General features: G+C 41.2%; 1 protein-coding gene across 1 annotated transcript; it reads left to right on the top strand.

Moving 5' to 3' along the window:
- Nucleotides 1-12,769: 12,769 nt before the first annotated feature.
- SEC61A1 (SEC61 translocon subunit alpha 1) lies at nucleotides 12,770-32,960 on the top strand. The gene is made up of 12 exons (XM_069083819.1): nucleotides 12,770-12,923; nucleotides 13,088-13,155; nucleotides 16,867-16,932; nucleotides 17,038-17,116; nucleotides 18,119-18,250; nucleotides 20,956-21,065; nucleotides 21,384-21,537; nucleotides 24,890-25,050; nucleotides 27,820-28,017; nucleotides 28,378-28,569; nucleotides 28,996-29,072; nucleotides 29,904-32,960. Exons 1-12 carry the CDS (start codon nucleotides 12,917-12,919, stop codon nucleotides 30,088-30,090), a joined length of 1,431 nt encoding a protein of 476 aa, XP_068939920.1. The 5' UTR covers nucleotides 12,770-12,916; the 3' UTR covers nucleotides 30,091-32,960.
- The last annotated feature ends 28,631 nt before the right edge of the window (nucleotides 32,961-61,591 follow it).

Here is a 61,591-nt window from a genome sequence, read left to right as displayed (position 1 = left end):
TCCTCCCTCCCTCTCCCCTTCTCCCTCTCTTTCCTCCCTCCCTCTCCCCTTCTCCTTCTCTCCCTCCCTCCCTGCTCCTTTCTCCCTTCCTTCCCTGCCTCTCTCTCTTCTTCTCTTTCTCCCTCCCTCTCCTCCTTCTCCTTTTCTCCTTCCCTCCTGTCTGTCTGTCTGTCTCTCTCTCTCCCTCCCCCCCTCCTTATTTCTCCCTTCCCTTCATTCCGTTCCTTATCTCTCCTAAGTGTTGAGATCAATAAGGATAACATTCTGAATTGCTGAAAATCAGACTGTGAATTTTACTGTGTGATCCTGGGAAGACAAGTGTTGTAGAAATACAAAGGATACTGATATTATATGGCTGCCAAGCTGCTAATTTCCCCAGGGTAGATAGAGGTATCTTTAGACAATGATTCACAGAACCTACCTTACAGACAGGCATAGAACAAGCAGTACAAGTACAATAGAAAAAGCACTGAATGTAGTGTCTGGGTTCAAAGCTCAGCTCTCCTCCTCACAGCCTCTGGGACCTCAGGCTGAGCCACTGAGCCACCCTGGGCCCCAGTTTCCTCATGAAGGGGGTTGATTAGACGACCTACGGTTCTGTGTCTGAAGTCCTTTCCTGTTCCAAATCTAGGAGCCTTGTGAGTTGCCTGAATAATGGATTCCAAAGGTCAAAGCACTCCCTGGTGGGGCTTGAGGAGGGAATCAGTTAATAGGATAAGTAAGGTGAATGCCATTGAGCACCTATTCAACCCTTTACTTTTTTATTAAATGTCTAATCAGTTCAGCTTTTAATTAAGTGCAGTTCAATAAGCATGTATTAAGTGCCTATTGTATGCTTGGCTGAGTAATTTTTTTTTTAAAGTGTCTGCCCTCAAGAAGCTTACATTCTCCTTTGGAAATTCAATTTGGGAAGAAATGAGTAAACTCAAGTATACTGTTTGAATGGGCCTGAGCACCCACTTAGTGTTGTTTCACCAGCAAGAGCTTTCCACACCTGGCTTGCTACCCTACTTTCTGAAATCTCCTGAAAGCAGTCTGTGGCTGCTAATTAAGTAACCAGCTAGAGAGTGCAGCATGTCATCTGGCCACCAGGTGGCACCACCTTCAGGCCTCAAGGCAATTGGTTTCATCCCAGGGTGTTCAGCACCATGCTCTGGCTTTCCCACAGGCCAGAGCATACCCACAGCTTACCCGAAGATATCCAACCAAAAAGTGCTTAGACAACTCCCCCTTCCACCTTTCCAAGGTCACACAGTTCCAGAGGCCTGGGTATTGGTCTCAATTCAATATGGCTATGAGCGTAGTATTGAAGCAAGGGAAATTTAAAGTCAAAGGACATGAATTCAAATCCCAGTTCCACCATTTAGTTTCTCTGACATTACAAAAATCTCTTAACCTCTGCGGGCCTCTGCATTCTCATCTGTAAGATGGGAGGGTTGGAATGAATGATCTGTTAGTTCTCTTTCCAGGTCTAGAATTATGTCATTCATCCTTCATTTTTGAAGAGGACCAATGACATCATGGGGTGATGTCTCAACTTGTGAATGAATTGGACTGAAGTAAGGCAGAGCTGCACAAAGTTGTCAGCCTCACTCTCTTTCTGAGTCTTTGAAGGCCAGTGGCCAGACAAAAGTCAAGATGACTGGCAATGGCCTGGGATGCAATGGAGAACTTTGGCCTTTTTGATATCTGCCCAAGCCCTAAGAGCTCCACAGTGTCTGCTTCATCTACTTGCTTGACCAATGGAGTGAATTATTCTTGTCCACTCATTCTACCAGGGGAAGTCTTCACATGCTTGGGGTAGATATCCCTCTAACTCACCAAAGGATTTGAGGCCTGTCAAATTACCTTCAGCCTGGGTTAGCCCATCTGCCAAAAAGGTTTACTGGAGTGTGGCCTCTGTGCATGCTACAGCTTCTTGGAACCACAGGTGAGAGTTGAATGAAAGGTAAAGGCCCAAGGTGCATGAGTAGCCCTGAAAAGCATTGGGCAAGCCCTCACACCAGAAGTGCTGGTCCTCCCTGAACACATCATGCACCCCAAAAATTATGATGCTACTGTGATCTTTGATTCAAATATCTACCATTAGCATCAAATTCTTCTCAATGGTAAAGTGATTATTCTATACTGTGATGCTGTGTAAGAGCAGAGATAGCACCAGAAAAAAAGAGTATCTTCCTTCCTTCTTCAAGAGAGGACCCACACAGATGCAAACCTCTTCGTGGGAAAATCTAGAGAGAAAGAAAACAGACTTGGGGAAGCAACAGACATGTAAGGTGAAGCTAACTCCTCAAATGCTCCTGATTTCCAGCTTGCCTCCCTAGAAACTTCAGGGAATTTCTCCTGGGGTAAGACCAGGGCCTTTTTGTCTCTGGCTCAGTTAATTGAGATATCTCACTCCTAATAGGAGAACTCATCTTCTCTGTGCACTGATACATTTTAATCTATACAATTTCTCTGATTTCTGTTTGCTATCTGCTTAGAAAAAAGTTAGCCACTGTTTCTCACTATTTGTGATGCTCTTTTGTGTAACTAGCATTTGGTGAGAAGGAGTCAAGCCTTTGGTCATAAGTTTGGAGCACCTCTTCCTCTTTAAGGGATAGTAACCCAGTAAAGCATATTTAAATTAAGATAAAAAAGCATTTCGCATACTAACAATATAGGAAGAGAAACCCCCTCTCTGAGGAGAGCGAAGCAACCAGCATGATGAAAAGACCAGAAATGATCAGGCATTTTGAAATGGAAACCCAAGAGCCAAGACAAAAAGAGAAAGGTATACAATTTGTTCATTTGGAAAGGATGGAGTGGTTATGAATTTTTTACCTGCTAATGGGGGATAAAAAGCAAGTATCTTTTCAGAATTCTAGTAAAGACATAGCCTGGATTCGGTTTTGTTGTTTTTTTTATTTTTATTTTTTTGCTTTTTGGAGGGCAATTGGGATTAAATGACTTGCCCACGGTCATACAGCTAGTTTTTTTTATGTGTTAAGTGTCTGAGGCCGGATTTGAACTCAGGTCCTCCTGACTCCAGGGCTGGTGCTCTATTCATTGCACCACCTAGCTGCCCCAAGTTTTGTTGTTTTTATGGTATCAAGAAAAGGCAGAAATGAGAGGAATAGGGGATTATATTGGGAAAGAAAGGAAGAGGAAATCAATGACACATAATAGAGATACAAAAGATGAAAAGTATTTAAACATGGAGGAAGGGAAGAATGGGCATTCTATGAACCTCACATTCATCTGAACCAGATAAAGGAAGATTGAACACAATTACACAGATAGACACATAAAGATTATAGCATAGAAATATATTATATTCAAAAGGAAAATAGGAGGGGACAGTGACAAGGGAAGAGAGAGTCTTAAGAGGAAAGGTAGGAGTCACAGGGAAGGGCCAAGTCAAGATGGTGGAGTAAGGCAGGAACTTGCCCAAACTCTCCCAAATTCACCTCCAAACAACTATAATATAATGCTTCTAAGTGAATTCTGAAGCAGCAGAACCAAGAAAATAATAAGGTGAAAGAATGTAGTCCAGTGTAGACAGCGTCCAGGCAATGCAGCAACAGACCATGTCCCACTAAGCCAGTGGTGAGGCCCCATAGTCTTGGTGCAACAAGCCAGCAGCAAGGTCCTGTACCAAGAAGATTGGGACAGTGTTCCCTTCACTCCAGGAGCAGAACCCAACTTAAACATAAAATTAAAAGTCAGAAAATAGACTGAAAAAGTAAGTAAACAACAACAAAAGAATATGAATATAGAAAATTACTATAGGAGTAGCTAGGTGGTGCACTGAATAGAGCACCAGCCCTGGAGTCAGAAGGACCTGAGTTCAAATCCAGTCTCAGACACTTGACACACTTACTAGCTGTGTGACCTTGGTCAAGTCACTTAATCCCAATTGCCTTGTCTTCCGCCCTCCAAAAAAAAAGTTACTATGGTGACAAGGAAGATCAAAACACAAGTTCAGAAGAGCACAACAATGTCAAAACAGCTACATGTGAAGCCTCAAAGTGAACTGGTCTCAGCCCTGCCCCTCCCCCCCAAAAAAATTTCTGGAAGAGTTCAAAAAGGATTTAAAAATTCAAATAAGAAATGTAGAAGAAAAAATGGGAAAAGAAATGAGAGAGCTATAAGAGAATCATGAAAAAAGAGTCAACAGTTTGGAAAAGGGAGCATAAGAAAATCGTAGGGAAATATACAAAGAGTCATTGAAGAAAACAACTCCTTAAAAAAGTAGAATTGGTCAAATGGAAAAGGAGGAACAAAAGCTCAATGAAGAAAAATTCCTTAAGAATTAGAATTGGTGGGGTGGTTAGGTGGCACAGTGAATAGAACACCAGCCCTGGAGTCAAGAGGACCTGAGTTCAAATCCGGCCTCAGACACTTAACACTAGCCATGTGACTTTGGGCAAGTCACTTAACCCCAATTGTCCTGCCTTCCCCCCTCCAAAAGGCAAAAAAAAAGAATTAGTGGGCAAGTGGAAGCTAATGAGTCCATGAGACATCAAGAAACAATAAAATCAAATCAAAAGAATGAAAAATAGAAGAAAACATAAAATATTTCATTGGGAAAGCAACTGACCTAGAAAATAGGTCCAGGAAAGATAATTTAAAATTTTTTGGACAACCTGAAAACCATGATCCAAAAAAAGAGCCTGGACTGTATCTTTCAAGAAATTGCCAAAGAAAACTGCCCTGATATCTTAGAACCAAAAGGTAAAATGGACATTGAAGACATCCACCAGTCACCTCCTGAAAGAGATCCCAAAATGAAAACTCCCAGAAATATTATAGTCAAATTCCAGAGCTCTTAGGTTAAAGAGAAAATATTTCAAGCAACTAGAAAAAAAAATCAAATATCATGAAGTCACAATCACAAGAATTAGCAGCTTCCACATTAAAGGATTGGAGGTCTTGGAATATAATGTTACAGAAGGCAAAGAAGCTAGGATTACAACCAAGAACAACCCACCCAGCAAAGCTGAGCATAATCTTTCAGGGGAAAAATAAAAATTCAATGAAATAGAGGACTTCCAAGTATTCTTGATGAAAAAAACTGGAGCTGAATATAAAATTTTATATGATTCTGCGATTCCACTGTTAAGAATGGACAGGAATTAAGTCAATCAGTAAGTCCCTTTCAGTTCTAAATACTATATTCTTAAATACTTGTCAAGTAATTTATCCTTGGTCTTTGAGGCAAGAATCTAGCCACCCCCTCATACATCCCTGCTATCCCCTTTGGAGATAAAATCCTGGGTTGGATGAACCAAAGGGATTTCTTCCTCCTATAACAGTCTGTCCCACTCACATAGTCACATAACATAAATCACATTATATTGCTAGTTTTTTACATCTTTATGTTATTATTTTTTAAATCCCCCATAACACCCCCCCACACACAAAGTTTTGCCTTTAGTAGATCCGGATGTAGAGCTGTGTCCCCTTTAGACTTCAGCAAAGTTGAAAGTTGGACAGAAACACTAAGCTCTTTCATGGGAAAAGGAAGAATTCTACTCCTTGGAACTTGTTACAGAGCATAGACTGATTCTATAACTTTGTCTCCAACCACTCATCTTCATAGGACCCCTCAAGAATCTAGGAAATGGGGGGCAGCTAGGTTGCACAGTGAATAGAGCACCAACCCTGGAGTCAGGAGGACCTGGGTTCAAAACCAACCGCAGACACTTAACACTTACTGGTTATGTGATCTTGGGCAAGTCACTTAACCCAATTGCCCCCTCCAAAAAGCAAATAATCTAGGAAATGTAACTGGCTAGCAATCATATTAAGGGTAGGGTCTTTTACCAAGGGACCTCTGCTCTGAACCAGGAAGAACTGCTGAATTGGAAGGTCTACCATCTTCTGTCTTAAGGTGACCAACCTCAAGGTGATCAACCCTGAGGGAGGGGCATTCTGGGAAGATGGTGGAGTAAGCCAGAAATTTCCAGGCTCTCCAGATTTCCTCCAGAGACAGAAAATCACCACAAAATGAATGTAGAGAAGCAAAAACAAAGGGGTAAAGCAGCTATCCTTCTGAAACAACTTAAAAGGACCTCAGAAAAGACAGGACCTCCAGGGACTGAGGTGTAGCCTGAGTGAAGTATAGACACCTCCAGGCTGACTCCACTAAATCAATAAACAGCAGGCCCCCAGAGCAGGTTTATTCTGCTGAAGGAAAAATTAGGAAAAAAAAATAAAAGTAATTCAAGAAAATTATGAAAAGAAAGTTAACCATTTGGAAAAAGAGGTCCAAAATCTTCAGGAAGAAAGTAATTCCTTGAAAACTAGAATTGGGCAAGAGGAACTGAATGATGTTATAAGACACCAGGAAAAAATAAAACTAGAAAAAAATAGAAGAGAATCTGAAACATCTCTTTAGAAAAACAACAGATCTGGAGAACAGATTGAGGAGAGACAATGTAAGAATTGTTGGACTACCTGAAAGTTATGATCAAAAAAAGAATCTGGATACACTATTACAAGAAATTGTTAAGGAAAATTGCCCTGAAGTTCTAGAACAAGAGGGAAAAGTAGAAATAGAAGAAAATCTACTGTTCACCACCTGAAAGAGATCCCAGGAAGAAAACTTACAGAAATGTCATCGCCAAGTTTCAAAACTCTCAGGTTACAGAGAAAATATTGCAAGCAACAAGAAAAAAACAATTTAAATATTGTGGAAATACAGTCAAGATTTCACAAGACCTAGCAGCTTCTACTCTAAGAGACTATAGGTCTTGGAACATTATATTTCAAAGGGCAAAAAAGCAAGGATTGCATCCAAGAATAATTTACCCAACAAAGTTGAATATAATCTCAAATTTAAAAAATGGGACATTTGACAAACTGAAAGACTTTCAGGTAACAAGACCAGAGCTCAGTGGGAAATTTGATATAAAAGACCCAGAAGAAATATAAGGAAAACATTATAGAATAATTATAAGGTTCTTGTATCATAGATTAATTATAAGGTTCTTGTTAAGGTCAAACTGTTTACTTGTTTTATATTTATTTATTTGTATATGTGTGTATATAAATATATATATATATATGAAAATGTTATCAATGTTCTTAAAACTGTCATCATTACTAAGGTAGTTTGAAAGAAAGGTTGGGGCTGAGTTGTGTATGATGGGGTGATTCTAAACCATGAAATTGGATAGGAAAAGGTAAAAGGGAATAATTATAAAAATGGGTCATGAAAGGAAGGACCAATACAGAGGAAGCAGGTGAGGGTGGAGGGTTGATAATATTGGAACCTTACTCTCCTCTGGGTTGAAGGGGAAACAATGTATACATCTAGAAGGGTGTAGAAGCATTCTGAACATATAGAAAGATGAGAAAACTGTGGGATGGGGTGGGGATGGGACTTTTAGAATGTGTGTAGATTGGGATTGGGGGGACAGGATGAAGAGGGACTCTTGGAAGGGTGGGTGAAATAGGTGGGTAAGAAATGGGGAGAGAAGATAAGGTAACAGGGATAGGATAAAAAGAGAGCTGAAACATTGTGCAATGATCAAATAGGATTGACCTAGCTCTTCTCAGCAATACAATGATCCAAGACAATTCCAAAAGACTCATGATGGAAAATGCTATCCATATCCAGAGAATGAATTAAGGAGTCTGAATGCAGAACAAAGCATACCATTTTTGTTTGTTTTTTGGTCTTTGTGGATTTTCCCTGAAATGTTTATATGATTGCACATGTGTAACTTATATCAAATTGCTTGCTATCTTGGGGAGGGAGGATGGGAAGGAGGGAAGAATAAAAAATTTGAAATGCAAAATCTTTTTAAAAATTAATGTTGAAAATTATCTTTACATGTAACTGGAAAAATAAAATACTATTTACAAAAGATGAGAGAGAGAGAGAATCCAAGAAAGAAAAATAGTGAATAAAAATAAGATGGAGGGAAATTCATAAATAGAAATTATAACTTTGAATGTGAATGGGATTTTTATAGTGACTCTCTTTGGGGTGGCAAAGAACTGGAAATTGTAGGGATCCCCATCAATTGGAGAATTGCTAAACAAGTTGTGGTATGTGATTGTGATGGAATACTACTGTGCTATAAGAAATGATGAGGTCAATGATCTTAGAAAGGCATGGAAAGAAAGACTTGCCCAAAATGATGAAGAGTAAAGTGAGTAGAACCACTGTATACAGTAACAGTAATATTGTTTTAAGAACTATGAGTGACTAAGTCATTTTGAGTATTATAAATATAAAAATTAAAAATAAAGGACATAAGAAAGATGCAATCTGTATCCAGAGGGGGAAAAAACTAATAAATAGAGATACATATAGAATAATTTTACATAATAATAGCCTTCTGGGGTGGGGGGAGAAAAACAAAAGAAATTTACGTGATAACTTTGTTGTATATTTGGAGGGAATAGCAAGTTGTACATAGTAAATTTGCAGTTTCATGTGCAATCATCTTTTTTATTGGACTATGCTATGGAAATGCTTGTCTTGATCTGTGAATTAAAAACAAAATAAAAATTTTAAATTAATAAAGCAAGCCCTGAGGGAGTAGAGAGGGGAGGAACTTCTGCCAATCATTGGCTAAGGGTCTCTGCTCCTTCCAAAAGAGCACAATAGCACTCTTTCTGAAAAGACGGAATAACTCCCAGCTGAGCCTGAGGCTGAAGGTGGTGGAGACTGCAGCTGCCCATCAAAGAGAGTCTAAGAAATCCAAGAGATTGATTTATACAACAGAGCAACCTTAGTCTGCAGGGAGCCAATCCAGTGGCTGAGCAATCTATCCAGCCCAACAGGTCCAACAGAGACTCTGTGCCCTAAGACAGGTTGAGTAGCAAATCAACCTGTCCATTACCAACACTATGCCCCTCATGAAGTAACCTTCATGTGAATTCCTCAGAAAGAAAAGATATCAAGGCACTACAGCTCCAGAATTCTGAGTTGCCCTGGTTACATGTGTTTCCTACACATTCACCTCACTAACTACCATTATACTCTAAGTTTGTACCAAAATCACCACCATTCATAGACTCTATGTGTATTTAGGGAAAGTGTGCCCTATGTGTAGAGAGAAATGCATTGTGACTACAGGTCTTGTAAGTCATTTGAGTAAATGCCTTCACTAAGAACTGTATCTACTGTCTAATTGTTAGTGGAAAGTACACTGATGGGGACTCAGATTATTAGACATAATCATACACAAAGGGTTACTCCTAGAATCTGAGATATCTACTCCCTCTCTGGGGGTCCAACCTACATGTTTGAATTGAGGAAATGAGCCTGGAGAGTGTGCTACATTCAAATGTTTGCTGATGACACGCCTCAAAAGGAATTGCTGATACTATCCTCAAACCATGAGAGTCTTCGAGGGAATGGAATAATTGAAAATCAACTCCTGTGAAATTAGTTCTTATAAATCTTTTTTGGAGCAGATTTGTAATTTCATTAATGTAAGGAAATGAGAAGGAGGAAATTTCCTCACCGGTACATGCTGGCCAAGAGCTCTAGAAGCAGCCCCTGCTACCACTACCACCCTGAGACTTGGGCTAGAAGGGACTCCTCCCTCACCCAGGTCTGGATAGACCTTTCGCACTTACCTTCTAAGTTGTCCTTGGTATTTGTAGGTTGAAAAGTCTGGAAACAGCCACAACTGCCAGTGATTCAGTGCCCTGAGTTCTGCTCTTGGTTTGTAAGGACCCCGTCTATACTGGCACAGCCCACATTGGACTACGTTCTTGTTTCAGAATGGTGCAACAGACCTTCCTATCAACATTGCAGGTTGTCTTGGGTTGGAAATTTGTTTCACTCTGTCATCATGTGGGTTCTGCTGCTCTAGAATTTGTTTAGTCATTTTTATAGGTATTTGCTCACAAATTTCAGCCCAGATCTTTTGACCTCAAGTCCAGGGTTCTTCAGGGAAGGCTAGGTGGAGCCTGGAAGACTCTTCTTCTTGAATTCAAATCCATCCTCAGACGCTTACCCTGGGCAGAGCACTTTCACTGTTTGCCTCAGTTTCCTCATCTATAAAATGAGCTGGAGAAAGAAATGACAAACCACTTCAGTATCTTTGCCAAGAAAACTCCAAATGGGGTCACAAAGAGTCAGACACAAGTGAACCAGTGTTCTTTCTACTATACCACACAGAATACATCATCTTCACAAGAAAAGCACTTTTGTAAACCTTAAAGAGCTATAGAAACATGCTATTGTTAATGATAATAATAATAGCTAACAATTACATAGTACAGCCAAGTGTAGGAAGCACTTCACATCTGTTATCTCATTTAATTTTTACTATTACCCTCTGAGGTAGGCCCTCTTTACCTTGATTTTAAAGCTCAGGAAATTGAGACAGAAAGGTTAAGTGTCTGGCCCATATTCACAGAACCAGTTGGGAGAGAATTAGGCTTAAATCCTAGCCCTCTAATTTACTGGTTCTTTACACGATCTCACCTCAAATATTCCTCAGAGTAGTCAAATTCAATTCTTTTCTCTGTCCTCATCATTCCTTCTATATTCTCTCTATAGCATTTGATGACTCCTCCTCCTAGACAGGATCTCCTCCTTAGGATTTCAGGGACACTTTTCTTCCAGTCCTTCCTCATCCTGCCTGATTGCTCCTTCGAAGTCTCCTCTGCAGGAATGTCCCTTATATCAAGGATTCTTACCCTAGCAACATGATTAAACAAAAAAAGACCCCTTCTCTGAATAACGTTTTTAAATACATGAAGTAAAATAATTAGGACACTGAGCACAATGGGGCAAGCCAGTAACCCGAGTTACTAAGGAGTTTGGGTCTCTCTCAAGCTAAGGAGTTCTGAACTGCAGTGAGTGAAGCCATTTGGGTGACTGTGTCAGCACCAAGTTTAGTATTAATGTAACTACCAATCAGCAGGTGGGATCAAGTCTATGAGTAGCTTGTAAACTTCCAGTCTGGTTAAGAAAGAGGAATGGTGTCTTTAAAAAACAAAACAAAAACTCAAAGGATTATAAAAAAAAAAACCAATTATATCAAAATATCATTACCAAAATATTTTTTAAAACAAGTTAAGACTCCAGGTTAAGAACTTCTAATATATGTTGTTGCCCCATTAGTAAGGGCATTCCCCAAGGCTCTTCCTGGACTCTCTTTTCTATATAACCTTCCTCTTGGTGGATACATCAGTTCTCAAGGGTTCAATTACCATCTCTAGGAAGCCAATGATCAAGTTCTATGTCACACTCTCATCCTTCACCTGGGATCCATTCCCACTACACCAACTACCTATTAGACATCTCTACTAGGATGTCCCATAGGCATCTCAAATTTGACACGTCCAAAATGAAAGTCATTATCTTGTCCCCCAAATGCTCTCCCCTCCATACTTTTCCTATTTCTGTCAGAGGCTCCCTATCCCTCCAGTACTCCAGGTTCATTGGATCATCCTTGACTCCTTCCTCTCTCTCCCCCATATTGAGTTAGTTGACAAGTCTTGTCACATCTACCTTTACAACCTTTCTTGCATCTGTCCCCTCCTTCCCACAAACACAACTACTAGCCTCCTTCAAACACTCATCCCCTCTGTCCTAGACTATTGCAGTAGCTTCCTAATAGGTCTCTCTGCTACCTCTGTCTTGACCTTCCCCAATCCATCCTCCACACAGCTGCTGGTGATATTGTTAAAAGCTTAGACTTAACCACATCACTTCCTGGCTCAAGAAACTTCAGTCAATCAATATTTGTAGGATAAAATTCAATCTCCCGCGCTCAGCATTTAAAGCCTTTCACATTCTAGTCCCAACCTATCTTTTGAGGCTTATTTCCATGTTATCCTCCTACACGCTCGGTGCCGCTTTCAAAATGGTTTATTGACTGCATTGCCTCTGGGAATCTCTACCCTCCTTCAAGCTTCAGCTAAGGAACTTCCTCCTAAAGGAAACCTTTCTTGATTTCCTAACCATGACTTTGTTTTTTGGTGTATAGTTTGTTTTCACTTATACCGTACTTGATCCCTAAGGCTATTTCCCCAATTATCCTATTTTAGCTCTGTAATGGAACTACACTATGCTGTAATAGAAGGTAACCTCCTCGACCTCAAAGACTATTTGGATTCTATCTTCCAGTCTTCAGTGAGCAGCACAGTGCCTGGTACTGGCTTAATTAATGCTCGTGAATGAATGAATGAGTAAGTGAATGAATGAATGTCCTTCCCAGAGATTCCCCAAAAACGCACGTTTCATTTCTTCCCCCTGATTCTGGTGAAGATTTGGAAGAATGAAGTCCTTCCCAGGGATTCCCCAAAAAGGCACGTTTCATTTTCTCCCCTTATTCTGGTGAGGGTTTGAAAGAGCGGATGAATGTGTCCTTTTCAGGGATTCCCCCAAAAAAGCACCTTTCGTTTCCTCTTCCCCGATTCTGGGTGAAAGTTTATTTTTCCGGTGGGAGGATGGAGCAAACTATCCCCTTGGACCTCTGAACTATGAGCACCAAGCCCCAGCTTTCTCACCCTCACGTTCGCATCCCAGCCACACCCCCTTGAGGAAGGCGGACAGGGCTCGCGCTAGCCTACAGGTCCCATCGTGCAACGCGCGCGCGCTAGCGGAGCGAGGTCCCTGCCTCCCCGCTCTGGAGGGGGTCCGCACGGCATGCCGGGAGCTGTAGTGTGGCTGGCTGCGGCCGGCCAGCGCCGTGCGTGGCAGGAAGCGGAAGGGCCCGCGAGCGCCGCCGCCTCCGCCTCTCTCGCTCTGGCCCGTCCCCGCGGCCCCGTCGGGCTGCTTTCACTTCCCTTCCCGCCCCGCCCAGCTCGGAGGGAGCGGCGTTACTACTGACGTGTCTCTCTCTGCCTTGCTCTCTCTGCCTCCTCCGTCTCCCGCCGGCTGAGCCGCACCGCTCGCGGGCTCGGCCGCGGCCCCCGTCGCCTCCCCGGAGCTCGAGCCCCCGCCGCCGCCGCCATGGGCAGTGAGTACCGAAGCAGGGGTCCCCCGGGCCCGGCGCGAACGGCCTGGGCGCCCCGAGGCCCAGCTCCCCGCCGGCCCCACCCCCACCCTGGGACCCGGCGCCCCGCGGGGCTCGCTCCCCGGGGGCCGCTCTCTAACTCTCGCTGTTTCTTTTCCCTCCCGCAGTTAAGTTTCTGGAAGTCATCAAGCCCTTCTGCGTCATCCTCCCCGAGATCCAGAAGCCCGAAAGGAAGGTAAGGCGCCCCCGGCAGCCGCGGTGGGGGTGGGGGTCCTCAGGCTTCGGCCTCGACCCGCAGCGCCCCTCCCCCAGCCGCGGGCGGGCCGGAGCCGGGCACCCCGAACTTCCCAGGAATCGGGTTCGGCCTCCCCGGCGAGCAGGGCACTGAAAGTCTGCTTCGGGATGCCCAGACCGGTGTCCGAGGGGCTCCGACGGCCCTGGGCTCTGACCAGCCGAAGCTTACGGCCAGACCTCGTGTTGCTGTTGGCTTTCCCCGTGAAATGGAGGAAGGAGAGCAGGCAGACAATTGGGGGATGATAAAGAAAGTCAGAGGAGTGGTCAGCAGAGGGGCCTTGTAGTGGAGAAAGGTACAAAAAGAGTCGTGGTGGTGGTCAGCACAGGGGCTTTGTGGTGGAGAGCAGCATAGAGGCCTGCCAGTGGTCAGCACAGGGGCTTGGAGAACAGCAGAGAGTCATAGTGATGACTTTAGCGTGGAAGAGCTGTTAATATTTCAGAAATCCAGTCTGAATACCGTCACGAACTGTGCTGCCTCAGTTTCTAGTGGAAAGAATTGAGGCACTAAAGATAAAATGGTACTTATTTTGTGAGAACTTCATTTTATAGTTCAATTCTATGCCTTAAAGCTTTGATTCTAAGCAAAGATGTCATAAGTTTCTTCATTTTTAAATGATATCACAGAAAAGGTCTAAAAAGCATTGAATTCAAAATTATGTGGTTGATGGCGTCCATGCCCCATCTTTGTTGCTGTGTTACATAGTTGTGATCAGTGTGTGATAGTGCACTTTTATTTTGTGTACATATTTTCAGGTATTGACAAAGTTCACATACCCTATCATTTTTAGTATTCCATTATGTTAATAATATACCCATAGGCTACTTGACCAGTTTCCATATTGGTGCCCAGTTGGGAGATAATTTTAGTGTAAAAATGGAAATCATTGAGACTGGATCTTTGAGGACCCTAAGCCCAGAAAGACATAACCGCAAGTGTGTGACATTCTAAAGCAGTGTGATGTAGTACAAGTAATAGTAATTGATATTTTTATTCAAACATCTTGGACTCAATGTCTTTATTAAACTCATCATCCAGAACAATTTATCTTTTCCCCCAACTCTCCCCACCTTCCCTATACAGAGGGCGACACCATCCTTGCAGCCCCTCAGGCTCACAACATAGGCAGCATCTTGCACTCCTTGCTGTCTTTCACCTCCCATATACAAGCTGTTGCCAAGGCCTGTGCATTAACTGAAATACTCCCCCTTCTCTCCTTTGACAGTACCACCCCTGGTACAGGCCCTCATCCCCCTCACACCCAGACTGCTGGAATAGGTGCTCCATTCTCCCCCACATCATTCCATCCTCCATTCAGCCACTAAAGTGCTTTTCCTAGAGTGCAGGTCTGATTATGTCACTCCCTTACTCAAACTCCAGTGGCTCAATGGAGGATCAAATATAAAATGCTCTGTTTGACATTCAAAGCCCTTCAGAATCTAGCCCCCTCCTACCTTTCCAATCTGCTTACACCTTACTCCTCCCCAACAGCATCCTCTTACAAACAAGCCACTCCATCTCTTGCCTCCATGCCTGGAATGTCCTCTTTCCTCAGCTCTATTCTCCCCTGCTGTCCCAACTAAAATCCCACTTTATACAGGAAGCCTTCTCCTCTTAATTCCAATGTCTTCTCTCCATTAATTATTATCTATCCTATATATAGCTTACATTTTATATATGTTTGTGTGCATGCTGTCTTCCCCATTAATTGTAAGTTTCTTCAGGACAGGGACTATTTTTTGCCTCCTTTTGTATCCCCAGCAATTAGTATAGTGCCTGCCACAGAATAGTTGCTTAATAAATGTTTACTGATTGATTTATATAGCACTTTAAAGTTGGCCAAGTACTTGACCAACCTTACTTCTTGTGGGGGGGCGGTCATTACAGAAGAACCTGAATTCCATAAAGGCTAAGTGGCTGATCAGTGTAGCTAATAACAGAGATGGAATTCAAACCCAGATTATCTGATTTAATCCAAGCAAAAGCTCTGGATTGAAAAGTCTGGACCCCTTGAGTGAGTTTTAATTCTCTATTTTGACACTTACTAGCTATGGCCAAGTCATGCCTTTCTCTTGGCTGAAGTTTTCTTATCTGTTTAAGTGGAAGTAATGTTATTGTTGCCTCACCATATCTTAATGCTGTATAAATGTGAGTTGTATATATTATCATGCTATGTTATTTGACTAACATGAGTGAATTTCACCTGCTTCACTTATCCAAATAACTAAAGTCTAATTTTCTTTTAATTTCTAACCATAGCCATTTCTCATTGGGATGAAAATTGCACAAATAATTAAAATCTATAGGTAATTTAGAAATCATTTTAATAGTTAAATCTCTTTCCTCACTAAGCCTTTTTCAGGAGTTTCTAACATGTAGTAAAATGGCTATTGAATTTCATTTCTTTTTACGATTGCTTTATTGTGGAGATTCTAAAAGGCTTGAAATGGCCAAAATGGATGAGTAACACAGGGCATAAATTATCCATAATTTGCCTCTCAGTCGGGCTTTGACCTGATATATAATTTAGTTCTAGCTCTAAGGGTTTTCAAGTTGAGATCCTTCTGAAAATCTCTCCATATGGAACCATTTTAATAAAAGCTTGATACCATATCAGTCTGAAATCATATGCCTGTCTCAAATTTAGATTTAAGGAATTTGGGTGGGATTGAGGTATAAGGAAGGAAGGGAGAGGGGCAGATTCACCAACAGGAAGAGGCTATCCTGATATAACATTAAATATAAGGTATGCCCATTCTCTATTATAAATTACTAAGTCAGAGCTTGACTATTTAGGTACTAAATGTGGGTGAAGTATATAGGTAGCATTTCAGCTGGCCACAGAGGAGGGCATACCACAGAACAGACTAACAGAAATCATTGTATCTTACCAAATGAATGGAGGCAGCTTGATTCTGTAGTATGTGTTCTATGGTAAACCAGAGACTAGATGATTCAAGTCTTTTAAGCATTTTCCTTTGACCAAATATAAGACTATTTAAACCTAACAAGGGAGAGAGAGGTCAGTCTGAATCAGAATATTTTTAGAAAAATACAATTTTATTTGAGTATGTATGATCACTTAGTGGATTGTTAACAGTGTTTATAATGCGTAATACATAAAACTAATTTGTATTCATTTTGTAAAATGACTGATCTAAGGTCCTCAAAAAGTTGCTTTTGCAAGTAGGTTAAAACCTTTCTCCTCCCCCCCCCCCCCAAAAAAAAAGTTGTTTACATTTTTAACTACCTTATTTTAAACCATTTTTTTCTACATAGATAGTATGGAGGTAGGCATGAGGCCAGTCCAGACTGAATTATCACAGATTCAAAATTAGCAGAATTCAGTGTAACACTTTTTTACTGTAATTGCGATGACCCTGATAAGTGTTGCTATATTTGTTTTAAAAGGGGGGGAGGGGTTCCTATTCATTATTTTCTACTCAAATATATTAGGATTGTGGGTCTGATTAAAAACTTTTTTAATCCTGAAAAATTAACAATTTACAAACCTGGCCTAGAATATTTAAGGTGTATTTGTGTCTTCTCATGTTAACAGAGAAAATAAATAATTTGATTTACATTAATTTTTATTAGACTGTCTACTATGAAAAATATCTCTGCTTATTAAAGCTTTTCACTGTTTTTCTCTAGATCCAGTTTAAGGAGAAGGTATTATGGACAGCTATCACACTCTTTATATTCTTAGTATGTTGCCAGGTGAGTTCGGTTTTAATATATAGTGTGGTAAAAATTTATTTTGGGGGTAAGGGAGATGTTGGGGTGAACTAAATGATGACCCTTTCTTCCTCTGCTTTTCTCCAGATTCCTCTGTTTGGTATCATGTCATCAGATTCAGCTGATCCTTTCTATTGGATGAGAGTGATCTTGGCCTCCAACAGAGGTAGCACATCATTTTCTGTGTGCTTTGTCTGTTCAGTGCATGATGAATTTAGCTGTAAATGTTAACTTTTTTCTGTGGTATAGACAGTCTTTATGAAAAATATGGATTGGAGAACATGGTGAACAAAGGAACAATGTGCCACATTGACTACATTTATAAACTATCCAAGTCAACACTAAGGCACCAAATTGTTTTGGATTGCATTTGTATGCAGTTTGTAATAACAAGATAAGACCATGTATGAGAGGGGAAAAAATGCTGAGAAACAGGATGGATTTTTAAAATATGCCTGCACAAGAGAAACGATGAAATTCCTACCTGTCTTCTCCACGTTTTGATAAGGTGGGCCACAAGAGAGAATGTGTAATTTGTTTCTCAGCTGCATCTTTTTCATATCTATAGGTTATGCATATGAGTCTAAAATCTATGGCAATTTTTTGTGTGTAATCTCTACAGTTACATATGGTGGAGTTGGGTGGGTAGCTGTGTATTCCTGCTGATGTATTTGATTAACTAGTTTGTAAAAAATAGTTCAGTATCAGTTGGTGGTACAGCTCACTTTAGTATAATGGGAGGTAGAGATTTATTCACAATTCAGTATACAATTGTATAGACAGCCATCCCTGTCTCTAGGAACTATTTGAATGTTATCCTTTTAAATAACAGATGAAGAGGTAAACCTTTCTTATCTCAACAAAACCAGAATGAATCTGTTGTGAATTTAAATGCATGGGTCTGCCTAGAGACCATGTGATTCTCTTAACAGAATGAGACATTGCCTGGCAGGATTTCCAGAATGAATTGGATTTGACTTTATAGTTAGTATTTCAGCATTATTTTTGCTTGGATTTAAATGATTTTACTCATGTATTTTCAACCCAGACATGTATTTTTTTTAACTGTGGTGAACAGGAATGAATCAAACTTTACCAGTTCACTGTCCATATTTGACATCTTTCCTTGGATAATAAAAAATGTTTGATCTCCCCCATTGTCTCGCAGGCACGCTGATGGAGCTGGGTATATCTCCCATTGTTACCTCTGGCCTCATCATGCAGCTTCTGGCTGGGGCGAAGATAATTGAAGTGGGTGACACCCCAAAAGACCGTGCTCTTTTCAATGGCGCCCAGAAGTGTAGGTGACATCATGAATAAAGTTCAGAGTGTTTTAATTGAAAACGTAAAGTCAATAAGAAACAAAAGTTTGAGCTGTCCGAGCAATGTTTTCCTTTAAGATACTTACCTCCCTAGTCTCTTAGCTTTCTACTTCTTGAATCCTAGCAGTTTGACAGCATGCAAATGGACAAATCTGTTTAGATTTGGAGCACTTAAAGACATTCTGCTTCTAGAGGGGAGTTGGTTGGTTTGTTTGTATAGAGTCAGGAAGTTTTATTGTTATTCAGTCATGTCTGACTCTTCTTGACCCCATTTGGGATTTTCTTGGTAAAGATACTGGAGTGGTTTGCTGGTTCCTTCTCCAGCTCCTTTTACAGATGAGGAAACTGATCCAAACAGGGTTAAGTGACTTGCCCAGGATCACACAGTAAGTATCTGAGGCTAGATTTGAAATCACAGAGATGAGTCTTCCTGATTCCCATGTCTAGTGCTCTATTCAGGGTACCACCTCTCTGCCTAAAGAAGGACTGGGTTCAAATCCAGTCTCAGACACTTAGCAGTTTTATGACCGTGGGCAAGTCACATCACAGCTGCTCTCTCAGTTTCCTCAAATGTAAAATGAGGATAACAGTAGCACCCGCCTCCTAAGGTGGTTGTGTGGATCAAATGAGAGATTTGTAATGCAGTCAGCATTGGTGTCTGGCACATAGTAGACACTTAATGAGTGCTTGTTTCCTTCTTTCCTTTTTATCTGCAAAAAAAATTCCTTCAAGCCAAAAAAGACTATCCATGTCCTCATTTACAGTCTGCTTTCTCACCAGCTGTTATCTGTAATAGTAACGAAAAGCATTAGCATTGACCTTGTGCTATTGACAGGAATGTTACTGGCAGTTAGAAATTAGATTTACTATTGTTTGACCAGCATGTATTTTTGTACCAGTGCGTTGCACAAGCTGCTTCAATTTTTGACCTCTAGGGGCGGGTAGGTGGCACAGTGAGTAAGGTGCTGGCCCCGGAGGCAGGAGGACCCGAGTTCGGTTTTGGCCTCAGACACTTAACACCTCCACACACACACACACACACACACACACACACACACACCCCAGCCATGTCACCTTGGCCAAGTTACTTAACCCCAAAGATGTGGTACCTCTTCCTGTGCCATAAGGAAATTTACTAACTTAAAAACATATATATGTGAGCACATCGTTTTAAAATTCTAATTGAGAATATAAAATGCCCATTAGACCTGAATCATTTCATTGAAACACTGGATGACTTCTTGAGTTGATCGTGAAGACCAGCAAGTCTGGTGTGATCATGGAAATTGATCTTGGAATTAGAAGATAATAGGTTTAAGTTTTGCCTGTGACACTTACTGGATGGGTGACCATGAGAAAATCACAACCTCTCAGCCTCAGTTTCCCTATAAATGTTTTATAGACTGTCAAGTACCATATAACTGAGCTGCCATTATTGATTGTCATTGTTGAAATAGCTGCCCTCCTCTTTATGGCACTTTTCTGAAGAGTTCCATGGCAGGCAAACAATCCTGCAGCAAAACTACAAATGAGATTAAACTTAAAATTGTACTTGACTAGAACTTTGGGATTAAAAGAAAAATCACGCAACAGAATATTCTGGAATTGAAGCCATAGACCTGGTGATCTGTCTAGTACTTCAGAAGCAGTCACAGTATGGGCATATCATTGTTTCTAACAATGAAAGTATAATGATGTACGAGAAAGGAAGATGGGCTTCAAAGTAAAAAGTTTCTACTAAGTTAAAATAACTTTGTAGAAATAAGTTTTTCCTATTAAAACATTATATTGAACTTTAGGAAAGGAATATCATTACTCAGTAGTCTTTGAATAAACTGGATTAAACTCACTTAATACCAAAAATTAGCCTGCACAGTTGGCTTGTGATTAAAGTTGCATTGAAGGCTCAGGCCCACCATATTGTTGCCAAATGACCTGAAAGTCAGCCTTTTGACCATAGGTTAGTGGCTTCCCAAATAGCCTGGGGCCAAGAAGACCTGAGTCCAAATTTGACCTCAGATACAGTGTGCTGACTGGGTGACCTTGGGCAAGTCACTTTGCCTCTGCTTCACTTCTCAACTGAAATGTGGATAACAGCGCCTACCTCCCAGGGCAGAAGATCAAGCAAGATAATAATTATAAAGCTCTTAGCACGGTGCCTGGTACCCATTAAGCACTATATAAATGCATTGATTTATATAACACTTTATGGTCACAAAGCACTTAGACAAAAATTTTCATTTTAATCCATAGCCCCATAGAATAGAAAATGTGGTGTCCCACTTTATGGATAGGAAAACAAAGCAAAGCGAATAAGTGGCAGATCCAAGTCTTGACCCCAGTTCAGTGTTCTCTGCTCTAAAGCAGGCTGCCTTGCTGGTGTGACATCAGGGCTCTTTGTAGGGCCTGAAATTTCCAAACACTTATGTGCTTTTGTTTAATTTTTTTTTCTTTACTTATTCCTTAAATTAATTTTCTTTTTGAATAGCAAAAGTTAAATTAGGAACCAGGGTGGTTTTTCTCAAAGACATTCTGCTAGCTTTGATTTAATGTGCACATTAATGGCATGCTTTAAAAGCTAACATCAGGGATATTTGATAACCTTAATTTAAGTATTTGAGCTGCTACTTACCTTCTTTGACTGCCCTTGTGAATTGTGATACAATATTCCTTTGGTTTACAGTATTTGGCATGATCATTACTATTGGCCAATCTATTGTGTATGTAATGACTGGAATGTATGGAGACCCCTCCGAAATGGGTGCTGGGATCTGCCTCCTGATCACCATTCAGGTAATTATTTTGTTAGAATACAGTTTCTTTCTTCTCTTCCAAATGATCTTTCACTCTTATCCTTTCCACAAAGCAAGTCTAGATAGCACAGAAAAGGGACCATCTTACTGAGAAGACCTCTGAAGGCCCTGTATTTGCTCTTAGAAACACCTGAAGAGGAAGTTCTTAGGACAATTATCCACTAAGCCAGGAAGATCTCATCTTATCCCTTAATGGTGGTGCCACAGTAGCCTAATTTGGGTTAAATTCAAGACAATGCCTGTGATGAATGATGTGGGATATCTGCTTCTAATTTTTGTTTTCCATTTACCATTGCAGCTCTTTGTTGCTGGATTAATTGTCCTGCTTTTAGATGAGCTCCTGCAGAAAGGTTATGGTCTTGGTTCTGGTATCTCTCTCTTTATTGCTACCAACATCTGTGAGACCATTGTGTGGAAAGCATTCAGTCCTACCACTGTCAACACCGGCCGAGGTAAAAGCCCAATGTTCACCATTTTCATTGTTTTTAATGTGCATTCTGCATATCCCCTTCCCTATTGATGTACTTGTGTGCCAGGACATCTGCTGATATCATCTACACTCAAGCAGAAGACTTTTCAAATAAAATTTCTCAGTGCCACAAGAGGGAATCCTTTAAACAAATTAGATATTAATAAATATGTAGCCATAGCTGTTTCATCAATTCCATGGAATCCTATTGGAAGCAGATAGTCAAAATGTAAGTGTGTCGTGTCTGCTGAATGCTGGGGACACTGTCCTGGCCTTAACTCACAGTGCTTCTGATCTACTTAGTGGGATGTAAAACAAAGGAACCTTTTTTTTTACCAAACAGATTGTGTACTGAGGGAAGCTGAGCGGAGAAGGGAAGGTCAGGTGCAGCTGATCAGCAGATAGTGGCCGGGGGACAGGAAAGGTAACGTGTTTTAGAAGACAAGGATCGTGTATGCTGCACCGTGAAGTAGCTGAGCTTCACAGCAGTGAAATCAGCTTCATCAGCTAAAGGGTGCACAGTGTCAGGATGACACTGGAGAAGTGATCGGGAAGGAGTTAGAGCAGGCACTAGACAGAAGAAAGGGCTCGAAAACTAGGCAGTGCGTGGAAGTGAGCAAGCAAGAGAGAGACTCTAGTAGTTGTGGTAGAGGTGAAAGGATGGGGGCCTCGAGAAGGGGAAGCACAGGATACATTGATGGTTGAGGAAGAGTTGGGAGGGCCTTCAGTGAAGAGAAGAGAGGAGATGAATGGACCAGGAAGATGGCAGCCTTGTTAAGGTCTTGAAGATCTCTGGGGGTCGGGAACCTGTTTAGGCTCTAGTTTGGTTTCTGACACATTTCACTGATGGGTGTCAGCAAGAAGAGGTTTTTTTAGCTGAATGTTTGGATTGAAGAGGTGAAGTCAGGGATGGGGAGAGAGATGTGGGAGCCATCTGTCTACAAGTGACCACTGAAATCATGATGGGGATGTGAAGTGAATGTGGTTAGTGAATATGTTAAAGATAATAATAATAAGTAAAGGGGGTGAGCACTACACAGAGAATTAAACTAGTAGAGTGAGGAAAGAGCACCACAGCAAAAACCAAAGGCATAGCCGTGCCATTGGCAGATAGAGGATGTCAGACAGGATTGAGTCTGTGATCCTATTTTTTTTTTTTAAGCGGCCAGCATTATCAGCTACAAATGAGGTAGAGGAGACCTGATAAAAGACGATTGATTTTGCTCAGGAGGAAATCATTTTACATTGAAGACAGCATTTCAGTGGAAGAGTGGAGGCCAAATCATCAGGAGTAAAAGAGGGAATAGATGATGAGAAAATAGAAGCAGCAGAAGTAGACAATCGTTCAGTCAATAAGCACTTATTAAGTGATTCCTTTGTGCCGGGCACGGGACAAGGTAAGTGTTAGGGACGCCCAGAAGGACACAAGACAGCCCCTTCTCTCAAGGAGCTCTGGTGTTTGCAACATGCAGACAGCTGTGTATGGCAGAATATATGCAGGGCAGATTGGAGGCAGTCTCCAAGAAAAGGCATCAGCATGAAAAAGAACCAGGGAAGGGTCTTTGCAGAAGGTGGGATTTTAGCTGAGACAAAGGAAACCAGGAGGCAGGGCTAAGGAAGAACATAATTGGATTGGGATCCACAAGATAGCCAATGTCACTGGGTTGTAGAGTAGGTAGAGGGGGCAGGTTGTGAGAAGACTGGAAATGTAAGGAGTGAGAGTATGAAGGGCCTAAAACCAAACAGGAATTTATAGTTAGTCCTGGAAGTAAAAGGCACACCTACAGAGTGACATGGTCAGACCTCTAACCAGCTTCGCAGCTTATTGGAGGAGCCAGGGAGAGACCGAAGGCAGGGAACCCTCTCCCCCCCCCCCCCCCCCAGCAGACTCTTACGTTAATCTGGATTGGGGGTGGCCATGTCCAAGCAGCAGAGGAGGAGGCCCATATGAGAGTTGTGAATGTAAAATCAACAGATTAGACATGGGAGGACATTGGTCAGAAGGCAAAGTTCAGCTGTGAAAGACTAGGAAGAAGTTGTATAACAGAAGAGGTTGTAAGATTAGATGCTAAATAGTTGTGGAAGTTTGAATAAGTCAATTCTTTACCTTTCTCTAAAACTTTTTAGGAAAAGGCTTCATAATATCCTCTTCTCCAGGGATAGAGTGTGCCTGTGTTGGGCATCATTCACTTGTTGGTTGATTTAGTGAGCTAAACCTTTAGAAAATTAATTGTGTGTTAATTAAAAGAACAAGATACAAGGACCTAGGGAAAATAGTAAGTACAGAGAAAAATAAACTGGGGACAAAATATTTCTAGAAATTCCTCAGTACTTTGGGTAAGCAATTCCTTAAATGGTGTGCTCCCTTTTTCAGTTCCTGCATTAGAAAGGAAAGTTTGAGTTGTTGAGAAAACATAAGTGTTGTGCACAAGAGCTAGGCAGTAAAGCTTGTTGAATCCTATAGGTATTAAGGTTGATAAAACATTTATTAAGTGCTTACCATGTGCCAGGATTGTATAAAGCAAAGAGAACAGCCCCAACCTTTTGAGGTGCTTACATTTCAACAAAAGGTGCTGGAAAGGTGGAGAGGGGAGGAAACAGACAGAGAAAGTAGCTTTCTATAATTGTTTTCTAATAAGATGAGTGTGGTTCAGTGGACTGGACTTTATTATTCACAGTTATATCAAATTAACGAATATTTATGCATCTATAACGTGCAACTTTGTCTCAATGATCAAGGAGGTATTGGTTGCATAAGACTTTCTGAAGTGTATAGGGCTTGCTTTGAGTAACAAGTTACTTAAGTCAGTATTTTCCATTTAATATCTTGATGCCATATACTAAGTTCACATTTCTGGGAATGATGCATGTGCAAGGAAATAAGCCAGCCCCAGTTCAGTGGTGTTGATTGCCAGACATCCAGAGTGGTATGATTGCTTTGTTCCAGAATTATAAACATGTAGATAATTCATAGGAGCATTTATATAGGGAGTCAACTTTATCAGATAGATTGGTGATCTACCGTCCCAAGCACCCTGAAGTGGTTAGGTGGTTTTGTCCAGTGTTAAGCCATTGACTTCAAACAACCCAAAGTTAAAGATAAAGAGCCTCTTCTTTTTCTGAAAGTGGATTTTTATAATTGACTTTCCTATTCAAGACCCTTTTGCTCACTAAGCAAAAAACTAACTTCTAGGCCATTGTGAGAGTTATTCTAGAATGGCATCTGTTTTTACTTTGGCAAAACATCAGCAGAAAGAATGAAAATTGGGGGAGGAATAAAATAAAATCAATATTTTTTGGGGGGGAAATATTCATTATCTTACTCTTTTTTATAGGTATGGAATTTGAAGGTGCCATCATTGCATTGTTCCATCTGCTGGCTACACGAACAGATAAAGTTCGGGCCCTTCGAGAAGCTTTCTACCGCCAAAACCTCCCCAACCTCATGAATCTGATCGCCACCATCTTTGTATTTGCAGTTGTTATCTATTTTCAGGTTAGTCCAAGTCCTGTCTTGAGATTCAGTTGTTTGAGTACTTAGGTTGGGTTGCAAGTTCTCATGGACCATTCATGAGAGTGTTCCAATGAAATCTAAGAATTTCATTCAAAATTGGACTTATCCAGATGATCTTTAAGGTTTGAGATCAGAGGGGGTCAGATGGGATATGTGGTTTCTTTGGTTTCGGGAATTTCTGATGAGAAACCTCCCTCCAATATAAATCTGTACCTGCTCTGCAGTTTATGGTCTTAGGGAGTTTCCTGGGAGCACTTAGAAGTTGTGGCTTTCCCAGAGTCACAGTCAGTACTTTTCAGGTGAGTCTTGAAACCTAGGTCTGGTGCATTCAGAGTAGGCTCTATATCATTGATGCCATTGCTACTTCTCAGGAAATATTAAAGTCAGCTTCTTGACCTGTATTTAACACCAGATTTGGTGTATGCCCTCACTACTTCAAATTCATCTTTACCAAGAAATAATATAATAGACATTTCCATATTGCCTAAGTGGTTGAAAAGTGAAAAACACAGTCACTGAACCAAGTTTTTGAGACTGGTTGTGACTATTTCAGTTACAGATGTGACGGATACTCCCCTTCCTCCCATTTAGCTGAATGTGGTTTAATTTAATTAATTAATTCAGTAAAACATGGATTAAGTGCTACTGTGTGCCAGCCATTATACTAAAACAAAACAGACCTTGTCTTCAAGGAGCTTATATTGTGGGGAAACTACATGTACACAGAAAGTTAAATACCATAGTAAGTCCAGAGTAATTTCCATTAAAGTCTTAGTTAAAGGGCAGTTTAACAGTAACACAAGAGTTCTAGGGGCAGCTGGTTGGTGCAGTGGATAGAGTGTCAACCCTGGAGTCAGAAGGACCTGAGTTCAGATTCAGCTTCAGACACTTACAGGTTATGTGACCCTGGACAAGTCTCATTTAACTCTGTTTGCCTCCATTCCTCATCTGTAAAATCAGCTAGAGCAAGAGATGGCCACCCACTCCAGTATCTTCGCCAAGAAAACCCCACCTGGGGTCACAGACATGACTGAACAACCACAGCTGTTCTAAGGGTCACAATGAAAGGGTAAGGTAGAGTGTGGTGAGAGTGCAGGAGAGATTGGGCCAACAGGAATGGGGTTAGGGAGCAAGGATTTATGGCCAGGGAAGGGAGTGCTGGCCTACACGTCTTACACCTGGAAATCACGAGGATTCTGAGGAGAGCCATCGGTCAATAAGGAGCAGTATTGTTGATTTGGTTATCACTTGCAATCTCCATCTACACAAATTAAATGTGCCTACCTTGTTCTGCAAAAGAATGTCCGGCAGGAACTGTGTGACTAGGCAAGAATAGAATCAGAGCCAGATAGGAACTTCTTAATGCAGTTAGAAGCCCCTAAGCTTTACCACCTGCTTTTCCTAAAAGTAGAATGGAAAGAGCCTGGTCTCCTGGAGCCAGGAAGCCTGGCTTTAAGCAGGTGCTTCTTAAACTGTGGGTCTCCAGTGGGAAAAGTTGAAGAAGCCCTGACTTAGCCTGCACTCGGTTGTCTTAGCTGTAAGATGGAGGCCATTTCAGCTCCAGATAAGTCTGTGGTCACAATACAAAAGTCAGGTTCTCTGGGCATTGGCATTAAACCTAATTAAAATTCCTGCAAGAACAAGGAAAAGTATACACTTAGCCTGGCCTAGACTTGTAAAATGTTGATAAGAAATATCTTTGTCTTTGTGGAAGTCATTTCTATACTTTAGAAATGTAGTTACAGCTTTATAACCTCCTTTTAAGAATCCTGAACTGATTTCTGCAGTTTGCTTTGCTTCTCTCTTTTTATAGTTGCATATTTTGTCTACAGAAGTTTCTTAAAGGAAATCAGGCCAAAAAACGAGTTCAGGAACAATGACCCAGCTAAGTGCCACAGGACAGCTAGTTTAGTGAGAATGAAACATTGTGATCAGGATGAAACAGGTTTCCTTTGTTCGGTCCCACTCTAAGGTGTATGTCAAGTCTTTGACACAAACAGCAAGAAATGAGACACGAGAAAGCAGGGCATTTGATTAGAGATACAGTACAAACCTTTGTTAGTGTTTTTCCACACCTGTCACAGTAATTAATTGTTTAAAATGCAGTGTTCTTATTGTCAGTAATTTCAGTGTCTAGGACGTTGAAATTATCAAATGTGTTCCTAAGTAAAATTTGAACTCAATTACCCAAACAGGGAGGCAAACATCATAAAATAAAGTACATCTGCCTTAGTGGGACAAAATTGGGGAGGGGGAGAATCAGTTAAGGGATTGTTAAAAAAAAAAAACTATTTGTTATAACACAACTTTCAGCTCTTTGACATGCCAAGTGATGAAGGACATAACATCCATTAAGGCCCTAACATTTGGTTTGTATATGTGTGTGTATGTATATTTGTGAATTTATTTCTGAAGACTTTCCCCTAATTAAAACACTCCTACTGCTGAAATTTTGGCAGTTAGATTTGTGATAATGGCAAGATGACCCCTTGGTTTATTTCTTAAGGTTTTGCAGATATGGATAGCAACATTATTAATGATTTTATTTTAATCATTATTAATGATTAAGAACACTTTTGCAGAGCACTGTATATATCAGGAGAAGGTTAAAAAAACTTTAAAAGATAGTCTGTTTGTAAAAGGCTTACTGTTTTGGAGGAGGCCAAAAGACTCTTAAGTTATGTATGATTGTGTATAATAATATAAAGATGAAATAGTAAAGAACAAATGTGTTTTGTTTGTCTTCCATAGGGCTTCAGAGTTGACCTGCCCATCAAATCAGCACGTTACCGTGGTCAGTACAACACCTATCCCATCAAGCTTTTCTACACTTCCAACATTCCCATCATCCTTCAGTCTGCTCTAGTATCTAATCTGTACGTCATTTCCCAGATGTTGTCCGCTCGATTCAGTGGCAACTTACTGGTTAGCCTATTGGGCACCTGGTCTGTAAGTATATGTCTTCTTTTAACATGTCTTTTTTTTTTTAATATATATGAATATGTTCTATGTTTACCCTGCCCATGACTTTTCAGTGATCTAAGTGGATATGTGATTACATATGACTGAGTATTTTAGCCCTTATAATTATTTCCTAAGTATATTGCTAAAAAAAATCCAGTGCTTTTAAGTAGGGGAAAAGGAGAAAATCCTGGGAAACCCTACTAGACTTTTTTTCCTTCCACAGCAATTGAAATTTGGAAATGTTTCTAATCAAATTCAGATCCATATTTTTCTGTTCTGAACAGTATTTTGAGTACTAAGATTTAACTGAATAATATTAACTTGCTTTCTTTTTATTGTCTCTAGGATACTTCTTCTGGGGGTCCAGCTCGAGCTTATCCAGTTGGTGGCCTTTGCTATTACCTCTCACCCCCAGAATCCTTTGGCTCTGTGTTAGAAGACCCTGTGCATGCAGTTGTATACATAGTATTCATGCTGGGTTCATGCGCGTTCTTTTCCAAAACATGGATTGAAGTCTCAGGCTCCTCAGCCAAAGATGTAAGTGGAAATAGAATTGTCGCACATCAGTTGAAGGCCTAGATAGCAGGTATAACCAATAAAATGCATAGCATTTCATTTTTAGCTAGAGTCTAGAAAAGTAGTTTGCTGTCCAAGCATCTTAGATGCCCCCAAGATTCCATGAACATTGCATTATACAAATATAACAGGTAGGTGAAAATAGATAACCTGAGTCACTGTTTAGCTCTTTGCCCAAAGCAAGATACTCCATTAGTAGTTGACCTAAGAATAGAAGTGAGATTTATAAAATGCTTTCTTGTCATCTGACTTCAATAGCAGTGTCAATTTGTATTAGTTTTTTTTTCTTTTTACAATATTCTGAACAACAAAACTAAAACTTCCTACCTTGATTTTATATTTGTGGATGAAGCTAATCTGTTTTTTCCTGTAATGGGTGACATGTAGGTTGCAAAACAGCTAAAGGAACAGCAGATGGTGATGAGAGGTCACAGAGAAACTTCCATGGTCCATGAACTAAATAGGTGAGTAACCACTTTATACCTATCATAGACATTGGCTCTGCTAACGTGATATCAGTATTCACATTCAGAATGTTTGTTTGTGTAATACATCTGGGGTTTTTTTTTAGTTAAGCTATGATCACCCAGTCTCCAATAAGGTTTCGCTCTTATATCCCATCTTCATGGGAAAGTGACCTTGCATTCCTGGTGGCTTTTCTAGTGAATGATGGAGCTTTAGCTTAACAAGCTAGAAAGGCTTTTGCTTATAAGCCTGATAACAGATTGTATTCCTGTAGCCCAAGAACTAGCCTAATTAAATTCAGAGGGGCTCATCACCAAATGTGATGAATTTTTTTCAGCCAAAGTAACTCTCAGAAATTGTTACTGAGTCAGAGAGGTTTCAGTCTCCATTTATGGAGGGATTATCCAGTGATTCTATCACAGATCATTGATATGTGATCATTGAAATTTAATTGACTCTGGTCATACTTCTGTATTTGAGGGGCATACCTCATTTTTTTCCAAGGGTAGATACTTTGCATGGACTTTCAAACATGAAACCAGGGGCTATATTTTAACGTATTGTCTTAGAGAGCACTTAAAATAGGCCCTTGACATTCCTGGCTCCTTAAACTTTATTTTTGTTACACAATGCAAGCATGTCCAGTGGCATAGGGAATAGAGCTGAGTTCAGCTGAGTTTTAACCATATAAAACTAATGCAGAAGGATGTGATGGATTTTTTTTTTTATGAGATCAAGGAAAGCAAAGTTGTTGACATGAAAGTGAATACCAAGAAAAGTCAGGATTTTTTTTTCCATTTAGTTCTTCCATTTGCTGCTTCTTCTTCTAGATACATTCCCACAGCTGCTGCATTTGGTGGACTGTGCATTGGGGCCCTCTCAGTCCTGGCAGATTTCCTCGGAGCTATTGGATCTGGAACAGGAATCCTGCTTGCCGTCACCATCATTTACCAATACTTTGAAATTTTTGTCAAGGAACAGAGTGAAGTTGGCAGCATGGGGGCTCTCTTGTTTTAAACTTTGCCTCTTCATGGACCTAGAAGAGGGAGAATGTTCTTCAGTTGTCCAAGAAGAGAAAAGAAATAACCAAAATCTTGTTACAAGAGCTCTTATTGAAGGAGAGTCACATTTGCCATGGTATAAGAACTTTTGTTTAATATTCTTTCATTCCAACTTTTTTGTATCGTGCACTTTTTGAAGTGCTAGAAAATGTCAAGAATCTTGTTTTTAGTCCTGGCATTAGCAAAAATAACTAGAAATGGAATTTTCTTTATTTGACATTTGTCCCCTGAGCTTAATTGATGTAAATGATGAATAATTTTCCAAAGTATCATCACTTTTTTAAAGAATTCTTATGCCTTGAGTTTGTGTATTCTCAGCACTGACTGTTGCTGTACTAGTCACAATTTCTACCACCCAGAGGGACCTATGAATCTGGTTATAAGCACAAACACCATTAAAACTTACCCAGTTCATGCTGGGAATGGGTGGGAGGAATATGACTTTAAATTCAGGTGGATCAAAGGAAGCATTCATTAAGTTGAAATTTTATCAGAGGGTGTTTCCCTTAAATGACCAGAACATTCAGTAATACCTGATGAAAGGTATCACATAGTGTAAGACTGTTTCCAAATAGAATAATTTTTTTTTCCTTTTAAAAGGAATCTAATCAGGGTAGCCTAGCTTTTCAAAGGGAAGAGAAGAATAGCTTGCCTAAGATTGAAAAATGTAAACAGCATTGGGAAGCCTGGTAAGTGACTCTTTCTCTCTGGTTGTCATCACTGTTGGCCACACTAATTGAACTATGAGGACTAAAATAACAGAAACTGCATGTCTTTGCTTCCTACATGCTCAATTCCTTTTGCCTTTGAGAAGTCCAGAGTTCCTTTGCTTTAAGAAGTTGAGCCTAGCTGGACTAAGCAGTCAGTTTCTGTCTCTCTGGAGATATGTTGAAAACTAATTTTTCTAGAATAGCCTTCCTAACTCAGAGCTGTGCCTGAGAACCCTCTAAGTGGCATTTACATATCTTATCCTGATGCTTCCAATTTATAGTTCCAGTCATCTCATATCATTTTCCCCAAGTCTTCCCACTTGTCCCTTTCACCCCTACCCTATCAAAAAATATTTCCAAAAAGGAAATATTTCAGCAAATAATTAGGCATAGAAGGAAAGTCACCCAATTTTCATAACCAGTTTCATCATACATATTATTTTATAGGAAGATTAAAACATTATCCTACTTGTATTTTTAGAACTTTTTTTAAAAAATTGTACATAGGACCAAATACAAGCAGTGTGAATGAAAAGAAACCAGGGAATCGGGTTCTGTAATAAACCAGTATTGCCCATTATGGGAAAAGAGATAAACTTAGAACAGGTAGTAAGATCAGGATTTCAAAATCTACTTTTTTCATGTGTTGGTCCAATGTTATTTTTCAAGTCCAAATTATGTCCAAAAAATTTCTGTCCTCAACTACGAAATGGACTGCAGGAATTGAGACCTTTTCAAAGTTGGGAATATTTAAGGAAAGCCCAAGAGATCAATGTACAGGGCACAAGTTGGCAAAGTTCACTAGGATCTGTCTAATTTGTTGAACTAGGAAATGAGGAAGATTTTGGTGGCACTAGAAATGAAAGATTCCTTGGAAGGAGAATCTGGAGGCCAGGAGAGAACTGAGGACTGGGGTATGGTGCTTGAGCTGTTGTGCATCCTGCAAAATGAGAGCAAAGAACAGTCTGGTGTCATGGAAAGTGGAGCTCTACCTAGGAGAAGTGGGCAGAGTGGCATTCTAGCCCAGAGATTACAGCTGGGTGCTTCTGAGTGGCAACTGTCACCTCAGGCAGAGTTTTACACATAGTGCAGGATGTTCCAAAACTCTGCACAGTTTTAAACTATTAAAGTTTAACACTTTTAATATAATAAAAGTTTTACTATATTAAAAGTATTAAATTAGCATAAAAGTGCACAGAGACTTTTGGAACATCTTGTATTTCAGCTCACTCTAAGTCAGGGCTAGTTTCTGTTAGAATGCAATGTTAATGTTAACTCGTGTCTAAGATCTGAGACCTGAAGACTTTGCCAGATCACTGGGATTTGATTCATGGTGGCTGTGTGTGGAATTGCTGAGAATCTACTGTAGTGTCACAGGCATCAAAGCCAAATGGTTGATTCTGATGGCCCAGAAGTGTTTGGGTGTCATGGAATTCTAGGACCAGAGCAGACTTTTGCAATTATCTATTCCATTTTAGAGAAGAAATTGAGGTTTGAAAAGGTGATGGAATTTGCACAAGGTCTCGTTGAAAGTTTGTAGATCCAGAACAAGAGTCCAGATGGCCTGACTTTCCTAGTGCACAGTACCGCATATGACCACATCTAGGCCCACTTAGGAACAGAGGACTGTATCTGAGACACTGATTCTTGCCCTTCCTCTGCAGACACTGAGCTTTGCTGACATTGCCTTCTGTTGCTAGAGATCTTCTTGCCTCCTGCTAGATCTTTCTTTATCCCCCTCTCTTCCCATATTCAGTCCCAAGCTACACAGCAGAAACTGATCACTGAGGATGCAGATGTGGAGTGACAGCCGAACTCTCCTTCAAACCAAGTAGTTGTTTGGGCTTTTATTTGGTTTAAAACTGCTCCTCCATATACGCTTGAACACCACTGGTACCATTAGCCACGTGTCCTTGCCATCTGCAAATGACAAAGCATATTTACTATCTAATTGCCAAGTCTCCAGATACGTGAGGTTGGGCCAGCCTTGTGTAACAGTCAGTATGCAAACTGGGGCCAACAGTCAGCCACCTTGGAAGTTTTATTGATAAGGTAAATGATGGCATAATGGAGAAATGGAAACAAGCCATGAATAAAGAAATGTTTTACAGTTCCAGATTTTGTGTTTGTTTTGCTTTTGTCCTGTTTCTTTCCAAGAAGGGCAAGTGAAGGGGGAAAAGCCTTAAGGGAAAATTTAGGAACAAAGCTTGGTTAGAGTGCTAAATCAGAAAGTTAGTGAACTGCCATCTTCAAAATAAATATTTGTTCTTGGAAGCAGCCTTCTGGCTAGGTTAGCACCATACTACAGCTTTTATGTATATAAAGACAAGTCTTGGTCATTAATGAAGTCTTAGTTCTTTAGTTTATATATTTTTAAAATGACTTGTGCATTTATTCCCAGTGCTGAACTTTGGTCATATTGAAGTGAGTCTGTCCTAAGGCATCATGCCAGAGTAATGAGTACTTCATAATTTTTAGTTTAATACCCTGCTTTGACCCCAAGTTGAATCTTGGAATAAGGTAGAAAAGACCTCAGATGTTATATAGTCCTAGCCCTTGGCTGAAGAGAAAGCCCTTCTCTAGCAAACATCTATACCAGTTGTCATGCAAATTCCAGTTGAAGACTTCCAATGATTGGAAACTCAGTACCTCCCCAGGCTGCCCTTTATACTTTTGTACTAAACTGTTAAGAATTTTTTCCTGTTAGAAAATCTGAGCCAAAATTGGACTCTCCACCATTATACATGCTATTAGACAATGTGAAATACCAAGAGGAATCTCGGATTCACAAGTCAAGGAGAGTCTGAAAGTGGGCTCAGATCCTGACTATGACAGATGAGCTTTGGCCTTAGCCTCAGTTTCTAGAACCATGAAAAGGAGATAATACAGATAGTATCTCACAAGATATTTGTGAGGACACGGAGGGAATGTATATAACACTGATCCACAAGCTAAAGCCCTGTAGAGATAGATAAGACTAAGCAACCCTACCCCTATGATTTCACTCTTAGACTCACAGAATTTTAGAGTTGAAAGGAACCTTAAACCTGTTCACAAAAGGAATCCCCACTGATGTACCCAAAAAGTAGTCATAACAGATTAATTTCATTCCCTTTTTGGGTAAGATTTCTAAATTGATCAATGAGACACAATTTGATTCCAGTAATACTATTAATAAAGGTATCTCGTGCTGCCCTTGTAGAAAGATGGAAATATGTAAGATGATAATACAATCAGATGGATTTGTAAGTAGTGGGTTGACCAGATTCCAAGAGTTCTGATTCAATACCATTGTATCAGAAGAACTCCAGTGGGGTACTTCTAGGGATCCATTGATTGACCCTGTGCTGTGACTATTATCAATAACTTGGGTAAGGCCATAGGTAGCACACTTATCAAATCTACACACGGCACAAGACTGGTAGGGAAAGCTAACATACTGCTCAGGATCCAAAGGGATCTTGATAGGTGGGTTGAGCAGTGAGATGAATCTACTAAGATGGAATTCAATAAGGATACATGTAAAGTCTTCCGCTGATGTACAGAAAATCAACTATACAAGTATAGGATTGGGGGTGGGGGGTGGAGTTTACAGAGTCAATATGGCAGAGTGGAAGCCAACATTTGTGCCAAACTCCCAATACACTCCCTTGACAACCTAAAAAATGCCAAACTGAATTCTGAGTGGGAAAAATAAGAAATAGTCACAGTGAGTCATTTTCCAACCCAGAGCAGCTTAAGAAGATAGGTCTACAGACACTAGGATAAGGGGTGGCCAAGAGTTCTTTGCAGTAGAAGTGGCACTGGGGTGTTGGCAACACTGGGCTTTGACAGTGGTGGCACCACAGTGGAAGCACCAAAAACTTAAAACTCAGACATGAATGCAACAAATGGGCAAAAGGATAAAAAAAAGAACTTGAAATATCAAAAAAAAAAAAAATGACCTGGAAAATAAATTGAGGAGAGGTCATTTAAGAATTATTGGATTACTTGAAGGCCATGATAATAAAAAAAAAAAAAAAGAAAGAAATCATATATCAAAAAATTATATAAGTATCTTAGAATAAGACAGCAAAGTAGAAATTTGAAAGAATCCATTAGTTATGTCCTAAAAGAGATCCCAAAATGAAAACTCAGGAATATTGCTAAAATCCAGAGCTTCCTGGTCAAGGAGAAAATTGCTGGAAGAAAAAATGTGGAGCCATAGTCAAGATCACACAAGATTTAGCAGCTACAACTTTCAAGTTGTGGAGGGCTTGGAATATGATTTTTTTTTTAATTTATTTTTTAGTTTTCAACATTCATTTCCACAAGATTTTGAGTTACAATTTTTCTCCCCGTCTCTCCCCTACCCCCACCCCAAAATAGCAAGCCTACTGAATACTCCTTCCCCCAATCTGTTCTCTCTTATATCCTCCCCCATCACCCCCATAACTTTCTAGTAGGGCAAGGTGGATTTCTATACCTCAGTGCCTGTATATCTTATTTCCCAGTTGCATGTAAAAAAAACAACATTTTTTTAAACATTTGTGTTTAAAACTGAGCTCCAGATTTTTTCCCTTCTTCCCTCCTCACCCACCTCCACTGGGAAGATAAGCAATTCAGTATAGGTTGTACATGTGTAGTTACCCAAATCATTTCCATAGTTTTTATATTGTGAAAGACTTTCCCTCCATCCTATCCCTCCCCCCACTTTTACTCTTATTTTCTCCTTTGACCCTCTCCCTTTTCAAAAATGTTTGCTTCTAACTACCCTCTTCCCCAATCTGCCCTCCCTTCTATCATCCCCTCTTATCCTCTATCCCCTTATTTTCCTGTAGCATAAGATATACAAGTGAATGTGTATGTTATTCCCTCCTTAAGCCAAATTCAATGAGAATAAGGTTGTCCCATTCCCTTTTGCCTTCCAGTTCTTCCCCTCCATTGCAACAGATGAGATAATCTACCCTAATCTATCTCTCCCTTTCTCCTCTCAATAAATTCCTCTCACCTCTTAATTTTATTTTTAGATATCATTCCTTCATATTCAACTCACCCTGTGCCCTCTGTCTACGTATACATGAACATACATATGCCCACACTTACATACATATTTATATATACATACACCCTCCTATACATACATATACATATATATTCCCTTCAACTATCCTCATACTGAGAAAAGTCTTATGAGTTACAATTATCATTTTTCCATGTAGGAATGTAAATAGTTCAACTTTAATAAGTTCCTTATGATTTCTTTTCCCTATTTACCTTCTCATGTTTCTCTTGCCTCTTGTATTTGAAAGTCAAATTTTCTGTTCAGGTCTGGTTTTTTCATCAAGAATGCTTGAAAATCCTCCATTTCATTGAATGACCATATTTTCTCCTGTAGCATTATATTCAGTTTTGCTGGGTAGGTGATTCTTGGTTTTAGTCCTAGCTCCTTTGACCTCCAGAATATCATATTCCAAGCCCTTTGATCCCTTAATGTAGAAGCTGCTAGGTCTTGTGTTATCCTGATTGTGTTTCCACAATACTCAAATTGTTTCTTCCTGACTGCTTGCAGTATTTTCTCCTTGACCTGGGAACTTTGAAATTTGGCTTTAATATTCCTAGGAGTTTTCTTTTTGATATCTTTTTCAAAATGCCATCAGTGAATTCTTTCCATTTCTATTTTGCCCTCTGGTTCTGGCATATCAGGGCAATTTTCCTTGAGAATTTCTTGAAAGATGGTGTCTAGGCTCTTTTTTTGATCATGGCTTTCAGGTAGTCCAATAATTTTTAAATTATCTCTCCTCGATATATTTTCCAGGTCAGTGGTTTTTCTAAAGAGATATTTCATATTGCCTTCTATTTTTTCATTTGCTTGGATCTGTTTTATAGTATCTTGATTTCTCATAAAGTTCCCATTGCTCCAATCTAATTTTGAAGGACTTATTCTCTTCAGTGAGTTCTTGAAATTCCTTTTTCATCTGGCAAATTTGACTTTTTAAGGCAATCTTCTCCTCACTGGCTTTTTGGGCCTCTTTTGCCATTTGAGTCAGTCTTTTTTAAGGTGTTATTTTCTTCAGTGTATTTTTGGGTCTCCTTTAGCAGGGTGTTGAATCACTTTTCATGATTTTCTTGCATCATTCTCATTTCTCTTCCCAATTTTTCCTCCACTTCTCTTACTTGACTTTCAGAATCCTTCTTGATCTCCTCCATGGCCTGTAACCAATTCATATTTTTCTTGGATGCTTTTGATGCAGGAGTTCTGACTTTGCTGTCTTCCTTCTGCTCCATGCAAGTATTGGAAGTGGTTGGAGCAGGAGCCCACGCCAAGTTTGTGCTTCTACTCTTCCATCTTGGCTCCGCCCCCCAAATAAAAATGGAATGTGATATTCTGAAAGGCAGAGAAACTAGGATTGCAACCAAGAATGACCTATCTATCCAAATTGAGTATAATCCTCCAGGGGGAAAAATGGATATTTAATGAAATTGAGGACATTCAAGTAATTCTGATGTAAAGACCAGAGCTATATAGAAATTTTGATATACAAATACAAGACTAAAGAGAAGCCTACAAAGGTAAACACGAGTAAGAAGTCATAAAGGGACTAAACAAGGTGAAACTGTTTACATTCCTATATGGGAAAATGATACATGTAACCCCAAAAACTATCATCACTAGGGCAGTTAGAAGGTGTTTACTTAGAGGGCATGGGTGTGAGTCATGTTGGGATGATCGCAAGAGAAAATGGAAGGGTGAGAAAGAGGAACTCTCCTGAAGAAGAAAACAAGAGGAGGAATGGGGGAAATTATCTCAAATGACAGTGTAAGGAAAAGTCTATACAATGGAGGGGGAAAGGGATCAAGCAGTACTTGAAATTAATTCTCATTTGAACTGGTTCGAGGAGGGAGGAGTATACACACATGTATACTTGGGTACAGAAATTTACCCAACAGGGAGTTTGGAAGAGAAGGGGATTGGCGGGGGAGAGCAAAGAAGAGGGAGGGCAGATTATGGATAGTAGTGGTCAGGAGCAAAGCAGACTCACGGAGGGGACAGGATTTTTAAAAAGAACAATTGTAAAAGTATAGGATGGAGGGAAATACACAATTAGTTATCATAACTGAATGTGAATAGAATGAACTTACTCATAAAACAGAAGATAGAATAGATTAGAAACCAGGATCCAATATGTTGTTTACAAGAAACACTTGAAATAGAAAGATACAATTAAAATAAAAAGCTGTAATAGAATCTATTATGCTTCAGGTGAAATAAAAAAGGTAGGGGAGTAAGCAATCATGATCTCAGACAAAGCAAAAGTAAAAATAAACCTAATTTTAAAAAAAAGATCAGAAAAACTACATTTTGCTAAAAAAAAAAAGCCACAATGAATTAATATCAATAATACCAAATATATGCACCAAAAATAGAATTAAAAAATTAAGTGAGTTATAGGAATAGTAAAACTATACTGTCTATGCAGTATATAAAAATATACCATCTATACTGTCAAAAAAAATACTGTTGGGTACCTTAACCATTTCAGACATAAATAAGTCTAACCTCAAATTAAACAGGAAAAAAGTTAAAGAGATGAATAGAATTTTAGCAAAGTTATATATGATTGATATCTGGTAAATAACGGGAGTAGAAAGAAGTATACCTATTTTTCAACTGTTCATGGCATTTTAACAAAAAGTAACTATATATTCAAGCATAAAAACCTCACCAACAAATGTAGAAAAGGAGGAATATTAAATACATCCTTTTAGACCACAATGCAATAAAAATTATATTCAGTGAAGGGTCTCTGAAGCATACATTAAAAATTAATTGGAAACTAAATCTTAAAGAATGAGTGAGATCTTATTCTGAAGTGATTTTCCAACTCTCAAGAACAAATTATAGAAACAATTTCATTAAAGATAATGATAAAAATGAGACAATATACCAAAATTTATGGGAATGCATCCAAAGCAGTGCTTAAGGGGAAATGTATATCTCTAAATACTGTCATCTATTAAAGAGAGAAGGAGCAGAACGATGAATTGGTCAAGCAACTTTAAAAAATAGGAAAAAATCTACAAAAATCCTCAAACACCAAAATAGAAATCCCAAAAATCAAAGGAGAGTTTAACAAAATTGAAAATTAAACAAAAAATAAAATGAACAAATAAATAAAACTAGGAACTGGTTTCATGAAAAAAAAATAGATAAACCATTGACTAATTTGATGTTTTGTAAAAGAAGAAAATCAAATTACTAGTATCACAAATGAAAAGGGTGAATGTACAACCAATGAAGATGACATTAAAGCAATTATTAGGAGCAATTTTGCCCAAATATATGCCAGTAAAACTGACCATCTAAATGAGATGAATGAATAGGTACAAAAATGTAAATCTAAATGAGATGAATGAATAGGTACAAAAATATAAATTACTCAGATTAGCAGAAGAGGAAATAGAATACTTTGATAACCTAATATTAGAGAAAGAAATTGAACAAGCTTCCAAAGAGGGGGTCCAGGGAACCCAGGACCAGATGCTTTTACAAAAGCAAATCCTATCAAACATTTAAAGAGTAATTAATTCCAATACTATATAAACTGTTTGAAAAAATAGGTAAAGAAGGAGTTCTACCAAATTTCTTCTCTGACACAAATATGGTTTTGATACCTAAAATAGGGAGAGCAAAAGAAATAAGGAAACTCTAACCCAATTTCTCTAATTAGTATTAATGCAAAAGTTTTAAATCAAATACTAGAAAGGAAATGTCAACAATATATGATAAACATCATACGCTATGATTAGGTGAGATTTCTACCAGGAATGCAGGGCTGTTTCAATATTAGGAAAACTATAAACATAATTGACCATACCAATAACAAAAACAACAAAAACCATATGCTATTTCAATAGATGCAGAAAAAGTTTTTGACAAAATACAACACCCATTTCTGTTTAAAGCATTAGAAAGTATGGGAATAAGTGGAGTTTTTCTTAAAATAATAGTCAGGGGACGGCTAGGTGGTGCAGTGAATAGAGCACCGGCCCTGGAGTCAGGAGGACCTGAGTTCAAATCCAGCCTCAGACACTTAACACTTACTAGCCATGTGACCTTGGGCAAGTCACTTAACCCCAATTGCCCTGCCCCCCCCTCCAAAAATAATAATAATACATAATCTCAAAAACCAAGAGCAAGCATTATCTGTGGTAGGGATAAATTAGAAGCTTTTCTAATAAGATCAAGGGTGAAACAAAGATGTCCTTTATCACCATTGTTACTTAATATTGTACTAAAAATGCTAGCTATAGCAATAAGATGGAGGCGAAAGTTAAAGGAATAAAATAGGCAATGAGGAAACAGAACTATAAATTTTTGCAGATGATATAATGGTATACTTAAGAGAATCTAGAGTCAACTAAAAAATTGCTCAAAGCAATTAACAATTTCAGCAAAGTTGAAGGATATACAATAAACCCACACAACGCAGCAGCAGGAAGAGATAGAGAAATTCCATTTAAAATAACTGCAGACAGTATAAAATAATTAATTTCTTATGAGTAAGCGGAGCCAATATAAAAAACCTGACAATAATACCTAAATTAATTTATTTATTCAATGCTATATTAATCAAACTATCAAAGAATTACTTTATAGGGATAGAAAAAACAAAATTAATCTGGAGAAACAAGAGATTAAGAATATCAAAGGAATTTTTAAAAATATGAAGGAAGTCTAATATAATTAGATCTCAAACCATACTAAAAAGCTGTAATCATTGAAACAATTTGATACTGAACAAGAAATGGAGTGGTTGATAGAATAGAATAGATAAGGTACAATATACAGAAGCAAATGAGCACAGTAATCTAGCGTTTGATAAACCCAAAGATCCCAGCTATTAGGGCAGGAACTCAATAATTGATCTAAACTGCTGGGAAAACTGGAAAGCAGTCTGGCAGAAACTTGGCATAGACCAGCAACTCACACTATCTACCAAAATAAGCTCAAAATAGGTACACAATTTAGACATAAAAGGTGATATAATGAATAAATTAGGGGAATATGGAGCAAATTATCGGAGGAGGAGGAGAAAAAGAAGAATGTTTTGCATGATTTCATATGTATAATGGCATGCAAGTCTTGCCTTCTCAATGGGTGGGGTACAGATTAGAGGGAGGGAGAGAATTTGGAAATGAAAATAATAAATTTGAATTTTAGGAAAAGCAAGTGTGAGATAATCGACCTCCTTGGAAATCTTCAGACAGAAACTGTATGACCACTTAAAACATATACTATGGTGGAGATTCCTTTTGGATATGAATGGAACTAGATGGTTGCTGGTGTCCTTTTCACTCTCAAATTCTGTGATTCTGTAAGTCCTGCAAATGTACCAAAGGATTTGGGGAAATATTTTGAAGAGAATTCTTGTAACAAGATCAAAAAATGCTACTATTACTGTCTATACTAAAACACAGAAATAGCATATTTAAACAGTACTTCTATGGAGTAATATAGTTCATTCTTTTATGTCCAGATGTGATTTTGCAGGTGACTGCCAATGCAGATCAACAGTCATTCTGCAAAATTATAGATGCTTTAAGAGTTACCAGATTCAATAACTTGTCTAGGATTTAGCTATAAGTAAATGTCAGAGAAGTGATTCCAACCCTGGCCTTTCCAATTCTGAAGCTGGTTTCCTATCCGTTGATGCCCAGCTGCCTCTCAGGAATGCATTTAATAGTATTTGTGTAAATAGCCCTAACAGTACAGTGGACTGTTCTTTCTTGGACTGACAGCAGCACACTCTTCCCCCAACCTTTTAGATTGGATTTATGATACAGAAGTGGGCTGGGTATCCTGCTATTGAAAACCTGCTTTATTGTTAGAGGTAAAAGAGCCAAATAATTGAGTCTGATGGCCCAGAAGTGATTTTGTGTCATAGAATCTTGGCAAACCAAAGGCCACACTTATTGATGTTGGAACATTGACAGGAAAACTTAAAGATTCCAACCTTCTTCAGGGGATGACTTTTCTACACAATAGCGTTTATTCAAGGAGCCCCTGACACACTTCGACTCTTGATATTTTCAGTCACTAAGCATTTTATGTATATATAAATTTATGAAATTTATAATCCGGATTTGTATCCAGTGGAACTTTAGAGATAGGTCCACATGAAGGGACCACAAGACACTCTACTGGACCTTATAGGGGTCAGGTTTTGCCAAGTGGATGTGACCGAGGAGCATCAACAGAATTCAAACCCAGGTCTGTCCCTAACTTCAAGTATAAAACTCTTTCCATTAATAACACTGATACCTTAATTTCAAGCCCACACACCTTTTTAATTTGACCAGTTTCACAGTCAGCATCATAGACCAGAAAGGAATGTTAAAGATGGTCCAGTCCAACCCTATCTTCACAGAGAAGGAAATAAAGGCCCTAAGATTCCAAATGCCTCATCCTTTGATACCTCTTGAAGTTATAAGACATATAGATGGCCTTGGAGTTGAACATGATTGAAGACTATTTGTCTTTGACTTAGAAGGAGTCTTGCAAATACTGCTTTTGGTTGTAAGAATACCACAGACATCCAGATAAAATAAATGGGCATGCTGGAGCTCCAATTACCCAAATCCCCATTTCCATTCAGATCTTCACTATTTCCTTCCAGAGTTCTGCCCTCCCCCACTTCTCCCAGAAATTTGCACGTAGAACCTGGTGACACTATTTACTGGGTACCTCTCATGGCACCATAACACCCTGAGTCCCCACAATTACTTTCACTCCATCTGATGGGCTGATAATGAATGGAGGGATATGTATTAGCAGGCCCCTGGACCTGTTGCAAGCTATATGATATTAATGCTAGTGCTGACCCACAGAGATGCCATGCCTTGCTTGCAACATTGCTTCCTGAAGGAAAAAATAGTATTGGACCAAAACCAAGGTCAATCATTTCACTCCTACAAACTCCCCAAATGACAATGTCATGATTCATATTTATATAGAATTTTAAGGTTTGCAAAGTACATTACACAATCTCATTTTACCTCCAAAATAACTCTAGGAGGTGTTTATCACCATTCCAATTTCACAGATGGTGAAACTAAGGCACAGAGATGTTAGATGACTTACCCAGGGTAACCTTTCTTGTACACATTCCCTTTTTATTACTTCACACCTGGACTACTGCAATACCCTGATGGTTGGTCTCCCTATTTAAAATTTCCCCAGCTCCAATCCATACTCCATGTTTTTTTTTTGTTTTGCTTTTTGGAGGGCAATTGGGGTTAAGTGACTTGCCCAAGGTCACATGAATATTTTTTGTGTTAAGTGTCTGAGGCCAGATCCGAACCCAGGTCCTCCTGACTCCAGAGCCGGTGCTCTATTCACTGCGCCACCTAGCTGCCCCCAATCCATACTCCATTTAACTGTGAAATTGATCTTATAGCACAGGTCTGATAAATGTCACTTTCCCAGCCCCCACTCAATAAACTCCAATGACTATCCTCTCCAGAAGCAAATATAAAATTCTCTGTTTAGTATTCGAAATCTTTTGTGGCCTGACCTCCTTCTTCCTTTCTAGTCTTTCTACACTTTTCTACTCACCCCCAAGAACTCTGTGATCCAGCAACATTGGACTCCTTGCTATATACCTACTACCCACCACTCCATCTCCTGACTCCAGGCTGAGCCCCTTGTCTGGAATTCTTTCCCTCCTCATCTCCATCTCTTCACTTCTTTGACTTCCTTCTAGTCCCAGCCAAACCCACACCTTCTACGAGAAACCTCTCCTGACTCCCCTGTAGAGTGAGTACCTTCCCTCTGAGACGATCTCCAGTTTATCCTGTCTGTAACTTGTGTGTAGTGTACGTAGTTGTTTCCATGTTATCTCTCCCATTAGACTGTAAGCTCCTTGAGGGCAGGGATGGTTTTCTTGTCTGTTTTCACCTTTCTTTATATCCTCAGCATTAAGCACAGTACCCAGCACTCAATCAGTGTTTCATAAATGCTTGTTGACCGTTGTTAACGATGGTCACACGAATCACAAATTGTCAGGCCACATAAGTCCTTCAGAGGCAGAATGTCAGCTACGTGACAGCCATCAACGTGTCATTTATCTTGGTATTTCAGTGTTCTACACAAAGCAGGCATTCAATAATTGTTTGTGAAAGGGAAGGAGGAAGGAGGAAGTTCCCAATAAGATTATATGACTCCTAAGGTCCCTTCCATTTGTAATACTATGATTCTAACCTTTCCAAAGTCCCATCTTTTGGGCATTTATGGGTTGTTCAGTTGTTTCAGTCATGTCCACCTCTTTGTGACTCCATTAAAGGTTTTCTTGGCAAAGATACTGGAGAGGTTTGCCATTTCCTTCTCCAGCTCATTTTACAGATAAAGAAACTGAGACAAACAGTATTAAGTCCAGGATCACACACAGCAGGATTTGAATTCAGGTCTTCCTGACTCCAGGCCTGGAGCTTTATCCCCTGCACTACCTAGTTGTCCTGGCATTCATGAGACCTCCTCTATTTTCACTTACAAAACATCCCCACTTCCCAGGCTTCCTAAACGTCATTACATCATGTAAAACACTGAATGAGAGTGAATTTTGTTTGGAGTATTTCACAGCACCCCTAGAAATAATGGGAGGTGCCTCAATCAGTTGCAAAACCAAAACTGGGAATAGCTGAACCACTCGCTACAAGATACTCAACGACTCTGAGTAAAATCGCATCCCTGGGGTAAATTCTTGTGGAGGATGAAGTCACGTGGGCAGTTGGCGAACTTGTGTTTTTAATATTTTGATAACTTCACTTCCTTAGACTGATTTCCTTTGTAATCCTATTTCATTTTATCCATTTAAAAACATGATTCTGGAAGAGTCCATAAGCTTCACCAGACTGCCTGGGATCACAAGGGCTCACAAGAGGGTTGAGAACCTCTAGACTGGAAATCTGGAGGCACGATGGAAAAGGACAAACTGGGAGTCAGGAGGCTGAGGCCCAGCTCTGTCACAGATCAGCTACATGACCCAACCATCTCTTGGGACTCTAGCTTTCTCATCTATAAAATGAGGGGATTGAGCTAGAAGACCCCCAGAATCAGTCCCTTGGAGCTCTGACATGCTGTGCATTCTCATGTTGGCTTCACACACACACACACACACACACACACACACACACCCCATGCCATACACTTACCCCCTTCCCAGGTAAAACAGATTCCCCAGTCTTGGGTGGTAGTAGTAGATGCTGTATCCAATACTCATGCTCTTAGGGTCAGTCAATTAGCATTTATTAAACCCCTACCCTCTGTGCCAAGCACTGTGCTAAATACTGTAGATACAAAGAAAGCCCCCCAAAAAATGTCCTCGTTGTCCAGAAGCTCACAGTGTGAGGCAGTGGAGGAATTCCAAGCCCATTCAGTTCCCTGCTCTGCAGGAGATATAAGCACCCCGCTGCCCCAGATCTGGGCCAGAACTCTGGAGACATAACATAATAACACCCATGTCTGTGGGGATGTGCGGCAATGCTGTCTGCCCTGTGGAGAATGTTTGTCCCAGCCAGAAGCGTCAGGCTGTGGACTAACACCCAGGCGCTTGTCTCAGAGACCCATGAAGGGAGGCAAGGTAGTCCCCAGGACCTCCCGTGCGTATATCCTGGGGATGAAGGAAAGAGTGACACAATGTTCTGTAGGGGTTAAGAAGCGAGGGTGCAGGAGAAGAGGGAAGAATATGGAAGAAGAGTTAGTGTTTCCCACCTGTCTAAGCAGCCTACAGCCCCCCCCCCCCCCAGACAGCTTGTCCTTGCTTCTGCTTCTACGGGGCTGGGCGACAGGCTCCAGCCCTTGCGATTTCTAAAGCCCCCTATCTGAGCAGGTTCTGGAGAAGAGGGCTGTGGGGATAATATTCCAAGGCAGGTGTGTGCCACTTGGAAAGATACTGGGGTCCCCTGGTCCACCAAACCAAAGGGAATATGGGTAGGTCACAGGACTTACAGATCAGAGACATCCTATTGACTTGGATTTCTCAGAGGCATCATCTTAAAGGGAGTCAGAGATTTAGGGGGCTCTGTGGGAGTAGAGTGGAAGTAAGGGGATGTTCATGCACAGGAGCCCAGAAAATTAAAGGGTTGAAGAAGATTCGGGGACTCAGGAGCATCAAGGAAACTGGAAGATATCAGAGGTGTTTAGGTGAACTACCCAAGGGCCTCCCGGGAGTTCCAGGACTGTGCTGTGGTTAACTAGGGACTCTGATTTGGAAATGGGAGATGGAGAGGAAAGGCAATCCTAGGATTTTGTGTTGTCCAAGGACCTTGGAGGTCACTGACTCCAAACCTTCATTGCACCAATGAGGGCCAGAGAAGTCAGGGGATCTACTTACCCGTGGTCCCAGCAGAGAAGGGTTTGAACCCAGGTTGTCCAGCTCCAAATCCAGTTCTCATTTCACCATATCAATTTTTTCTTCTGTTTGCCTCTCTGCCTTTCTGGAAGACCACTTTGAGCTGCAGGGGCTTTCTCCTCCCTTCTGCACCCCTTAAGTCAGACAATGGAGAGAAGAGACCCGGGACAAACAGCCATTCTTAAAGGGATGTAAGGGGAGCCAAGGGTAGAGGTCTCCAGCTTGACCCTGCCTGTGCCCTAGTGGGACTTAGATCAATTCCAGAACCTTTGGCACCCAGGCGGCTCTCACTTCCCGCAAGGGGGAGCTGTGACTCTGTCAGTGTCCTGTGAGCCATGCCCAGGGAAGCCTGAGCTCCCAGGGTTTAACCCAGAATACCTCCCCCAGCACAGAAGCCAAACCATTCAGCCCAAGCATTCAGCAGATGCCCAGGGAAATGCATCCTAGGCACTGCAGAGAGTCTCTTGAGCCCTGAGCATTGGAGAGGGCAGCACTAACCTCCCTCCACACAAGCGTGCCCATTCTGGGATTCAGCCTTCCCCTTAGGGGACTAGAACCCCAAGACACAACTCCAGGAGAGCTGAGCTCTGGGGTCTTTGGCAGTAGGGATGGGCTTGAGGCATTCACACCCTCTCCCCTTTATACCCCTGTCCCCTGAAACAAAATCCAGTATTCCTTCTGCTACACAAGTCAGTTCTGTTAACAAGAGAATCCCTTTGGGGGAAAAAACAACAACCAAGAGATTAAGGTTCTGGTTTGTGATGGTGTTAAAGGATCAATCACAGGATTTCAAGCTGGAGAGAACTTTAGAGATCATGTAACCTGACTCCCTCATTTTACAGATGAGTAAACTGAGGCCAAAAAGAATGGAGGGACTCATTCAAAGACACACGGGCACTAAGTACTAAGTATCCTGTCCAGATCCCAGGCTCTCTTTCTTCTGCACCATACAGTCAGAAGAGCTTTGGGGTTTGAATCCATAAATTAAATGTGTAAAGACAGCTTGTCTGTATCAGCAGCAACAAAGGTATATATTTGTTGAGCCCTCTACTGCCTGGGGAAGACAGTACTGCCCAGACTCCTTAACCTGGCCTTCAAAGCCCTCCACCCCATGCTAACATATCTTTCTAGTCTTATCTGACATCACTCCCCTTCTCATACTTCACACCCCAGCCAAACAGGCTTTCTTGCTATTACCCATCCATGTCCTGTCTTCATCCTAATCTGGACTTCGGAGCATGAGTCCTTTCCCCCTCCCCCCACTGCTCCCTAATTCATAGAATCGTGGAATTTAGAGTGGGAAGGGGCCTCAGAAGCCACCAAGTTCAACCCCTACCTGAACCCTCTCCCCCCACTTCCTGGTATGATATGTAACAACTGGTCATACAAGGCGTGTTGAAGATCTCCTAGGAGGGAATGCCCACCCATTTCAGGGAGCCCAGCCCACTTTAAACAGCTCTAATTATCAGGAGATTTTCCCTGACATCAGTTATATATGGTACTTCCTCTCCCTAGGGTCAAACAGAACAAATTCAACCCTTTTCCACATGATAGCCCTTTTAATGCCAGAAGGGAGCACCAGGTCTCCCTCAGTCTCCTCTTCTCTAGACCAACCAACTCTATTCCACCATTCCACCGAGGTTCCTTCTCCTTCCTATCCAGGCTTCGAAGTGGATTTCTTGACCATGCCCCAGAAATCTCTACATCTCGAAGCTCATGCCAACCCTGGGATTCATGTCTTGGAATTCCCCACTCACCCTGTGGCCTCTCCCTCTGACCAGACAGCTGCCCAGAACTTCTAGTTAAAGAGGGCTAGCAGGCTAGCCAGCTTGCCTTCCCCTGCAGTCTTCCCTGGGGACTTTACCACTCCCTGGGTTTGGGGACCTTGGTCTCCTCCCAGCCTTTCTAGCTTCCTTTTAGGAGTAGTCTTTCTCCTTTAGAATGGAAACCCCTTGAGGGCAGGGACTGTCTATTTGTATTGAGCATTTTCAGTGCTTAGCTAGGTGCCTAGCTGAAATGCTGAAGTGCTGAAAAAATGCTGGTTGACTGTTAAAATCCTTCAAAACCCAGCTTAAATGCTACTTCTTCCCAAAATCCTTTCCTCTCCAATCGCACACAGGCACTTCCATCTTTTTTTTTTTTTAATTTAAATTTTGCATTTGCCCTAGTGTCTTGTATTTAGTAGGTACTTAATAAAGGTTCGTTGAAGTTAACTGTTTTCAAGACACTGTGCTAAATGTTTCTTTATATACAGACACTTAAGTCTCAGTCTAATTTCCAAAACACTCCCCCTTTACCCTTGTTTATGTGTGTATATATATATATATATATACACATAATATCACATAATATTTTCTCTAATAGAATGGAAGTTTCTTAAGGACAGAGACTGTCTTGCTATATTTGTTTACACTTAGCACAATGCCCAGCAAATAGTATGTGCTCAATAATGTCTTTTCATTCATTCAGAAGCTTACAATATATATGGGATAATACATGTACACAGATAAATTCAACAAATATTTATTAAGAATTTGCTATATTCCGGGTGGCTAGGTGGCACAGTGAATAGAGCACTGGCCCTGGAGTCAGTCAGGAGGACCTGAGTTCAAATCCAGCCTCAGACACTTAACATTTACTAGCTGTGTGACCTTGGGCAAGTCACTTAACCCCAATTGCCCTGACTTCCCCCCTCCAAAAACCAAAAAAAAAAAAGAAAGAAAAAAGAAAAAAATTTTCTATATTCAAAGCACTAGAGTGTGAAAAATACAAGGAAGGAAAGAAGGAAGAAAGAAATGATGCTTACCTTCAAAGAGTTTATGTTCTACAGGGGAAACAACCCATATTAGAGTCAGTATGGTCCAGTTGAAAAGAGCCCTGGCTCTGGAGGCTGCGGACCTGGGTTCAAATTCTGTCGATAATGCTTACTACCTCTGAAAACTTGGACAAGTCCCCTAACCAACATGGGATTGAGTTTCCTAGTCTGTAAAATGAGAGAGTCATCCTAGATGGCCTCAGAGATCTCTTCCATCTCTGGATCTGGGGGCCTATTTTTTTTATTTTAATGTCATTTTTTTTTTTGAGGAGTGGCATAGGAGCTAAAAAGAAAGAGAGACACTTTCTGACTAAGATGATCAGGGAAGTCCTCACTGAAGAGCCAGTATTTGAGCTAGTCCTTGAAGAATGGCTGAGATGTTGATGACATGGGGGAGAACGACACTGCAGGCCTCAGGAAAGCTGTGGAAGCAGGGATGAATGTGGCAGGTTCAAGGCTCGGTAAGCGGTAAGAGGGAGATTTTGTCTCGACCACAGAGTTCAAATAGGAAGAGTAAGAAATACGGAAAGAAAAGTAGGTTAGGACCAGATTATGGAGGAACACCTTAAATGCTATATATACTAAGGAGCCTGGACTTTATTCTGTAGGCAGTAAAGAGTCAATGATGGTTTGGAGCTGGGTTAATAATGCATTCATTTATTCATTCATTTGAAAAGCATTTATTATGCACCTACTATGTGCTGGGTGCTTGGAATGCAAAGACAAAAGTAAAACAATCCCTGCCCTCAAGAAACTTACATTCTTTTTTAAAAAAGAAATTATATTATGAACTAGAAAATCATCAAGAAACATGAATATTTCTATGCACCAAGAAGACCCAAAAAAGAGTAATATATCTCCAGTAATATAACTTTAAAATATTGAATGTGGCCCTGCTTATTTATGCCGCCTTCTGAACTAACTGGGGCAGCTAGAGGTGATGGATTCTCCCAATTAGGAGAACTTGGCAGGAGATGGAGAACCTTGTAATAGCAAAGACAAAGCATGGCAGGAAGATGGTGGGAGTACCACTGGAGAGAAATGACATGTACGTAGAAAATGAAATACAAAATGAAGACAAAGTTGTTTCCATGGAAAGAACACTAGTTACTGGGGGAATCAGAATAGGAGGCATCATTAGAACTGAGCTTTAAAGGAAGCTAGGACAGGAAGGTGGGGAGGAATGGCATTCCAGGCATGGGGGAACAGCATAAGCAAAGGAATGGAGATAGGAGACGGAAGATCCAGTACAGAAAAGAGCTAGCAGGTTGGATTGGCAGAACATAAAATTCAGGAAGGAGAGTGACATGCAGTAAGCCTGGAAAGGCAGATGGGAGCCAAATCATGAAGGACTTTAAAAAACAGAGTTTGATCCTAGAGACAAGAGGGAGAAGCAGAAGCTTCTTGAGCAAGGGAGTGACATGGTCAGGATTGTGTTCATGGAAGGTGTGTGCAGGATGGATTAAAGAAGCAACACACTGGAAGCAAGGAGCCCAGTTAAGAAGTTACTGCAAAGGGGGGAAACTTGGTGGCACAGTAGCTAGAGCACCAGCCCTGGAATAGGGAGGACCTGTGTTCAAATCTGACCTCAGACACTTAGTAGCTGTGTGACTCTGGGCAAGTCACTTAAACCTGATTGCCTAAAGAAGCAAAGAACATCAAGAGGTGATGAAGGCAGAAGGGGGCAGATACATAGTGAACAAATTTTGTGACTGACAAATCTTGACAATGGAGTATATGTGAGAAATAAAGAACAGAGGGCAGATACAAGATGGCAGAGTAGAAGCAGGACCTCCACCTGGCTCCAGCTTCCACCTTCCCTAATCCATTTAAAAAGGGGACTCTAAACAAACTCACAAAATGACACAGAGAAGCTAACTTCCCGCTGAGGACAGCCCGGCAGGTCGGCAGGAATCGGCCAGTGCAGTGCTCTAGGAGCAGAGCCCAGGCCTCGTGAGCTGGAGGTTTTAGCCTCAGAGCTGGAGGGACTCCAGATCACCAGCAGCTGTGGCAGTTTCCAGATTCATCAACACATAGATGTGAAGGACAAAGTTAGAGGTCAGTGCAGTGTGGACTTTGGGACCAGTAGGTGGGAGTGCATCAGTTTTTGCCCCTAGGACGAGAAGCAGCTGAGAGGCCAGGCACAGCCAGCCAGCACCACATGGCAGTTTCAGCTCCTGGCCTGCAGACTGTAGGGGGACCAAGCGGCCAGTCTGAGGGGTAATCGATCTTGCTTTAACCTGCTTGGATATGGATTGCAGTCTAGGGTGGAGGTCCTGGGGTGTGTGACCAGCTTGCCAGAGCATGTGGAGGCCTCAGAGAGGGCACCCATCTAATACCTCCAGCAGCTGAGAAACCCCCAGCATTTGGGATGAAAGCTCCCCTGTCTGGTGGCAGAGTCCTACTGTGGCAAAAAGCCCAGGGGTCAAGTGGACGACATGACCAGACAAAGAAAACAAAGCAGACAGAAGAATACAACATTAGATTCCTATTTTGGGGACAAAAAGGATCAAAGCATGAAACAGGAGGAAGACAGTGAAGTCAGAACTGCACCAAAAGCTTCAAAGGAAAATACGAGCTGGTTACAGGCCATAGAGGACCTTAAGAAGCAGATAAGAGAAGTGGAGGAAAAATTGGGAAGAGAAATGAGAACGATGCAAGAAAATTACTAAATGAGAGTCAACAGCCTGACTGAGGAAAATAACACCTTAAAAAACAGACTAACTCAAATGGCAAAAGAGGCTCAAAAAGGCAATGAGGAGAGGAATGCCTTAAAAAGCCGAATTTGCCAGATGGTAAAAGAATCTCAAAAGCTCAATGAGGAGAACCATTCCCTCAGATTTAGAATGGAGCAAAGGGAAGCTAGTGACTTTAAGAGAAATCAAGATGATGTTAAACAGATCCAAACAAATTAAAGAATAGAAGGCAATGTGAAATATCTCATAGGAAAAACCACTGACCTGGAAAATAAATCCAGGGGAGATAATTTTAAAATTATTGGACTACCTGAAAGCCATGATCAAAGAAAGAACCTAGAAATCATCCTCCAAGAAATTCTCAAGGAAAATTGCCCTGATGTTTTAGAACCAGAAGGCAAAATAGAGGTTGAAAGAATCCACCAATCCCTGCCCTTTTTCATTTTTCTTGTTTGGTTTTGTTTCCTCTTTCCCATTCTTTATTTCATCTGTTACAATCCTTCTTTATAACCGGACTAATGCCTAATGTGAAAGTATTTGCAGATACTATACTTGGTTGCATGCCACCATGGGGGGGGTAGGGGGGATAGGGGGGAGGGAGAGAAAATTTGAAACTCAAGGAATTGTGGTAATGAATCTTGTAAACTAAAAGTAAACAAATTAATAAAGACCAAAAATAAAAAAAAAGATTCCACCAATCACCTCCTGAAAAAGATCCCAAAAAGAAAACTCCTAGGAATGTTATAGCCAGGTTGCGGAATTCCCAGATCAAGGAGAGAATATTACAAGCAGCCAGGGAGAAACAATTTGAATATTGTGGGAACACAATCAGGATAACACAGGATCTGGCAGCTTCTACATTGAGGGATCAAAGGGCCTGGAATATGATATTCCAGAGGGCAGAGGAGCTGGGATTAAAACCAAGAATCACCTACCCAGCAAAACTGAGTATCATATCTCAGGGGAAAATATGGTCATTCAGTGGAATAGAGGACTTTCAAGCATTCTTAATGAAAAAAACAGAGTTGAATAGAAAATTTGACATTCAGATACAAGAAGCAAGAGAAGCTTGAGAAGGTAAACAGGGGAAAAAATCATAAGCCACTTATCAAAGTTGAACTATTAACATTCCTACATGGAAAAATGATAATTGTAATTAATGAAACTTTTCTTAGTATGAAAATAGTTGAAGGGAATAGAAATATATATATATGTCTATATTGGAGGGTATACGAGCGTATGAATACATATGTGAATGTGTGTATATATGTTTACAGGTATACATAGTTAGAGGGCACAGGACCAATTTAATAGGAAGGGATGATATTTAAAAGGGGAAATTAAGAGGTGAGAGAGGAATATAATGAGAGGAGATGGAGAGAAACAGAATGGGGTAAACTATCTCATATAGAAGAGGCAAGGGAAAATGGTTACAATGGAGGGGAAGAATAGGAAGGCAAAAGGGAATGGGTCAACCTTATTCTCATAGTATCTGGCTCAGGGAGGGAATGACATACACACTAAATAGGGTATCTCACCCTACAGCAGAATAGGGGGGAAGGGGATGAGAGGGGGGATGATAGAAGAGAGGGCAGGCTGGCGGGGAGGGAAGTTGGAAGCACTCATTTTTGAAAAGGGAAGGGATCAAAGTAGAGAATAGAACAAGTGGGAGGTGGGATAGGAGGGAGGGCAATATAGTCAGTCTTTTACAATATATCTACTATGTTAATGTTTTGCATTAGCTACACATGTACAACCTATACTGAACTGCTTATCTTCCCAGTAAGGGTGGGTGACAAAGGAGGAAGGGAATGAATCTGGGATTCAAAGTTTTAAAATCAAATGTTTAAAATTATATATATACTATTATTAATAGCATCTTACATGTAATTGGGAAAGAAGATATACAGACACTGGGGCATAGAGATCCACCATGCCCTACTGGAAAAGTCTAAGGGGGTATGGGAGAAGATATGGGAGAGAGCAGATTGGAGGAGGGGATATCCTGTGGGACTGCTATTCCGGGGTGGTGGGTATGGAAAAAACGGGGAGAAAACTTATAACTCAAAATCTGTCGGAAATTAATGATGTAAATAAGAAGTTAATAAAGCATTTGAAAAATGAAAAAAAAAAAAGAAATAAAGGACAGGGAAGAGTAGAAGATAGTTTTGAGACTGTAAACTTGTATTACCGGAAAGATATCTTTGACTGAAACCAGAAAGTTCAGAAGGGAGGAGGCCTTGGGAAGAAATAACGTGTTGTATTTTGGACATAAGGAGCATGGGGTCCATGAAAGACATCTAATTGGAAATGTTCTATAGGAGAAGGACTGGCTTGGATATATAGACCTGGGCGTTGTCTGCCTTGAACAAAGTGGCATCAAGAAAGAGGGCCTCAGCAATGGGTAATAATAACACCATTTCCCCTTCTATTGGACTTGAAGGCTTGCAAAGCTCTTTTAGATGTGAGGAACAAAGGAAAAGGAGGAGTGCAAGACAATGCCAAGTTAGTAGGATTGTTCTGAGCCTTAAATAAAACATCGTAGTCAAATATTTGGGAAACCTTAAAATAATGAATCAATTTCATTTACTATTTGTTATTAATCTCATCTTTTCCTCCAGTGTTTATATAGAAATGGTCCGAGATAAGTCACTATCCTGCTATTTATTCTTTTACATATGATGTTATTGCCCAAGTGGGATGAAATAACTACTCTTCTTAATTGAATAAAAGCTCAGCTTTTACAGGCTCAATGAAAGTATGTGCAAGACAAGTCCAGGAGTGGGCAGAATAATGGGGATGCTGTTATTTCTCTTTTTAAAAATAGTATTTAATTTTTTCCAATTACATATAAAGACAATTTTTAACATTAATTTAAAAAAATTTTTGAGTTCCAAATTTTCTCCTTCTCTCTCTCCTCTCTGCCTCCCTAAAACAGTAAGCAATTTGATATAAGTTATATGTGTGCAATCATATAAAACATATTTCTATATCAATTAATGGCGTGAAAGAAGAAATAGATCAAAAGGAAACATACACACACACACAAGTCAAAATAGTATGCTTCAATCTTCATTCAGAGTCCCAGTTCTTTTTCTGGATGTGGCTGATGCTGTGTGATGTTAACGGGATTTAAGATATTCCCCACCTATTAATAGATTTCAGGTGGAGCCCATTAAGGGAAGCTTAGGTGAGGCTTGCTTGTAGGAAGACTTTCACACCTTTTGCTAATTTCTAATTAGGCACTGTGTGAGGAGGGTTGTGATGGCTTCTGTCTAGAAGTATATATATATGTATGTATGTATGTATATATGTATATGTATATATGTATACTCTGAGTTGGTATTTTGCTTTGGGGGCTCTATTATGAGAATGATCTTGTGATTCCCTGGTCCAGATTCTGAGTGACCATATGTTCAGAGTTCCCCCATTGCTCAGATGTAAAGGCTCTCTTGATCCAAGGATGTATGTAAAGTGTATAGTTGATTCAGGCAGTCAGAGCCCTGTCTGTTGTTCTTTATTCTTCTGCTTGTATTTTCTCTGAAGTTCAGGGTGCTGACTTTTCCCCTGAATTAGTGAATGTAATTAAAGAAGATTGTTGACCCCTTAAACAGCTATCTTTCCTAGTAAAGCAGATCTAAAAACCTGTGCTAGCAGCCATCCTGGGGATGCCAGTGTGGTTGTTGCTACATGCTGTTATTCTATATAGTTCTGATATCTTCCTCTAAGTCTCTATATTTTCATAGCTTTTAATTCCATATGACTTGGATATGTATGAGCATTTGGCTGTAATGTTCACAATAACATAGATAGTGGCATCTATTAAAATGTTTAATTTTTATGGATCAATGCTGTTTGGGCAATTGTGAGCAAAAGACTGGTCTTCGATGAGGTTCTAGTTTCAGAACCTTAGTGGATGAGTTCTCAAGGATACTTTGAGGTCTTTATAATACAGGAATTTGACATCAGTTGGTTTATGAGTGAGTTTCTTATATATAACTCTAGCCACCAGGTTGTGTGTCTTACACTAGGCACAATGTACATTTTTGGCAGCATGTACAGTTTCTTTCATTTCCTTACATCATTTGCATTGATGATGATGAATTGATGGTTATTATTATTAAGGATTCAAGCTTGAGGGACCCAGAGAATTGCAGTACCATTAATAGAAACAGAGAAGAAAAGACAGAAGTGATTTGAAGAGATGATGAGTTTGGTTTGGGATATAGGGAGAAATATCTAGTCCTAAGGCTCTGGAAAACAGACCCCCAAGCTACCTTTCATCAAGTGGTTGTACCCCCTAATGCCCCCTTTCCCTTGTCCCCCAAAATTATTACCACTGTTGCCACACAAGGTAAACCCGGGAGGTAGCCTGAGGGCCAAAGCCAGGCACAGGTATCGTTTGCCTCCACCTACCTCAGCACCCTTGGCTCCAACCTCTTCCCCTCTCCAATCCATTCTCCACAGCTGTCAAATTGATATTCCTAAAACCTAGTTGTGACCACATAACACCTCACTCAAGAAATTTCCATTGCTGCCTCTTCATTCTAGAAAAAAATACAACTTCCTTAATTCAACATTTAAACATGATCACAGGAAGTCTTTCCAGATTAATTTTGCATTCTCTTTCATGAATTCTATGCTTAAGTCAAATTGGCCACCCTCTTCCCCTACCCCCATACACAAGGTTCAATCTCCCACCTTTGTACCTTTGTCCAGGCTGTCTCTCATGCCTGAAATATCCTGCCTCCTCCCCATCTGTCTCTTAGACAGCCCCTTCCCACAAAAGGTCTTCCTGATTCCCCTCAATTGTCATTCTCTTCCCCCATCTACTGCCAGTCACTTGATATATTTTTAACGTTTACTTATTTGTGTATGTGTTGTTTCACCACAATAAAATTAAAACTCTTTGAGGACAGAGAAGTTTGTTGTTGTCTCAGTATCCCTAGCAGCTAATCCGGTGTGTGGCCCGGAGTTGGAGTTTAATAAATGGTTGTTCTGAATTGAATTAATGCCTACCTGGAAGAGAATCAGTTGTAGAGGCCTTCCTTCCTGGCTGGGGAGATCAAGCAGGGACCCTGGGGATAGAGCCACAGAGAGCCTGAGGGAGACACTGACGAGCCAGAGAGGCCCAGAGCTCCAGGATGGGGATGAGGCCAGGACATGCAGTGATAGCCAAGTTTACAGGGTCCTTTTTCCTCGAACAGCCCTGCGGGGGGTGCATGTGTTTCCTCAGCTACGAACTGAGGCCAGGTGAAGCAGTCTCTCGGCTGTGGAATGGGCAAGAGACAGGACTCAGCCCCGAGCCTTTGGCCAGTGCTTTCTGCAGGCTGCCTGCCTGCCATAGAGAAACAGCTGAAGAAATTGGGAAGGTTTATCTTGGAATAGAGAAGAATTTGGAGGCAGAATGACTGCAGATGCCTGAAGAGCTATCCCACGGCATTATTTCGTACTGCTACCAGAGAGTAGAGCTAGGACCCATGGGTAAAAACTACAAGGGGGCAGATTTCAACTCAAAGTAAGAAGAACAAATTACTAGAGATATAAGACAGTGGAACAGGCTGACTTAAAAGATAGTGAGAGCCCAGACAAGTGTCCAAGAACCCCCTCAGTTTCTCTGCTTAGTCATTCCTCCTCATTTGTGCCACTTTGAATCATGAAGCTGAGCCGGCCTCTGGCAATGACCAGAGCCCAGAATTGGAAATGATGTCAAGGATAGTGGTGACCTTGGACTCAGGCAGAGAGAATGTAGCTGTTCCTTACCCCAGGGCTACATCCTTAAGCTCCTGGGTGACTGCTGCTATCCCTGCTGGTTACCTCCTGGGCTTGGAGAAAGGAAATTAAGGCACCAGCCTGAACAAAGGGTCAAGGGATCTTGGGAAGCTGAGGCAGAAGGTTGCCTCCCATTCTTTTTCATTTTCATATTAAGGAAGGAGAAGAAAAGGAGAGGAAAAAGGAGAGAAGAATGAAGGGAAGTTTTTCTGACAAGATTTTGAATGAATATTTGGATTCGTATTTAAGAATCTTAGAGTACCTTAAGTCTGATAATGAACTTCCTTTCTTTCCCTTCCTCCTTCCTTCTTTCTCTTCTTCTTCCACCATCTCCTCCTCTTCCTTTCCCCTTTCTTTCATTAACTCTGTGTTACTCTTCTCCCTGTCTCTTTATTTGTCTGTTTCAGTAACTTTTCCTGCAGGAAAAAGGCAGTCACCTCCCACAAGGATCCTAAATTAGAGCCGGCAGGTTAATGGATAATCGCCTCAGTATTCCCAATGAGATCTCCCCCCAGCTCAGGTCCACACGGACTGTGCCCATGGTCATTTCTGTGCGGTATATGTGTCCTCAAAACACAAAGCATTGGGGTTAGGGGGTGTCTTCCAGATCAGCTGGAGAAGCTGGGAGTGTTTTACCTGGAGAAGACTGGGGGAAGAGGGAGGCTGCAGAGAGGATAGTCAATTTGGAGGGTTGTCACAGGGAAGTGAGGAGTTGGAGAAAGTATTAGATTTGTTTTGGAGAGAGAGAGACAGAGACAGAAACAGAGAGAGAGACAGAAACTAGGACCCATTTTTGGCTCTATGTTCGAGAGAAGTACATTTCCACTGAACGTTTGGGGAAAACTTCGTCACAAGTAGAAGGAGCCCAAATGGAGAATGAGTTGCCTCAGGTGGGTGATGAATTCCCCATCATTGGAAATCTTCAGGTGCAGGCTGAATGATCGACCACTTGTTGGGGGTGGAAGGTGGGGGATCCCGCTTTGGGGTACAGTTGGGGCTAAGTTGACCTCTGAGGTACCCCCTCCAACTCTAGCATTCCTTGGGCCCAGATCAGAGATGGGGTGCGTGTGCGTGTTTGGTGTGGGAGGACTTGGGGAGGGGGGGTGTCTCGACAAGCCTGAGGCTCCCACAACCCAGGCCCCTTGACAGCGGTGTGTAGAAACCAGGAGTCGATCCGCCGTGGCTTTTCTCCATTAATCAAGCTGCCGGGAATTGGAAGGCGCCCGTGACAGGCTTTATCTGGGGAGCGGGGGCTGGCAGGCCTGCTTTATGGGGTTGATGCTCGCCGGCTCTGTTCCGCTGCCTGGCTGCAGCGCGAGGGGGGTGCTGGGGAGCTACCGGGGGGTGTGGGGGGAGAGGGGGCAGCGCCAGGCGGGGGAGGAGGAGGAGGAGGCCCACAGATAAAAAGATCCGTCAGTCAGCCACGGTGCAGGCCGCCAGGCGGACAGCCATTGTAGGTGACAGAGGAGCCAATCAAAAACAAAACGAATCGAAAGGGACATCTTATCAGCAGTGGGCCAGCTGGACTCCCCGGCCGGGGAGAGGCCCCGGCGAGGGCAGCAGAAATTAATCGTGCTGTCGAGGCCAGAGAGGCTGTCTCTGTGGAAGGTCCGAGTTCAAGCAAGCCGAGGTGGTCACCGTGGGAGGGGGCCCGGAGGGGCGGGGGGCCGAGAGTGGAGGAGCTGCTGAGGCCCGCAGGGGAGGAGGACGAGAACGAGAACCAAAGGGGAGGAGGAGAAGGAAGAGGAGGAAGAAGAGGATGAGGATGAAAGGGGAGAAGGAGATGAAGGAAGAAGAGGAGAAGGAGGAAAAAGAACAGAAGGAAGAAGGAAGGGGGCAGTTCAGCCGGTGCCCCAGGTTCCCCGCGCTGCGCTCCATTCGGGCGCACGCTGCTCTCGGCTCGGGCGCATTGTGCGCCCCTCCCTTCTCCTCCTCCCCTTTCCCGTCCCCCATATCCCCCTCTTCTCTCCTCTGTCCCCCCTTCCTTCTTCTCTTCCCCCCTCCCCTCCCCTCGCCCGCCCGGCCCTGCCCGGCCCGGCAGGCGTCCACCTGACAGCCGCATTCATCCTGCGATGATGGCTGGCCACAGATGATGGGTACCTTTAATAATAGAGCGCTCCCTCAGCTGTCACCCGGCAAGCACGATTTCTCCTCCCGCTTCCCGCGATGCAGAGATACATCGGTAATGAGAAGGGTGACAGAGAGGGGGAGCGCGGGCAGCCAGGGAAAGTTCGGAAGCCCATTAATCACCCAGTGAAGCCAGAGGTGACGCGGGCAGGCTGGGGAGACAGCACCATCAATACCGGGGCCGGCAGCGAGGGCCCGAGCCAGGGGTTTTTAATGCCCTGTCAAGGGAATGTGGGCGAGACAACTTCCCGTTTTATTAACTGGCCCGAGTAGGATGAGGCAGGGGTTTGGGAAAAGTTTGGACACCTGCTTCCCTTGGCAGTGGGGTGGCATGGTGGATCTGGGACCAGGTTGTCCCCTTTTTCTCTCTCTCTTTCCTCTCATTGGTCTCTGGAGTCCTGATCCTGGTCTGATCTAATTTTTCCCTTTGTGACCTTAAACAAGCTCTTTAAGCCTCCCTGGCCTCAGTGTCCTCAGCTGTAAAAATGAGGTTGGAATAGATGGGTTCTGAGATTCCTTGCAGCTCTGGAGCTAGGATTCCATTATCCTGGCCAGGTCACTGTAGTTTATAGGGCAGTACTGTCAGACAGCACAGGAAGCCCTAAGCTGAGGAAGTCAGGAGGCCCGGATTCCACTGACTCTTCTACCACCAACTCTCCATGTGACCTTGGGCAAGTAAGTCTCTTCTCTTGGATCTGATTCCTTATCTGTAAAGTAAGAGCATTGGACCCTTCAACTCTGGCGTGTTCCATGTAAATTGTCCCAAGGCTGAGGAGAGGGTTGACTCAGTACTCTGGCATAACTTCCTCCTTCTTCCACATCCCCATTTTCCCACATTATCTCCTCCCTTCTTCAAGGCCACCCCTTCTGCCCTTGTATCACTTGAATTGCCCTCCTCTCTTTCTCCTTTCCCTCAACCATCCCTGTCTTCAATGTCTCCTGATCTACAAGGCTTGTTGAGGTTTAGTGTGATGGAAAAAATGTGGGACTTGGAATCAGGAGAGACCAGTATCAAAACCTAACTTCTGGAACTTAGAGTGAGATGGACAACCAGAGTGCTCAACGGATATCCTGGAAATGGCAAGAGAAGGGCACCCTAAGGGGCCCAAGCCAATGTTCAGATACCAAGGTGCTCCCTTCCATTGATGGGAACCCCAAACTGGACCACACTGTGCTTAGAGATCTGTGAGATGAGGACTGAGAAAGGGGGCTGTGCTCTTTATCTCCATGAAGCTGTCCTTTGGAGACCCCCACCCCCATGAGGCAGACAGGGCAGGGACTATAAATTCCATTTTAGAGTTGACAAAACCGATATTGAGAGAATGTACATAATTGGAGAAAAATGAAATGAAATGAAAAAGTAAAATATTAAGTATGTATTATTAACAAAAAAAAAGTTCTATGGTTTGCCTGAAATAATATTCTGTTACTTCTTCTGACTCCTGGTCTGGTACCCTCTTTCCACACCCATCACTATGTTCACTCTTGGATGTGGCCTCTGGGCAACTAGCAGGTGAGAGAATAATGACATTTCTATGGTTCTTTACAGCTTTTAAAGCACCTTCCTCACAAAAACCCAGTGAGGTGAGTTCTGCAGGTGCCACACCCATTTTACAGATGAGGAAAGTGGGGGTAGAGAGGGAAGGTGAATTGCTCCAACTCCCCAATACAGGAAACATCAGAGCTAAGACTTAAAATCTTCCAGCTCCTAGTATTGTGTTCAGTCTGTGCTCCATCACTCAGGAAACAGATGCTGGTGTGTGGAGATGTGGGGAAAGAGATGCTACTCCAGGCTGAAGAGCCATTTTGGTTGGAAAGTTTCTAGTTTCAAGATTCTCCACTGGGGTCTGGAGGGAAAGTCCCACTTAGCTATGAACAAACTGGGAAGTACTTAAGTAGGCTGTGTGAATGTGTAAGCTAAGTTAGCTGCTCATAATTCCCAAAT

The sequence above is a fragment of the Petaurus breviceps genome, unplaced genomic scaffold (genome assembly GCF_028583685.1).
Source record: "Petaurus breviceps papuanus isolate PSGF00001 unplaced genomic scaffold, PetGlider_PUasm1.0 174, whole genome shotgun sequence".
NCBI lineage: Eukaryota > Metazoa > Chordata > Mammalia > Diprotodontia > Petauridae > Petaurus > Petaurus breviceps.
This window is presented reverse-complemented; position numbering and strand designations above follow the sequence as displayed.

Bases quoted from the DNA above. Each gene is read 5' to 3' on its own strand.
- SEC61A1 (XM_069083819.1), top strand. The intron at 13,156-16,866 runs GTAAGGCGCCCC...GTTTTTCTCTAG, and splicing joins TCCAGAAGCCCGAAAGGAAG to ATCCAGTTTAAGGAGAAGGT. The intron at 17,117-18,118 runs GTAGCACATCAT...ATTGTCTCGCAG, and splicing joins GATCTTGGCCTCCAACAGAG to GCACGCTGATGGAGCTGGGT.